The sequence below is a fragment of the Mytilus trossulus genome, chromosome 14 (assembly GCF_036588685.1).
Source record: "Mytilus trossulus isolate FHL-02 chromosome 14, PNRI_Mtr1.1.1.hap1, whole genome shotgun sequence".
NCBI lineage: Eukaryota > Metazoa > Mollusca > Bivalvia > Mytilida > Mytilidae > Mytilus > Mytilus trossulus.
The window spans coordinates 5,818,596-5,890,684 of NC_086386.1; the positions used below are offsets into that span (position 1 = coordinate 5,818,596).

General features: G+C 31.8%; 3 protein-coding genes across 3 annotated transcripts; all 3 read right to left on the reverse strand.

The window, feature by feature from the left end:
- Positions 1–3,512: 3,512 nt before the first annotated feature.
- LOC134695689 (protocadherin beta-3-like) lies at positions 3,513–15,323 on the reverse strand. Its single transcript, XM_063557045.1, has 5 exons — positions 12,215–15,323; positions 10,005–10,194; positions 5,329–5,858; positions 4,843–4,896; positions 3,513–3,624 (listed from the first exon to the last, which is right to left on the reverse strand). The coding sequence occupies exons 1-2, from the start codon at positions 14,879–14,881 to the stop codon at positions 10,006–10,008; spliced, it is 2,856 nt and encodes a 951-aa protein (XP_063413115.1). The 5' UTR covers positions 14,882–15,323; the 3' UTR covers positions 3,513–3,624; positions 4,843–4,896; positions 5,329–5,858; position 10,005.
- An 18,576-nt stretch (positions 15,324–33,899) lies between these two features.
- Positions 33,900–41,480, reverse strand: LOC134695688 (protocadherin-19-like). Its single transcript, XM_063557044.1, has 4 exons — positions 38,466–41,480; positions 35,965–36,156; positions 34,713–34,887; positions 33,900–33,966 (listed from the first exon to the last, which is right to left on the reverse strand). Exons 1-3 carry the CDS (start codon positions 41,127–41,129, stop codon positions 34,879–34,881), a joined length of 2,865 nt encoding a protein of 954 aa, XP_063413114.1. The 5' UTR covers positions 41,130–41,480; the 3' UTR covers positions 33,900–33,966; positions 34,713–34,878.
- Positions 41,481–59,774: 18,294 nt separating this feature from the next.
- Positions 59,775–69,210, reverse strand: LOC134697065 (tripartite motif-containing protein 2-like). Its single transcript, XM_063559091.1, has 2 exons — positions 68,936–69,210; positions 59,775–61,683 (listed from the first exon to the last, which is right to left on the reverse strand). The coding sequence occupies exons 1-2, from the start codon at positions 69,131–69,133 to the stop codon at positions 60,595–60,597; spliced, it is 1,287 nt and encodes a 428-aa protein (XP_063415161.1). The 5' UTR covers positions 69,134–69,210; the 3' UTR covers positions 59,775–60,594.
- Positions 69,211–72,089: the final 2,879 nt, after the last annotated feature.

Below are 72,089 nucleotides of genomic sequence, written 5' to 3' on the forward strand. Positions count from 1 at the left end.
AGGATTTGCATTCCAGAGTTAAGACTTTCCATAATAAAATTTAAGGCAATGTTTAAACATGCAGAATTTTTCTTCTGGAAGTTGTCCTGCACTGTCTGTCTTCAGATAAAACGCCTGTTAAATGTATGTCCTTGCAATGGCGTCTGGTTACCAGGTACGGGTATCATGTTTAAACCAATTTATTGGCCACTTGTTTATTTTTGAGTACCGATAAAGTGAGAGGTAGGATATAAAACCCTGAAAAAGCAACCCGATAAGACAATAAAACTAAATATAACGACACCTAAACGTGTGTTTCGTAGATATCGTTTTGACCCTCTAAAAGTTTAATTTCTAAACTGACAACATTTTAATGATGTCGGATATTACTTTTCATAATTGTGTGTTTTTCATTGACGAATCATAATATCCATTACGTAACACATATCTTATAACTTCATTTATTCGTTTACACAAAGGTTTGCATGAAAAGTTCACATTAAAAGTGAATATATCAGACAGTATTTATCGCTCGATTAAATCTTTAAATTGTTAAAAATAAAAAGTGTTCTTCAATAAAATGTATATTTTCTTTCATGATTGCGTGCCTGTTTAAAAGATGGGATAATTTTCCTCCCAAAACTCTTGAAAAGACTTCATGCTTTATTACATATTTGCCAGCTGCGGGTATGATTTGTGGGAGGTAAGGCGTGTCATTATTCTCTTTAGAAGGACGAAAATTATGTCATCTATAATTACACTAAATGAGGGACCTTTTTTTGCCGCTAAAAGTAAGAAATTAAAAGATGTGGTATGAGCGCGATGAAAAACTCTCCGTCCAAATAACAATGTTTAAAAAGTTTACAATAATAAGAAGTACGGCCTTCAACACAGATTCACACCGAAAGTCAGCTATGAAGTGTCCCAAAATGAACAGCTTAAAGCAATTCAAACACGAAAACCAACGGTCTTATCTAGTATATGAAAATGGGAAAAGAGAAACACTTATGAACAACAAACGACAATAACTAAGCAACAGGCTCCTGACTTGAGTAATGGACAGTCAAAGAAAAAATGACTTGTTGGCTTGTTTAGTTTTATTTTATTTTGTTATTTGTATTTTTTTTAATTTTTTTTTTTTTTGATAGGATTTCTTAAAATGAGTACATGCCTTAATGTTCTAGTCCTCATGTTCGAAAAATTGATGGAAAACGATGATAGTCCGTCGGAAGGAGACGATAAATGGCTGACCCATGTTAAGAGAGAGCCATGTCTCTTGCACGTTAAAGACACCCTTGTGATTTCGAAAAAGAGCAGGCTAATGCCGCTACAAGGCAGCATTAGCACCCGCAAAGTGGAAAGGCATTAATACAAGTTGCAAAACTTGTTTTCCAATCCACTATAAATAAATAAGTTTAAACTAATGATGAATGAGGCAACCGAAAAGGTACACCGTGTGCTCAGTATACGAACTGAGGAATATTTTATAAGAATGTTTCTGATGGAGAAAAACATATGCCAATAACAAAAAGAAATATCTGATTGATTTACATGTGCTTTCATGTTTACTGAAAAAGTACCATTAATCAAAAACAATAACATTAAATAGAACAATACAGACTAGTGGGACATCCAGGGACAGCTAACCTTCTCGGGAAACCAAAGGTTATCAGCGGTATACTATTGTTACCTTTATTTATAAGTTGTGTTTGTATATATACGTATTGATCAATCTTATGTTTTCTGTATAGCGATTTGTTGACTATACTGTTTTTCATTACGTCATTATTTTCATTCTAGTCTCCGATTTGTTTCTTTGGTATTACCAAATATTGTGGCTTTTAACTGAAGGTTCATTTTTACAATATCAAAAAACGAGGTTCAAAAAAGATAGTCCTAAGGTAGATAATATTGTTGTAAAATCCTATCTTTATGTATATTCGTAGTCAATTGGCAGGCTAGAAACACTTTTGACCCTTTTTCATTTCTGAATGCACGTTTATAAACTATTATTTTATAGTCCCGCACCTGACGCTCTATCCCTGTCAACCTTACCCTATGCTGCATGGTTACTATAGTCATGTCAGATTTAGATAAGATTCAGTTCACACTGGAGGTCAATTTATACTTAATACCCATCTTTAAGAAATATACATAAATTACGTACTCCTGAATTCGTCTTTTCTCGGTTGTACATTCCTTGACATTCATTTCACTCACCCTGTTATTTGTCCCATTAATTTCATTCTTGGTTTTATATATCTTCTTGTTCATATTGTAATTCACTGGATTTTGTTTTTAACTTCATATACTGTTTTCTATTTGTTGTTTTTTTTACTTCATATACAGTTTTCTATTTGTTGTTTTTTACTTCATATACTGTTTTTTATTTGTTGTTTATATACTGTTTTCTATTTGTTGTTTTTTACTTCATATACTGTTTTTTATTTGTTGTTTATATACTGTTTTCTATTTGTTGTTTATATACTGTTTTCTATTTGTTGTTTTTTTAACTTCATTTACTGTTTTCTATTTGTTGTTTTTTACTTCATATACTGTTTTTTATTTGTTGTTTATATACTGTTTTCTATTTGTTGTTTTTTTACTTCATATACTGTTTTCTATTTGTTGTTTTTTTTACTTCATATACCGTTATCTATTTGTTGTTTATGTCCTGTTTTCTAATTTTTTTTTTTTACTTCATATACTGTTTTCTATTTGTTGTTTTTTTTACTTCATATACTGTTTTCTATTTGTTGTTTTTTTTACTTCATATACTATTTTCTATGTTTTTTTTTACTTCATATGCTGTTATTTATTTGTTGTTTATATCCTGTTTTCTATTTGTTGTTTATATACTGCTTTCTATTTGTTGTTTTTTTACTTCATTTACTGTTTTCTATTTGTTGTTTTTTTTACTTCAAATACCGTTATTTATTTGTTGTTTATATCCTGTTTTCTATTTGTTGTTTATATACTGTTTTCTATTTGTTGTTTTTTTTACTTCATATACTGTTTTGTATTTGTTGTTTTTTTACTCCATATACTGTTTTCTATTTTTTGTGTTTTTACTTCATATAACAGTTTTCTATTTTTTTTTTTTTTTACAGAAATCATTTAGTTGATTCATTTGCAATCATACCATATCTTATGTGTTTAAAAGCGCAACACGGATATAAATTGTATACCGTATCACTAAACGCACACGGTCACTGAACGCAAGCTCAAGATACCAAACGATTTGTTTGCGTCAGTCCTTAGTCAGGGATCTGTTGTTTATTGGTATATCCGTTTGTAGATGTGGTTCATACGTTTTTCTCGTTTTTCTTTTTTTTATATATAGAGAGACAAGACCGTGCCGTTTTCCTATTTGAATGCCGTAATTTGCCTAGGTATAATTGTTTATTTTTTTATCTATTTTTACATTTTGTGACTTTTATGAAGAGATGTCTTCATGTGAATTCATACCACATCTTCTATATAGGATACATATCAATGTTTAGCCACAATAATCATACTGGATTTGTAACGCATTTTAAAAACGTAATAAATTTTTAATAATAAACAATAAAATAAAAACAATAACAAATACAATATTGCACAAACTGGAAACTTTTGTTCCGCTGTCTCTTCAACATGGATCACCTAAAACAACAAAAGAAAAAACGTTTGACAACTAAGAAGAAGAAATAAAAGATAGAGGTTGCATTACACATGATCAGTTTCAATTTATGTTTATTTGAAATCAATGCACGTCAACCATTGATCCAGACTCGTAAACGCCATTTTAATTGCTGTATTTTCTTTTACGATTTGAATTTAATACCCACTACATGTGTTTAATTAGCCAGGAAACAATTAAGGTGCTAATGGGGATATTGATTTATCATTATAATCTGAAAAGTATCAGATGCATTGCATATAAGTATGTTTTATGTGTTGTTTTTTTTTGGTTGGTTCTAAACAGTATGTAGTTATAGAGCAATTTGTTTGACACATGCACATAATGTATATAGATGTCAAATGAAAGTTGAAAAAAGAGAATCGTGAAGAGATGATACTGTCTCATCGCTTTTTTTCAAACCGGCTAAACCTAGCTTACCAATGGGTTTGTCAGTCTAACCAGTGACTTTTATAAGCTCTACTGAACATTTGAAATTTACTTGATATGATTTGAACTCTCAGTTATATAGGTACCTAGACCCCTCCAACCAGACACTAGCAGTGATTTGCGTATGATTTTTTACATATCTTCTCGGAGACTACGAACTCGTGATTTATTCAAACATTTACCAGATCATACTAGTGTTCGCGGCCATTTTCTATATATGAATGCATTACTTTTAGCATTGAACAGATGTGTATTACCACGCCTTATAATATACTTTGTCAAACACATGATTATGCATCACCAACTAATATGTCCCTTTGATGTCACGTGTAGCGATGAACGTCTAAGACAATCTGGTCTCTTGATTCATCTCTTGATAAATAGAATCAGACAAGCGAAAAATCAAAACGACTTCTGGGATGATACAGTCCATTATAGCAATACACATGTGTCGGATTTTAAATTATATATAATTTACTAAACTTAACCATAAAATAATAACTTTACTGTCTATTTCTTAAAACTAACATTGATTAGATCAGCTTCATTGATTATTTGTGAATTTAATACTCATCCTTTCAATGTTATAATGACATGGAATGATTCAGATGTTTTGTCGTGCGTGTTGTAGAGCATTTTCCTTAGTTTTCAGAGACTTCTTTCGATTAGAATGCACGTATATTTTTGATATTTGTATAGAATAACGAAAATGTACAAATAGAAAGTTGAAAGCAGAAGGAATTAAGTCTTACCGGAATTCATCTGTTGATATTTATACCGCATTGTAAAGTGGCTGCCACCTGCTCCTATATTAATAAACAATACTTTATTAGCATCATTTATATAATGAATATATGAAATAAATAGAAATAAAAATTAATTTCGCAATAAAATTGGCTACAGTTATCTGCATTTGTACCAGTTTTTCTGCGGTAGATGCAAATTTCAAAATTGTATATTTTCAGTATTGCTCGAGTACAAGAGTACTTAGAAGTAAACAGGTAAAAAAAGAGGAAATGTTTGCTGGAAGTGTTAATGGTAATAAAAAAACATATTTAGTTAATATGCAAAATACTTCTGTGAGTCAATTTGTATTAAAAGGATGTATTTCACGTATTTCTTATATTGTCTATATTGATGGTTTGATTCTTATTAGTGTCCAACGACAAATATTTCATGGATATCAAGAACGCTGCTTGTGTTTAACTTTATAAGTGCATTTAATACATAATACATACCATAAGCAATTTTTCATAGTTGCATAGATGTTGTTATCTATGAAAATGAATTTTGGCAGATACTTTGAATTGCTTGTGAGTCTCGCTGGTATCGCTAGTCTCATGTAGAGTGGACTGTCGTAGTTCTTCTTTACATTTGTTTATTCCACCATACGTCACTCAGTAAAGATGATGTTATCATTATAAAGTTATAATTGCTTGTGAGTCTCGCTAGTCTCGTGTAGAATGGAGTGTCGTAGTTCTTCTTTACATTTGTTTACTCCACCATACGTCACTCAGTAAAGATGATGTTATCATTATAAAGTTATAATTGCTTGTGAGTCTCGCTAGTCTCGTGTAGAATGGAGTGTCGTAGTTCTTTACATTTGTTTACTCCACCATACGTCACTCAGTAAAGATGATGTTATCATTATAAAGTTATTATTGATAAATAAAGTTCAATGACGAGAAAAATACAGAAAAAAACCTGGTATATCATATACAAAAATATAGGTCTATCAAATGACATCTTTTATCTTCTTATTCATCACCTGAAATAGAATTAAATGAAAAACTAAATATGAAATATTTGTATTGATTTGTGTAAAATTTAAAAGTGATATTGTCAAAATGGGTAATTACGTTCGTTCGCCTTGATAAACATAAAAGGAAAATTTAGTAAAGACTTGAAAAAGTCACTTTCATTAAGATAGCGTGTCGATAAGGTTCAAACAGAGCCTCTAAGATCAAGGCAATATTAATTCTGTAGACATTCAAAACCAAATTTTACAGAATTAACTTTTGACGTTTAGCGTCAATAAACTTCAAAATGAAAAATGACTTTCCTTCTATATATTTAATTTGAATATTCAATGGCGTCAAATTAGGATTGGTCAATATATTAAGAAATCAAACCACACAATGGGCGCACACAATGGGCGCACACAATAACTTGTGTATCCCTAAATACATAATGAAATATTATTTGGTTTTTAGTTAAAAGTCCTCTCGTGAACCTTTTTAAAAATCCGGTATTTTTTAAAACAAAAAACTGGAGATTTTGTTTTATTCTATTCGAAGTACCATTCCCAAAAACAAAATTTTTCGTTCATAGAGTGACCCTTACAGTCTACTATCTGGCGTCGGTCAAAGTAATTTTACAATTTATCAATATTAAATCTTCATCTTTATGCCAATTAATAACTTTTTGGTATAAAGTTAAAGATCAACCATCGTGATAAAACGCCGTTCATAAAAGGATAAAAAAGAAACATCATTTTGTAGAAGATGAGGATCGGTGCATTTTTTATAAATTTTTCCATCATTAATATAAAATAAAACCTCGTTATGATCGATTTGACTATAAAACATCGTTATTATCACTTCAACCCATGCCATTAAAATTTTCTTTTCATGCGAAAAGTGAATGGTTGCTATTTCTGGCCGTTCCTGTTTATCCCTCTCCCAGTGTTAAAATCATTAGACATATTGTAGTAAAACTTGGGTCTCAGGATCTTTACTATCATCAAGTTTCCATAAATACGACGGTCGATACTCAATTTATAAAGCATAAAATCACCAAATTGGTTCGCTTATCAAAATGCCAAATGTTCAGCAGTTTAGAAACAAATAAAAGTTTGATATCGGACAATCTGTAGAAATTATTTTATATAATATTGAGTGATACGTTGTCTGAAGGTTTCGAGTGTTTCACTAGGCCCTATATGAAAATATATTCTGAAATTTGTTTAGGGGAGGCAAATATACATTTCCAATCGAAGATGCCTAATTTCGGGTATGAATAAACACTTGATTTCATGGTCGATTGCATAAATATTAAGATTTTCAAAATCTTCAAGGGTATTTAGAGTAATTGTATTTACGCGCAGTAGGTTAAGACTTTTTTAGATGTCGTAACAGTATTGAATGCACAAATAGAAGAAGAAGTATCATTAGACAGATTATAATGCAGGAGGCTAAAACTGTTCATGTATATATATATTTGTCAATACCACTTCTTCCAATCAAAAATGACCTATATAAGTAATTTTTCGAAGCTTTTCTTATTATTAATACTTTTAATTATAAGCTGAGCGTAGGGAACGAGTTTTGAAATCGGCTGCACATTGTATCGAGCAGCATACATTTTTTTGAGTGGGCTTATTTATTTTATATAGATTTTTAGGAGGTTATGATAACATTTACTAAAAGCAGAAATGAACAACGGCTCTCAAGTAAAAAATACATGTTTCAATAATCAAATAGTTGTATAGATTTATAATAAACAAATAAAAATAACAAAATTTACAACAAGTTAATGAATGACAGAAAATCACCATTGTTATTTCACAGGTGTTGTAAAATATACTTGTGGTAAACTTTATTATATTATTATATTTTATCAAATATCTTGATAACGGTGATGTAATCTCTATTCAAACTAATGAATTAATTGTGTCACAACGGTACATCTTATTGATATGTTTCTCATTAATTGCCTCGTTTTCATTTTGTTCGTTAGTGTGACTATAGAACACAAACATACTTGATAACAGTTTTACAACTTGATCAAAAGACCAGACAACAGAGTTACATAACTGACAAAAGTATATCGATAATATATTTTACACCCGATACAACAACAAAAAACCCAAGGAGAAAGAATTGTAAAACAATCATCCATTCTTCCGTAAGAAAGCACATCAAAACAAAAATGTAATTGCTCAAAACCGAACTTGTATTTTTGCTTTGCTATGTATTTCTTGAAAAATGTCAGCTTAGATTGGCCGTTACGAAGATAAAACTACGTCGCAGCTCATTGCGGAAATTAGCCAAAACGCAATTGTGATGTACAGCTACATCTAACAGATAATGTTTTAGGTGATGTGATGGTTCTTACTGCTTGCAGTGCCACATAGACATTCGTCAATAAAATTGTTTAGTTAACAAAAATATAACATGTAAAAAATGGGTTCTGACTCTGTGTCGTTCAACTCGCATCTATAGTTGTCTTCCATTCGTTTGATGTGTTTGAGATTTTGATTTTGTCATCGCTAAAGATCTTTCCATTTTGAATTTTCCTTGTAGTTTGGTACTTTTGTTATTTTACCTTTTATCTATCTTTTTAAATATTGATATGTTATTCCTATGTAAATCTTTTAAAATTAATTTTGTTCTGCAAAAACAATGTTATCAGTGTACATGTTATGCACATATAGGCTTGTTCTATATATTCCATGATATCACGATACACTTGCATTATGCATTTATACTGATATATGAATTTTAAAATCGATCTTGAAAACTGATTGCCTAGTTTGAATGTGAGTAAATACTAACACTGTAACATAAATATCTGAATGGTAATGTAAACAAATCTCATCCTTTCTCGTCAATAGACAAATCCCTGCAACAAATCCTGGAACAGTGGCCATTAGAGTAGAAATCAATGCGCCTAATGGCCGCTTAATACCGGGTTTGTTTGTCGATGTATTTATCAACAGAATTTCTCTTTATACCATAATAGTTAAGGAACTTCAAAGTAAACTTACAAACCGGAGACATTAAGTTCATAGTCGTAGCAAATCCTTTTTCGTATTGTGTTTCAAGAGATGCCTGTTTATAACAATAATGGATATATTGTTTGCGCTTTTTAGTTTTTTTTTTGCTACTTCATTTTTTTGTATAGTTATCGACTATCACCTTTTTGTAAAGTTTTTAAACGGATGAATTGTTCAAACATTAAACTGTTCAAATATAGATCGTTAAATAATAAAATAAAATATTGAGTTAAGTCTGCCAATTGATATTTTATCGTATGTTTTTCTATGTTGTGATGTTATGCTATTGTTTCGGAAAAAGGGAGAAGGTTTGGGCCCATTAAAACGTTTAATCCCGCTGCAAATGTTTGCACCTGTCCTAAGTCAGGAATCTGATGTACAGTAGTTGTCGTTTGTTTATGTAATATATACGTGTTTCTCGTTTCTCGTTTTGTTTATATAGATTAGACCGTTGGTTTTCCCGTTTGAATGGTTTTACACTAGTAATTTTGGGGCCCTTTATAGCTTGTTGTTCGGTGTGAGCCAAGGCTCCATGTTGAAGGCCGTACTTTAACCTATAATGGTTTAATTTTTAAATTGTTATTTGGATGGAGAGTTGGCTCATTGGCACTCACACCACATCTTCCTATATCTATATAGGCAGAACACACCTGGTGACGTTTCATCAACTTTTTGTTAAAAATTAGCATCTGTCCACGGTTGAGAATTACAGCGCCTATTTTTATTTTTTATTTTCTTGACATTATTAAACCTAAAACAAAACAGTACACATATCGAAGAATTGGCCGCCTCTGTGGTTTCGTACTAGCGTGGTTGACTCGACTGCTGCAGGTCGGAAGTTCTCGACCGTGACCCGGCAGGGTAAAACCACAAAGATTTTGACAGCTGCTTATCTGTTAAACATGCGGCCTTAGAGGGTAAGAGCAAGACTGTCTTAGCGAGTAAGAGCAAAACTGGGTGGCTCAGAGACCAATGTCCTGGTAGGGTGGAATGTCTTCCTGTTAACTATTACCATTTGGACTAGCATGTTTAAAATCCGGGCTCTAGCAAATATGAAGATTAAATTCTCTTTCTGACAGACGAACGGCCTAGATTTTTTTTTACAAACACCTGGAACTATTTATATTTTATACATACCTTAGCACTGACTAGCCTGCCAATGAACTTTATTCTTCTGTTTTGTTAACGTTGTACTGGAAAATGTGGAAAAGGGTTCTAGGTCACGTGGTAACGATTGTCCTGTGTTCCGACTGTATTCACTATCAGCCCAGTCCCAGATTTCAACAGAATCTGATATAACTTCCGGTATAACTTCATCAACAGATACCTGCAAATGTTGTTTTATTTTATAATGGTGGTATACTTAGATTTTCTATTCAATAATAAACAAAACACTAAAATTCGCATAAACATGAAAAACTGAAGCTATGTGGATTTTAAATTCTTCAAAGTTAAAATAAAACAATCTTTCGTTAATTGGTCTCTTCTTTGCAATTACTTTGATAGATGCATGGGTTTTTTTCTAAACGAAAGGGGGATTAGAAAATAATCCATAACGCGACTATTAGTTCATATAAAAAAGAAGATGTGGTATGATTGCCAATGAGACAACTATCTACAAAAGACCAAAATGACACAAACATTAACAACTGTAGGTCACCGTACGGCCTTCAACAATGAGCAAAGCCCATATCGCATAGTCAGCTATATTAGTTCATGTGTCATTTTGGTCTTTTGTAGATAGTTGTATGGTCAGTATGGATATAACGAAAACCCGTGTATATATAAAATATATATCTTCTTTTTAATATTATATACCGTTAGAGTGACTTAATGTCACAACAAATATTTTTAGTATGAACTAGATTGCATATTTTACCACGAGACTATTACAAGGTTAAGGAAACATAATACTATGTATGGGCCAGTTTTATATTTTGAGAGAAAATTATGTGAACTATAAAGAAACATTTTGTTTGACTTATAAACATGGGAAACCCATAGGTATAGGTAGTGTTTATCGTAAAAATGTGTTGAAATTGGTAAAATAATGTAATTATCTAAAATCATTTTGTCAAGTTGTCAAACTGTTATCTTGTAACAAGAAAATGTTTTGTATGGCGACAATATGTAATTAATATACATAATAATGATCAGAAAATTGGGGGATTGAACACTTTGTTATATATGTAAAATACAAGCAATTTTGACAGAGGTTGACAAGGCAAGATTTAATTCAATAATTAGGGTATATTTTACCTATCCCATTACATATTATCTTGTTACAGTCCTAATTCCTTCAATAACTTTTCAATAAATAATTATGAGAAATGGATTTGAGTCATTTAACAACCCTGAAAATATACACTAAAGCATTTTTTATTAAAATAAATTGTACTTTTTATTTCTTTTTTAAAAGCCATCACTGACGCTCTTCTAATTTCTATTATGAGCTTTCTTTTCTATACTGCAGTAACGACTAAGAATCGAGACAAATTGTGTCTTTTCTTCATTTTGTCATGGATATGGAGTTGACATCAATATTAAATATTTCTTATTTTCTGGCTGTGTCCGATATTTTTTCTATCATTATATTCCTCTTTAGCTTAAATTCTAATAAAAATAACTAGATACTTTTTACTGAAGCTTGTATTTTTATCTGAACTAAAATTATACAAAATTTAAAAAAAAATTTTAGTTTCTGCCTTTATTTTTCCCGTTCTGTATTTTAAAAAAATCAGTTCCAGTGATGATAGCAACAGAAACGCAACCTTTCGTAATCAATAAAATTTCATAGTGCATGAAATGTCATAAAACTCGGAGCTTCTTCACTTATCTTTAAAACATTAAATAGATAGTTCTAAACGAAAATCGATTATGACATTCATTATTCATTACAATAAATAGCGCCACACTCATTCGATAATTTTTTTCTTCCGAAAATCCTCAATTTTTAAGTCGGATTCTAAATTTAATGACTTATTGATCCTTTCTTTATTACTCAGTTTTATAATGAATCATACATGTCGTATCTGCTTATTATCAATTTTATTGTAAATGAAGTTTTTCTTCAATTTCAGACGACAATAAGTTGGGTCTATTAATCATTATAAAAACATGTTATTCAAAAACTTAAATCTTTTCCCCAAACATTTTATGTTTCATTTCAAAATATTTATCTGAATTATAAAAAGTGACAAGTTGTTAAGTCCTAGCCCACAATAAATTTGATCAAGTTTACTCCATGGGATTATTATTGTATCAACAAAATACGTTACAACTCGTACAAAAACGTAAGTTCTAATAAAGATTATAAACTTGAAATAAAAATAAAAGTTAATCCTCACCACTGTTGTGAATGGTTTCTTTATAGGATTAGGTTTACTGGACTGGTCATTTCTGGACTGGTCATTTCTCCTCAGGGAGTTGGTACTTGATTTGTGCAGGATGCCTCGGGTACAAACATCACCGAAGCGAATATCGGAACCTTCGCTGTCCGTCTCTAGTGACGAACACGTTGTGACACTCTCTGCTATCTTTTCATGATGTTGACGTTCTTTCCGCTTGATCAAACAAATAGCCAAAACAATTAAAACTGATAAAACTATAGTTATACAAGATATCGCAACTGCAATGGCAAAATATTTTATCTCACTTTCTGATTGACTGGCCGCCACGGTTGCTTTATCAATTATAACTAATTTTACACTTCGTTGATGCTCTTGTTCGCCGTTGTCTACCGCAGTTAAAATGAGATCATAGGTCCCAATGTCTGACTGGTCAAGTTGTGATGTCACTGAAAACTGTCCAGTATGAGTATTCAATTCAAAATTATCTAAAATGTTAGAACCATTCATAATATATGAAATATGAGAATTAAAGCTGCTATCAGGGTCGTATGCTTGAATCGTTGCTATGACAGTATTGGGTAAGGACTGGTATGACACTCTTATTTCATCTGTTTCCTGTCCTGGAAATATGAATATTGGAGGGTTGTCGTTTTCATCCTGGACGTTGACAATTACAGTTGCTGTGCTACTACGTGATGGATAGCCTTTGTCGGAGGCCATCACAGAAAATGTGTACTGGGCTGTCATCTCCCGGTCAAAATACATCGTTGTTAATATTGTACCATTCATTAGTACTCTGAAGGGTGGGGATTCACTGCTCATGGGCAATAAAGTGTATTGTAGTTCTGCGTTGATACCACTGTCCGCATCAACAGCCATAACACGACCAACAGAAATATCTGGTGGACGATTTTCTGGTACCGTAAACTGGAATTCCGATGGCGTAAACACCGGGTCATAGTCATTGGCATCAAGAACAGTTACTTCCACCATAGCACTTCCTGTTAAAGGTTGCGGCTGACTATCCGTAGCAAGTACTTTAAACGTAATAGTTGGATACGTTTCCCTGTCTAAAGATTGCTCTACGTAAATAAGTCCATTCGTACTATCTATACTAAATATATCTTTGTAATCCTCTGCAAGCTCTAAGCTGTATCGAACGTTCTGATCTGCTGTAACGTCATTGTCATTTGCATGAACCTGAACCACACTTACACTTTTGGGTCCATTTTCTTCAACGTTGATTTTATACAAAACTTGTGTAAATACAGGTGGAAGATCATTAACATCAAGCACGTGCAGACGAAAACTGGCAGACGAACTAAGTCTCGGCGATCCAGCGTCACTACACGTTGTAACAATTTCATGCCATTCATTTATTTCCCGATCCAAACTATTCCCCAATACTATATTGTATTCGTTGTCTCCTTCAGATTTTAAATAGAAATGGTCGTCGTTAAGAGTACACGTCACAGCACCATTGTAACCACTATCATGATCAGTAACTAAAACTATTGCCATGGTAATTCCAATGTTAGCATTTTCGGAATATTCAATATATTCACCGTTGATTTTCGACGATATCGTTGTTACAGTCACTTCCGGTGCTGTATTGTGAGTGTCAAGAACATATATTATGACCTGCGTCTGCGATGTTAATGGCGATGATGCCTTGTCGGTTGCTTCCACGATGATTTTAAATTGTTTGCTTTCTTCCTGAGTCAATGATTGCGTAATACGTATATCACCCGTTTGTAAGTCAATCTTGAACAATCTAAAAATGTCTGCTGATTGCAAAGTGCTTAACTTGTATGTAACTTCGCCATTTGAACCTTCATCCGGGTCGTTAGCATGTACTTTGAGAATAACTGTGTTTTCGGGGAGATCCTCGTTGATCGTGATGTTATAAATAGATTTTGCGAATTTTGGTGCGTTGTCATTGATATCGTTTATTTGAACATTTATAGTAACTGAACCTGTTTTAGGCGGAACACCGCCATCTACTGCCTTGATTGTCAATGTAAATGAACTGTTTATTTCTCTGTCGAGATTTTGATTAACTTTAAGCGTTACCTGGGTTCTTCCGTCTGCGTAAAATTCTGTTTCAATTGCAAAGGGCGTGTCGGTGGGTAACAATTGATACTGCTGAACTGAAAATGTTCCATGGTCTCTATCATCAGCACCTCCTTTCCAAGCGGAAGTACCTAATACTGTGGCTTCCGATAGTGCTAGATTCACTACCTCTGACGAAAAAGATGGCGCATTGTCATTAATGTCAAGGATATTCACGATGATGTTGATTTTTGTAAAGAAATCGCTAGCAGAGGTATCGGCAGCTACCTCAAACTGTAATATACAAGTATCTGAAAATCTACATAATTCGTCTCTGTCTATCGTCTTTGTTGTGTATAAATCACTTGTTCTTTCGTTCACTGTAAAGAACTGAGCATCAGGATTGCCGCTACTAAGTAAATTATACCTTAATGATTCAAATTCGGCATCGCTTGTTATTCCAGTGAAATTTCTCAGTTTAGCACCGTCCGAAATTTTCCCTAAATAGTAATCTGATCCCTTCTCCTCATCAATAGCGTAGTTGACAGGTACTCCGGTACAGTTTGATATCATTAACACAGTTAGTAATACTGATAAACACTTGGAAGACATCGTTAAATTACATGATCGCTTCCTTAGATGATACCATGTTATCGTTTCGCCACTTATGTGTTTCACAGGTACGGACTGACAATTCTCATTTTCTCTGTAAATTATATTTACTTTTCAGATAAAACACTTTGTCAATAATCAACAGTCGGATAATCCAAAGTTTTAATCATATTATATACTAGATAATCCTTTTTACTTTTTAATCCGAGGATTTTCCCCACATTTCTTCTAGTAGAATTTACTACCGACAATGACTTGTTTATAGAACGGCTTTCAACTTTAAAATCACATAGGTCCCTTTAAAATTATAACTCGATGTACTGTCGGTAGAAAAATAAATAAACTCAGTATTCATCAAATCTTCGCCTGTCGTCCTCTGTATTGATGCATGTTACTACCTCTATTGAATGTTCTACCTGTATTTACAATCAAAATCAATGCATATCACTAAGCCCCGCCCCTCATACATCCGGTATCCAATCAGATTTATCGATTCACTATTCATTAAAAGGTGCATTATAGTAATAATAGCAAGGAAATGTCGTTTTGTATGTTTTTACTGACTACACTTATTTTCTTTTATATTCACTACGTTATTATACTAAAATCATTTCTTATAATACTTGTCTATAAATATCAGTTTATTGGCCCGTTTTTTTTCATTTGTATGATTTTCGCAGTATTTTTGTTTAAATGTTTGCGTGCATTGAATAATTTTCTAAAACGTTCTAATTGTTGTAATTTTAAATTTTGCCTTCACTGGGGCGTTCAATATTCTATTGATTCCCTCACAATTCAACATGGAAATTAAAAAGTATTCTGCCGAACTGAAATGAGTATTTAATGATCATAAATAGGCAGACCAAGTGCATTATATATTATTTAATATTTCTAGTTTTATCTTAAAAAAAAAAGGTTTTAAAATTGAAACAAAATTTTAAACAAACGAACCTCGTCAGCAAGATGCTAGATACTTTTTAAGTTTTTAAATTATTTAAATCATCTCCGAGGAATAAAACAAATGGAAAATGATTATAAATTTCTGATGATGATTTAAATAAACCATAAAATATACATATTAGATCACATGAGATATTTATATTTCCTGTATTTTTCCGGTTTTTCCTATTATTCGTACATTGCCCTTATGATTTATTTATTTGGTTTGTTTAATTTTAAAAGTTTAAAACGTGTTTTGTACAAAAGTTCAGCACACTCTTCTTGCAAAATTGATATACATACAATGAATGAGTGAAAAAAAGATTGGAACTGAGGTGATAATTTATTGGTTATAAATAATTCATGCCGGACACTTCATGTCTTATCCGCCTTAAGCATCCGTTCGGAATGCACTTCTGCACGCGACTTTAGATGCTCATTTTGTTCATCCGACGATTAATGATTATTAATGATAAATCAAGTGTGAAATCTCCGCTAAGACGTAAAATCGAATGAACTGGCCATAAAGATCTGCATTTTCATGACTTACATTGCATGTTTCCAATTAGTCAGATTCTTGAAGACAGCATATAGTATTTTCAATCTTCCGATATGTAGCCTTATCGCAAATAGGTGATTAGGCAAATATTAAGGACAACTTTATGCTGCTGATCATGCTGATCGCGTATAAACCTCTATTAAGGTAATTATTTACGCATTTTATGGAGAAACATTTTGATTTAGCAAAGCTCTGTTATTTACAAAAAAGTCTTTTTCAGTAATCGTCCGTTTAAGGCTATAGCAAGCAAGCTCGCAATACCCCGCTGATCTGCAAATCTTAAGGTAACAAGGTTTATATTAATACCTACCCAGGACAAAAAGTAAAATCACAAAAATACTGAACTCAGAGGAAAATCAATTCGGAAAGTCCTTAATCACATGGCAAAATCAAAAAACAAAACGCATCAAAAACAAATGGACAAGAACTGTCATATTCCTGACTTGGTACAGGCATTTTCAAATGTAGAAAATGGTGGATTAAACCTGGTTTTATAGCGCTAACCCTCTCACTTTAATAACAGTCTCATCAAATTCCGTTATATTTACATGATGCGTTAAATAAGCAGTCACAATCGATAGAAGTAAGGAGAGAATGAAACTTATTTCAAAGTTGGTACATGCTTAATCTCGTCTTGGGTTGGTAATGAATCTACCCTATCTGGGTTTTTTTAATGAAGTCTAGTATATAATACCATATTAAAAATTAATTGATACTGGCACCGTTTATGTCCTTTCAACTATAGTCTAAGAGATCTGCATGCAAATGAGTTATATGCCATTCGTAAGTTTCAGGTGGACAAATTAGCAAATTCTAAAACAACATGTGTGTTCAAGTATTATATTTGGAATATTTCAGTAATAAATTTTTTTTAAATTTTCTCATAAAAAATAGGAGATGTTTAAATTTTATCATGAGTTTGGATCCGTTTTGATTTAAACGTCTGATGAAGTGTGGTAGTTAGTGTTACCATTTAGTCACTACTAGCTGAGTATGAACAAAGACAGGGTATAGTAAGTTTGATATAGTTCTGATATGGTGTTGAATAAGTTATACATAATCAACGAGCTATTTGAGAAGTTACTGATTATAGATGAAAATTTAATGCGTTTAAAGAATAGCAGATAAAGCATTAAAATATTTTAAAATATTCAATATTTGATTTTTTGTAAATGTTTAATGTGTTAAATGCCTGAACAACGTCTTGTTGAATATAGCATTTCAAGCCACGAAAAGATATTTGTTGTATATACGAGATGATGCTTTCAAAATGAATATTATTTAAAGAAATAAACATTTTCAGTTATAATGCAAAAACCTTCAAGGGATATAACTTATCAATACCGAAAGAGGAAAGTTTCACTACCGTGAAAAAAACATTATTATAAGAAGGACTTCTATGACATTATAATACATACGATTCAGAAAAAAAGTTGAAGGGTGTCTTTTATCAAATTGGTCTCTACGGAACCATTTTGTTTCTTTCGTTCAAACAGTTAACAAAAAAAGAGCAAAATATTTTTCACACAAATATCAACAAGAATGAAATTCATTCTATTGAATGATCAATCTGATACTTTTATATAGATGTCTTAACCAAGTTAACCTCCATGTAGAATACAACTATAGTTATATTTTATTACAAATTATCAAGACTGTTTCCCACAGGATCTTATTGCAGGCGTGTTTACTGGACATGCGATACACATTTCCTCTATAGGAGGTAGTAAGCGTTATAATTTGATTACGAGTGAAGTAATAATGCTTTCATAATAATGCTGCAAAATTTGACACGTATTATAATTACACAAATTAATGTAACTAGTAATTAAACAATTGATAACTTGTGGTAATAATTAAGTGTGGCATTAATCCTTCACTTGTGTTGGATTGTGTCATTTTGTTTACAGACGGAATAATAACTCTCTAAAGGCATTATTACTTGGAGTGACTCGGTCTGAAGATAGACAGTTACCTTATTCCAGCATTACTCTATGTAATATATTTTTTTCAAGTGTCTCATAAGTCAATTTGTTTGGCTGTGTATTGATTAATTTAAATACTGCATAATTGTGTTTAATTGTATTTATTGCCTAATTGTTAATCAAAACGTGACATTTTAATAAGGTAATTTATTATAGTTTTTTTTTTAAAAACCACATTTTACGAAACCATATTTCGGCCTTTACAAATTAAAGCTTTGGGAACTCGAAACCTTTCAAACCATTGATAAAGTTAAATTAAAAAAGCTAGCTTGTTTAAAAAACATGGAAACTATGTTTTTTATAAACGCAAATATGTCTTGAATATGCATATTCTTCGTCATTGTCTTTGAACAACACAATTGAGACCAATAATGGATGTTTACTTTTCAAACTAGTACCAAAGCAAAACAAACCTTGTCGAATTAAATAGAATAGATATAGGAAGATGTGGTGTAAATGCCAATGAGACAACTCTCCATCCAAATAACAATTTAAAAATTAATCCATTATAGGTTAAAGTACGGCCTTCAACACGGAGCCTTGGCTCACACCGAACAACAAGCTATAAAGAAGACTATCAAAGTCAACTATAGATTAAAATTTATTTTTATATTTTCTGCTTCTTAGCTACAAGGAAGCAGCACTAATCAGTAAGAGTATAACGACTGATTGACTCGGCCGGGTGAGTAAAAAAGGTCAATATAAGCTTAAGATGACTTGTCTTCTTGAGAACCTGTGAACTAGTGCGTTAAATTTCCGATTGAAATTGTCGATCTAAACTCAGATCTAAACAAAGCTCTTTTTTATATCACATTTAAATGTTCTCGACTTGATATGCAAGTAGTATTTGCCACTGGACGTTAAACATTAATTCATCATCGTTTTTGAAAAGAAAAGGGGCATAGCATTTCTGTTTATTAAGGCTACTGATTATTAGTTATAAGTAACCAATATGAATTTGAAATTTAAAAGTGAGAAGGGAAAATGGGGAATCTGTCAAAGCGACAACAACCCGACCATAGAGCAGACAACAGCCGAAGTCCACCAATGGATCTTCAGTGTAGCGAGAAATTCCCGTACCCGTAGTCGTCCTTCAGTTGGCCCCTTACAAATATGTATACTAGTACAGTGATAATGAACGTTATACTTAACTCCGAATCATACACAAGAAACTAAAACAAAAATTCATACAAGATAAACAAAGGCCAGAGACTCCTGACTTGGGACAGGCGCAAAATTGCAGCGGGGTTAAACATGTTTACTCACACCACATCTTCCTATATCTATTATAAAATCTCAACCCTCCCTCTATACCTTTAGCCAATGTAGAAAAGTAAACGCATAACAATACGCACATCTTGAGTATCTTTAGTATCTTTTTGTTCATTTGCATGTTTGGTATATAGATAACATTTATAGTAATGAAAATAAATGCTCTTTGTTGGGTTGTTGTCTCTTTGACAGATTCCCCGTTTCCATTCTCAATTGTATCTCTTTATACTTTTATATACGTCAAAAATGCATACGTAAATAATCAAATAAATTAATGTATGAAATTGGAAACACTGCAATTGACATGCATACAGTTGACTTATTCTAACGGGACTTTACTCCAAGTCCATGCAAAACCCATGCATCCCAGTTGCAACGGCACTCACAATAATTGTTTGATTTGATAATTAAATAATTATTTAAACCAACAACAAATGATGTTTAATTTCATATTTCTGTTTGATTAATTGTCATGTCCATGATGGACATCTTCCTACAGAACTTCGAACAAAAGCAGCCCGACATGATTTCTGAACTTGATAAAGATAAACAATGACGGAGATAGAAACGAACCGGAATCCGTGATTAAATAACACACATAAAGAAGTCCCAACGGAACATCTTATCATTTCCAATTACAAATATGGACAAAAAGTTTTTCCATTGAGGTGCGACATTTCGATCTCAGATCTTTTGAACCATAGACATTAGCGGTGAAATATCGTTGTTCATCATAGAATGGTTTATTGAGAACTCTGTGATTAATTTCCAGATATAAAATGATTAAGTCCATTAAAGGGAATACGTTTTACATTTGGAACAGTACAAAAACATTTACTTTGTTTGTTCATTGACCACATGAAACACCCATAGAAAGTATTATATAGTTAACAAATCGGTTAGTAGGTTTAGTAGTTATTTATATAGTTAACAAATCGGTTAGTAGGTTTAGTAGTTATGTACGTGGTTATAAAATTACTTTTGGTCTGCCATTTGTATCTGCATGTTTTCTTTGACAATTGGTATAAGACCATATAAGAACATAAGTAACTAATGACAACTATCGCAAAAACACGTTTCGCCTGCTCAGATATCTGTAACCTGTATCTATATAATGTTTTCTGTTTGTTTGTTGTTTTCATGATTTGCATATGGTTTGGTGTGTCCTTCATGATTTATTATTCAAATAACAAACATACCATGTAGTAAGCTATATATAAGGCCCCGGTTTGACAAAATGTATTCTACAAAAATACATATGGTGCTCTTCTTTACCTGAGACAACAACTGCATGGATCACATGCAGGTTCATGGATTAGGGCGACAGAACATGCATGTGAACAAACTGTATAAATCTGTTGGAAGGGATTTGACTGGTACAATAAATATCGCTTGTAGTGCACGATTGATATTTGCTGTTTTTCGCCTGCTCAGATATCTGTAACCTGTATCTATATGATGTTTTCTGTTTGTTTGTTGTTTTCATGATTTGCACACTACTCAGTTTCTTTCATCAATGGACATGTGTTACGTACTAGTGTATCATATGGTTTGGTGCGATTGATATTGCTGTTTTTCTTTTCTAAGATGTACTTCTGTTTGTGTTATTTCATTTTACATCATTTATATATTGTAGATATATTTGATTTTTTCCTCGATTATTTAAGGGTGTGTGTTTCATTGTCAAGTGGTTTGTGCTCAATTTGATGATTTATAGTAGTGTGCCAATCTATGAAATTGGATAGCTTGATGGTGTTTTTGGCTCGTCATGTCGTTCTATGATCTATTGGTACCAAGCATAAAGATTATGTTTGTTTTCAATTTCCACAGGACATATATGTATATATTATATAGATTTTAAGTTTAAACTTCGTTATTCATTTATCAATAAGACTCAATACAAGAAGACACTCTAACGACGGAGAGGTAACATGCATATACCATAGACATTTTTTACTGTCTAGGACAGTCTTTTATTTACCTCAACACGGTGCGGGAGTTTCTCGCTACATTGACGACCAATTGGTGGCCTTCGGCTGTGGTTGGGTTGTTGTCTCTTTGACACATTTCCCATTTCCTTTCTCAATTTTACATATAAGTATTTGTCCATTGTTTTCTCTTTGACGTACATATAATGTACATCTCCATTACATCGTATGTACCATTGCAATATATGCTGCACCAATTTGTCCAAAGTGTCAAGTCATCCCCTGGTGTAATAATCCGTGGTCTTAAACTGTAAATTGATATTACAGTAACATTTTTATTTATGCTTAAACTTCTGATAAGATGTTTGACATCTTTTGTTGATAATATATCTATTACAAAAAGATGACACCCATATTACGTTTTAAATGATAATAAACATATTGTTAACAGTTTTAATTCACACGCACCAGCTGGAACCATCTTATGGATACTTAAAATAAGTTTCACGCTTTATATTTTGTAACCTTGTGATTACTTTTTGTTTCAGACATAAAATGTTTACACCGTTCAAAACTGCGTGGTACGGGGCGCCGAATGGGACTCTTGTGGTTTTGTACTCAAAATTCAATTTTGTACGGACAAAAGTGACTTTTGTTCAACAAAAATGAGTTCAGTTTAACAAAATTTGTATCATACTACAAATTTGAAATTTTGTCATACAAAATTATCTATCAGCGGACATAAGTCACTTTTGTCATGACAAAATTCATTTTTGTTACACAGACTTGACTTTTGTTACCTAATTTGAAAATTGAGCGACAAAAGTCAATTTTGTATTTAAATTAGTTAAGTTTGGTTTCTGTGAACTAATTTGCATACAAAATCGACTTTTGTTACACAAAATTGACTTTTGTTACACAAAATTGACTTTTGTTACACAAAATTGACTTTTGTTACACAAAATTGACTTTTGTGAGACAAAATTGACAAAATTGACTTTTGTCTCAACAAAATTGACAAAATTGAATTTTGTCTCAACAAAATTAACAAAATTGAATTTTGTCTCAACAAAATTGACAAAATTGAATTTTGTCTCAACAAAATTGACAAAATTGAATTTTGTCTCAACAAAATTAACAAAATTGAATTTTGTCTCAACAAAATTAACAAAATTGAATTTTGTCTCAACAAAATTAACAAAATTGAATTTTGTCTCAACAAAATTGATTTTTGTCTCACGAAAGTCAATTTTGTCACATAAAATTGACTTTTGTCTCAACAAAATTGACTTTTGTCTCAACAAAATTGACTTTTGTCATCACAAAAATGAATTTTGTCGTCACAAAATTGACTTTTGTCTCAACAAAATTGACTTTTGTCTCAACAAAATTGACAAAATTGACTTTTGTCTCAACAAAATTAACAAATTTGTCTCACGAAAGTCAATTTTGTCACATAAAATTGACTTTTGTCTCAACAAAATTGACTTTTGTCTCAACAAAATTGACTTTTGTCATCACAAAAATGAATTTTGTCGTCACAAAATTGACTTTTGTCTCAACAAAATTGACTTTTGTCTCAACAAAATTGACAAAATTGACTTTTGTCTCAACAAAATTAACAAAATTGACTTTTGTCTCAACAAAATTTACAAAATTGACTTTTGTCTCAACAAAATTGACAAAATTGACTTTTGTCTCAACAAAAATGACAAAATTGAATTTTGTCTCAACAAAAATGACAAAATTGAATTTTGTCTCACAAAAGTCAATTTTGTCTCACAAAAGTCAATTTTGTCTCACAAAAGTTAATTTTGTTTCACAAAAGTCAATTTTGTCTCACAAAATTGAATCTTACCGTACACAATTGACTTTTGTGATTTAATTTCCATATCAGGTAACAAAAGTCAATTTTGTATGCAAATATGTTTATATTTGCATACCTTTAAGACAAAATTGACTTTTGTCATGACAAATATGAATTTTGTCTACAAAAATGAATTTTGTCATGACAAAAATGAATTTTGTCTACACAAATGAATTTTGTCATCACAAAATTGAAGTTCTCACAAAACAAGTCTGTAGCACATAGTTTTGTAAGTACGGGGCGCCGAATGGGACTCTTGTGGTTTTGTACAAAATTCAATTCTGTCATAACAAAATCATTTTTGTCTTACAAAACTATGTGCTACAGACTTGTTTTGTGAGAACTTCAATTTTGTGATGACAAAATTCATTTGTGTAGACAAAATTCATTTTTGTAGACAAAATTCATATTTGTCATGACAAAAGTCAATTTTGTCTTAAAGGTATGCAAATATAAACATATTTGCATACAAAATTGACTTTTGTTACCTGATATGGAAATTAAATCACAAAAGTCAATTGTGTACGGTAAGATTCAATTTTGTGAGACAAAATTGACTTTTGTGAAACAAAATTAACTTTTGTGAGACAAAATTGACTTTTGTGAGACAAAATTGACTTTTGTGAGACAAAATTCAATTTTGTCATTTTTGTTGAGACAAAATTCAATTTTGTCATTTTTGTTGAGACAAAAGTCAATTTTGTCAATTTTGTTGAGACAAAAGTCAATTTTGTAAATTTTGTTGAGACAAAAGTCAATTTTGTTAATTTTGTTGAGACAAAAGTCAATTTTGTCAATTTTGTTGAGACAAAAGTCAATTTTGTGACGACAAAATTCATTTTTGTGATGACAAAAGTCAATTTTGTTGAGACAAAAGTCAATTTTGTTGAGACAAAAGTCAATTTTATGTGACAAAATTGACTTTCGTGAGACAAAAATCAATTTTGTTGAGACAAAATTCAATTTTGTTAATTTTGTTGAGACAAAATTCAATTTTGTTAATTTTGTTGAGACAAAATTCAATTTTGTTAATTTTGTTGAGACAAAATTCAATTTTGTCAATTTTGTTGAGACAAAATTCAATTTTGTCAATTTTGTTGAGACAAAATTCAATTTTGTCAATTTTGTTGAGACAAAAGTCAATTTTGTCAATTTTGTCTCACAAAAGTCAATTTTGTGTAACAAAAGTCAATTTTGTGTAACAAAAGTCAATTTTGTGTAACAAAAGTCAATTTTGTGTAACAAAAGTCGATTTTGTATGCAAATTAGTTCACAGAAACCAAACTTAACTAATTTAAATACAAAATTGACTTTTGTCGCTCAATTTTCAAATTAGGTAACAAAAGTCAAGTCTGTGTAACAAAAATGAATTTTGTCATGACAAAAGTGACTTATGTCCGCTGATAGATAATTTTGTATGACAAAATTTCAAATTTGTAGTATGATACAAATTTTGTTAAACTGAACTCATTTTTGTTGAACAAAAGTCACTTTTGTCCGTACAAAATTGAATTTTGAGTACAAAACCACAAGAGTCCCATTCGGCGCCCCGTACGTGGCTGGTTGATTTAAAAAACATTTTAAAATATGACTTGGATGGAGAGTTGCCCCATCGGTACTCTTACCACATCTTCTATTTCTATATAGATTGTAACATATTCCTTTGCATATCGTTTTGTTTCTCTCACTCAGGACTCATGGTCCGGGCTATTAACATTCTGTGACAGCTTACTTTTAATACTTATGAACTCTTCAGTTTTGTAATAACCGTATTTGTCCTATTAGAATCGAAATAGTTCATGGAAGCCATAGATTGTTGGAAATTTACACATGGCCTGAGCCGTGATATTCGAATTTTATCCTCGCTAACATGGCCTGGGCCATGTGTAAATTTCCAACAATCTATGCCTTCCATGAATAATTTCTTCAACAAAAGTTAAAACAACACGAATCTATCAACGTATACCATCAATATAACGTTGTGTGAAAAGAAACCAGTTGAACTATCCAGTATAAAATAAAGGAAGATAAAGGTGTGTAAAAGCCAAAGCAGACTTGAAAAAAATGACATTTTTTAAAGATGACATGTTCTATCAGCTTTCATGATATTTATAAAGATGAGATGTTCTATCAGCTTTCATGATATTTCTATAGATGACATGTTCTATCAGTTATAATGATATTTCTAAAGATGACATGTTCTATTAGTTATAATGATATTTCTATAGATGACATGTTCTATCAGTTATAATGATATTTCTATAGATGACATGTTCTATCAGCTTTCATGATATTTCTATAGATGACATGGTCTATCAGTTATAATGATATTTCTATAGATGACATGTTCTATCAGTTATAATGATATTTCTATAGAAGACATGTTCAATCAGTTAACATGATATTTCTATAGATGACACGTTCTATCAGTTATAATGATATTTCTATAGATGACATGTTCTATCAGTTATAATGATATTTCTATAGAAGACATGTTCAATCAGTTAACATGATATTTCTATAGATGACATGGTCTATCAGTTATAATGATATTTCTATAGAAGACATGTTCTATCAGTTATAATGATATTTCTATAGATGACATGTTCTATCAGCTTTCATGATATTTCTATAGATAACATGTTCTATCAGTTATAATGATATTTCTATAGATGACATGTTCTATCAGTTATAATGATATTTCTATAGATGACATGTTCTATCAGTTATAATGATATTTCTATAGATGACATGTTCTATCAGCTTTCATGATATTTCTATAGATGACATGTTCTATCAGTTATAATGATATTTCTAAAGATGACATGTTCTATCAGTTATAATGATATTTCTATAGATGACATGTTCTATCAGTTATAATGATATTTCTATAGATGACATGTTCTATCAGCTTTCATGATATATCTATAGATGACATGTTCTATCAGTTAACATGATATTTCTATAGATGACATGTTCTATCAGTTATACTGATATTTCTATAGATGACATGTTCTATCAGCTTTCATGATATTTCTATAGATGACATGTTCAATCAGTTAACATGATATTTCTATAGATGACACGTTCTATCAGTTATAATGATATTTCTATAGATGACATGTTCTATCAGCTTTCATGATATTTCTATAGATGACATGTTCTATCAGCTTTCATGATATTTCTATAGATGACATGTTAAATCAGTTATAATGATATTTCTATAGATGACATGTTCAATCAGTTAACATGATATTTCTATAGATATAAAAAAGAAGATGTGGTATGATTGCCAATGAGACAACTATCCACAAAAGACAAAAATGACACAGACATAAACAACTATAGTTCACCGTACGGCCTTCAACAATTAGTAAAGCCCATACTGCATAGTCAGCTACAAAAGGCCCCGACAAGACAATGTAAAACAATTCAAAGGAGAAAACTAACAGTCTTATTTATGTTAAAAAAAATGAACGAAAAACAAATATGTACACATAAACAAACGACAACCACTGAATTACAGGCTCCTGACTTGGGACAGGCACATACATAAATAATGTGGCGGGGTTAAACATGTTAGCGGGATACCAACCCTCCCCTTACTTGGGACAGTGGTATAACAGTTCATCATAAGAACGAACTATACAAATCAGTTGAAAAAGGCTAAACTCATCAGATGGACAAAAATACAAGTAGACGTGAACGGGTACTTATACATCCCGACACAAAAAGACAGATCTAAGAGTACTTGCAGTTATTTGACAGCTAGTTCAAAGCCACTAAAAACTAATAAAAAAATCATGCATCTTTCAGTATATTCTGTAGATGACATATTCCACTGGCTAACATCTCATTGATTTTGCTTTTAGTGTAATATTAATGAAGATGAAATGTTATATTATATGATACCTGACCGAATCAGGGTACCTGCTATTTCTTTCGACTTCTTTTACTTTAGCTGTATGTTTATTCGCTGAGAATAGAACTACTGGGCTTTACTTTAGCTGTATGTTTATTCGCTGAGAATAGAACTACTGGGCTTTACTTTAACTGTGATATATGTAAAACCAATGATACCAAGTGTGTGTTTGTGTCACTTGAAAATTCTATGCAAATAAATAAAGCTAAGCATAAAATAATCGCTGCAAACTAAACACTTACAAAAGGTTCTTACCGAAATCTCAGTTTTAGTACTGTATTTATAAAATATTCTAGGAAAATAAACGTTTTAGTATAGTGTCCGTGTACAGTTTCAATGCCGTGTTGTGCCTTTGAAACGGGAAGTAAATAACAATGCTGATTTACTGGTTTATAAAAGAATATGAGTATATATCTCTTAGTAATTGAAGACAGAAATAACTCTTAGTAATTGAAGACAGAAAAAAAAACCCGTTCTTTTAATGTATAAAACTATGAATAAAAGCTTAAATGAGATATACGGCAATGAGGTAGCAATCATTTAACAAAATAAGCATAAGACAAGAATAAAGAGATGTCAACATAGTTAATTGTCTTCAACTACAGACTCCCTTACCAACCAACCCATCAATCAATAGATTCAACGTGCTGTTTGGTGAGATCATGACGTAAATGTTTGTATTTTTTTTTTCATACTACGATGAAAACTATATGTTCTGCTCGATGTCAAGTCCTACTTTGATATTTTACTAAAAAAAAAAAAGTGGGATACATTCTAAATGTTGTGCACTTTTATCTGTTTTATGTGGTTTATTGATGCGTAAAATATATGTTTTTCGTTCATTTTTTTTTTGTACATTACCTTATTATTTGCGTATGAACTGTTTAACATTTTTCAGTTTATAGCTGATTATGCAGTATGGGGTTTGCTCGTTGTTGAAGGTCGTATGGTGACCTTACGTAGTCAACTTCTATGTGATTTGGTCTGGTTAATAGTTATCGCATTGGCACGCAGACCACATCTTCTAAATGTTTTATGTATATATAGGTTTATAGTATTTCCAAGAAGAGATATTCTAAAAATATTAATTGCCATGCAAAATATCTTGTTCTTCTTTTTCAGTGGTAATGGTTTTATGAAATGGAAGCTTATTACGGATTATATAGTCTCGTCGACACAACTTTAATAATAAATTGATAACAAGGGATTTATATTAACTTATTATCACCCTCTTGTTTGTCTTATTAGCATGTTAATGAATGCGATGGTCATCAATTAAGGGTTTTACAGGTCACTTATCACCAACTAAGTAATAAATCATGTACTACACGTGTAAAGTAATGGGATCTATTTGTAGGACATTGTTTTACACGTGTTTGTGTTTAGTCTACGTTACATCAAGAATTTCGGAGCCCTGTTAATTTCATTTTTCACTTTATAACGTTTTACATTATATTATTTTTCTGTTAAGCATACATCATTGTTCTTTTTGTTTTTTAAAATATTGATCACAGAAATCAAACAAACTTTACATGTTCAACAGATGTAGTGGTGGTAAAAATCAAAGAAAATATACTGTTGATATAAGACATCAATATAAAAAATAAACTTGCGTACAAAATAATGACTTCTACGCAATGCTTGTAAGTCGATTTTGTTACCAGATGACGTTTGAAAATTTTATTTGTGCTGTACTGATTCAAAACTTTGTTAAAATATATAGTTCAGAGGTATGCAAAAGATATCATAGTTTGAAATGAATGGCAAAATGTTACATGTTTCGTGAATATTAGCATTTAAGAAAGGCAGTTGGGTAAATAATAAACTAACACATTTTGTGAGAAATTAATAATCCCCGAAGTCAAAACAAATGTCCAAAGCTATAAAGAAAAGTCAAGAAAACAATACACAGAAAATGTTGCAACAACAAACCTCACCACAAATTTGGTATCAGAACTTGCCTTTCCATGTTAAATACCAAAAACTCTTTGTCCTGTATGCAAATCTATTCCGGGTTGAATATAACAGCAATGATACCGAGAATGAGAAAAAGTTAAAAGGGATTGAAAAGTGTCTTTTTTGCAATACAATTGTCCATAAGGTTTCGTGAGTGAATCTGAAGTATTAAAATTAGGGACAATTATTGACGTTTATATACAAAAATATAAAGTATGTTCCCTTATGGTAAAATTCCGCAGCATAATTAAAGAATGTTTTATTTTCTAATGCAAAAATTTCATTTATGTAGCAGTAAGTGTATTTCGATTTAAAATCATGTAGGCGAAGTTTATCTATGCAAAGTGATTCATAATATATACTTTAATAAAGAGGAACAAGTTTTATCTCTGTCTAAAAGATTGAAACTCGTGTCTATAGAAATACTCATACAACCCACCGATAAGCTTTTTTGCCGAAACGTACATATATCTAGTTTCAATCATCTCAATCCAGTTCCATAAACGTATGTCAAGCATATTCCCCTTTTTAGTCAACTGTTTGTCATATAGTATGTGATGTTCACAAATTGCTTAAGAGAAAATGGATCGTAAGTCAACTCTTTCATATGACATTGTGTCAGGCTAAGAATCAGATAATCAGGGATTGCGTTTTTATATTGAACACTGCTGTTGGTTTTTTTTTGTATCACTGGATACCTAGTAATTGAATGTTTTCGTTTAATCTATACATTGGAATAAAGTCAGCAATACCAATGTACTTGCGAGGTCGTTATATAAACGACAATACCATAGATACATGTGGTTAATAAACAGCTAGAGCATGTTCTTTTAACATTAGGTATTTGACACTAGTTATTACGTATCATTGATCAGCACTATTTTCTTTGGCGTAAACACTTCCTGTGATGTTATGATGAAGTTGTAAATGGTTTTTCATTTAGTTCTGGTTAGTGATGACAGACAAACACAAACGAAGTGCCAAATAAAATACTGCGTGCTAACAGGCATATAATTATTCTATTCAAGTCTCTATTCTGTAGTAATATCGATTCTACCAAATGATAATTATTTATTATGTACATGTTTACAAATAGGTTAAACAGATGTTGTGTTTTGGTGTACAGATGTAAATGTTATGTCAAATCGGAATGCAGAAATAGTCATAATAAAAAAATAGAAGATGTAGAGTGTTTACCAATGGAGCAACGTTAATAACTCACCACAGAAAAAAATGGCATCGAAATATACAACTATGTATATAAGTAAACGTACGGCCTTCGACAATGACCTAAACTCATACCGCATATATGGTAACCTATAAAAGAGCACATGCAAAAAAGAGGCGACATTTACTAACGGGACATTCAAAGTATAAAATAACAGACAAGTACACAGCTTAGAAAACTGAAGATTGAGAAACATGAATCCCACCAAAACCTAGGGGTGATCTCAGGTGCTCCGGATCGGTAAATAGATCCTACTCCATATGTAGCACCTGTCGTGTTACGCAAATCAGTACAAACTACCGTGTTATAATTTTAATTTGTTAGGTCACATTTTGAGGAAAAAGTGGACGGGTTGTAATCACGACAATTGGAACATATGATTACAACTGTTTGGTGGATATTGTTATGTATCCGTTTTATTGAAATTTTCAGGTTCTTCATACTAAATATAGTGGCCAACTGCTGTTGTATTCCAATCATAAGAAAATCTACCTTTTACAGCTTACATTCAATTCCAATAATGAAGAAAACGCACCTTTTTTTGCTTACATGCTATGAACTTGGTTTTGTTCTTCTATGCAATTTGACTCTTAATTTCTTTATATTTCCCATTTATTTCAGTTTGTATCTGTACCAGAAGTTAACATATCATTTAATTTCGAATTTGAATTTAAAAAAAAACAAAAAAAAACAGACTTCTTTTGATGTAAACGTATTTAAAGTTTTGTAGTTTATATGCATGTTTAGAAAACATGGTGAAAGGTTATATATCTACTTTACAACAAGTAGTGCGTGTATAGTAAAAGTAAAATATTGTTTATATTACTCAATGCAGCATATGGTATAAGTAATATGTCACATAGTGCAAAATATATGTGCAGATGTGTTGTTAATCACTCAGAAAATCAATTTTATACAATGTCCGCCCACAGAATATAGGAGTTGTCGTTCTTAGATAACAAACAAACAGGGTAGTACTACACGATATATCAGCATGGATGGTGCATCAATTAATGATTTTAAAAACAGTGAAATGAATGAACTCCTTGACGTCGTCTACCAAAGGTGCTTGTATAGAACTGTTTTGCTATGTTGGGAATACACTGATGTATGGGCGTTTTCCAAACTTAATGATCGCTATCAGTTGTTTTTCATGTCACGACAAATTTAGACCCGACTTAAAACGGGTTAATTCTAATTAATAAAGTTATACATTTCATTTACGATTTTGTCTCATTTAGAATGAGCCGAAATTAATATCAATAGATTTTTTATGGTAATCATTAAAAATTCTATCCCATGAAATTCATTATTAATGATGCTATTATATAAACAGCCATGTTAATATGGTAATGTAATACGAAGGGTTCCAGTTTCATTATAATATCAATCAATTCGATACATCAACCTTTTAAACAATTATTATAACACTGTTCCTGTGCCAGATGACTTCCAAATAAGCAAGTCCCGAACAATGATTTTTTTTTTTAATCAGACTATTTTGTAATACTATAGTTTGTTTGGTACAAGTTCTCGGACACCTGATCATACTTACTTTTATTCAATAGTCCATTTGCCAATTACCGATTTGATTCGGTTATTACACACTTTTAAAACAAATTACTTCCCTTTGTCAATCGTAGACTGGTTCCATACCGGACAAAATTGGCTTTTGTCAATGCAAAGCATGATGAATTGAAAGTGATGTATCGGCGGTTTAACTAATTTTTCATAAAAAATAATTTCTGATGTCAAAAGTATTTAGATTAACAACAAATTAATGTAATTAAAAGTTTTAAAAACCTTAAAGATAACTCACATTACGCACAGGTAAATTTGCTCGTTCTGCTAGCTCCATTATAAATGAAAATAAAAGTCCCCTTTAAGGGAGACAACTGAAAGATATAACAGTTTCTTTCTTATGCCAGTTTTGAAGATGAATGCACAGATCAATCAAATATATGCTAAAAAAAATGAAAATCTTTATATTTATAAATCATATCAAATTTGTACATTTTGACAAGTTTATAATGTCAAAGTTACACATCACAACATCACAAAAAGGCAAACTGACTATACCATATCTCTCCTTCAATCAGATGTTACCATGTTTAAATCTAAAATTAGCATAATCATGAACGGATTGAACAATAATTATTCTACTATTGTTTGCAGAGCCCTAATAATGGCTTTATAATCCACCCTCCTCCTTCGAGTTTTTATTTATAGTACTGTATTTATATTGTAATGTTCTTCAATTTAAGATTACTTTTAAAAGTATTTTGTAGGTTTGATGTTGTTTAAAAGGGTATACATCATGATTTAAAAACTTCAATGATCAAGCTCACCAGGAACATATATATTGAGATATATATAGATATACTGTTCCCATGTTCCCAGAGCTCACATACTCGGGACTTTAAAAAAAATATATATTTGAGCGCATCTTATGAGTCTTTTATAGACTACACGCGAGTCTGGCGTCTATGAGTTTATCTTCTCATTCACATACAGGGGAATACAATTATCTGTTTACTTTTAGGCGTAATTGTTTTCTATTATGGTGAGAAGAAACTTTCATCCAAATTGAAGAAAGACTAATAAAGAGCGGAAGACATTATCCCGGAAATAATAACAATCTTCCTTCCAAAATAAAAAAAAGACTGCTATTTGAGATTATCAACCCGCCGCGTGTAGAATGGGCTACTCTGTAATCTAACCTTCCGTCCGACATGTCAAATCAGATGTTCGTGAAATTTTGTACCAAGCTTTATGAGAGCATCGCTAGTCATCTTTCTGTTATCCGAATATTCATATATTCTTACACACAATGGCCATGGACGAATTAGTTATCATATATTCATCAGGAAGTACGAATCAGACTATCTTACTTCAGGTAATAATTGCGAAATGCGAGCCTCATTTCAGGTTTGACATCTGTTCACCCTAGTGATAACTACACCCGGGTATTATTACAGAGACATATATTAGGCTAAATTTTGATATGATTGAGGAACTCTTTCGGTGTATTGATGAGTGGAAGCGTTTATGAAAAATGAAGATGACCTGTTCAACAAAAAAGCGCTAACCTGTTGTCAAAAATCAAAATAGGACATGTTTACAAGTCTCTCCCGTAAAAGTTTCAGTCGTTTCATATAGACTTGAATATCGCATACATGCGAGGCACTGACGAGTAGGAAACTTTTCAATGTTTTTTGAAAAATAAAATGAAGGCTCTACACGACATTACTGTTCTTTGATAAACAACGAAGGCTGTGAACAACATTTGTTTGTAAAAATAAATAGTTTTAATGATTATTAACAAATAATACATAACAACATAACAAAACAAATGAGAATATTTTGATGTTTCCACTTGTCTGTATAGTGTCTCTGTTGGTGACAAACCATCTGTGATATTCAGAGGACCTACAAAACAGATATATATAGAATATTATTTAATATAGTCATTGTGAAATATGCAATGAAAGCTTAAAAGTCAAATTATTGTATAAAATAAAAGGTATGCGCGAGTTTTCATTTGTATTTTCGACTTTTATTATAAATGCAAAACGCGTACATTTTCGGAAAGCATGGCATTTTTTTTAACGAGTATCAGAATCTTCCGATTTTTAATCTCGTCAAAAAGAGAGAACACACAAATAGAAGGACTAAATGTTTGTCGATTTTGACCCTATGTAATAAGCCATATATACTGATAGCTTTCGAACCCGGAACTCTAAACAACACAATTTGGTCTTGTTAACCAGAATTTTTGCTATGTTTTTGGTTTTAGTTTTGTCTTGTGGATGTGTTTTGCATGCACTTCGTGTTTAACTTGATGAAATGTGCGTCTTGCATAACAAATTGTAAGCCTTGTACATTTGGTACCTTTTACACAAATTTAGTTAATAGAAACAAAATTTTGAAATTTTCAGTTTCTTGTTGACATAATTATTAAGTCACATTTGAATTAATGGAAATATGTTATACATATACATTCCTGTATTATTTCTTTTTTCAGTTTATATACATGTAATCCAATGAGTTTATGATATGACTTCTTATGTACCCAAATTTTAAGGTTACGTCTGTCGAATGAAATTATACGGAAAAACTATCATCAGACAAAATGAGTTCCAGGAGTCTTAAGCTTGTTTATGCTTTATACCAACCTATCACGTGACAAAATATGTCCCAACTTTCAGCTAAAACACAGACTTTAATGGCATATATTATAATGCCTTTTTGGAACGGGAACATCAGGCAAGATTTCAGGCATGTTAGTACATAATGGGTGTTAGCCACAGCACTGGAGTAACTAATGCTTCTGTTAAAACTCTAAATAGTCTGAAAAATAAAATTACTAAAATTAAGTCATGTTAATCTAATAACTATAATAAATTATCTGTTTACACAACTTAATTTTGTTCTAAATACTAAGGCTTTTCTACCCAAAGAATAGATTACCTTACCTGTATTTGGCAAAACTTTTAGGATTATTTGTTCTCGATGCTCTTCAACTTTGTGCTTCACTGATAAGTCTTTTGTAGACGAAATGCACTGTTGGCGCAAATACAAAAATTCAATCCTGGTACCGGTATCTATGATGAGGGTTTTTTTGTCACTTTTGTGGAGTATATAGAAATTAATTGTAATCACAAATGTTTCGTAATTAAAACCATGCAGGAAATAATGTATGTCAATGATTTCATTTATTTTGCCTATGCATATTTGCATCGTACATTATACATTGTAAGCCAAGAATATTTGTTTTAAAGCAGATGATTTTTTCATATTTCATGCTACCAACAGATGAAAATTGTCATATAGCTTTACAAGAACGGGTTCGTTTATACTAATCTACAGTTTCACTAGCGTTTTTAACAGAGTAGATTGATAGAAAAAAATCTAAGTTACACATATAGATATAGGAAGATGTGGTGTGAGTGCCAATGTGACAACTCTCCATGTATGTAGAGATGTTTAGTAGGTAACATTCACAAGAACAGAGTTGGGACGTATACACTGTTTTAATATACGTTATTACAAATGTTATTTCAACTGATCGGGCGGAGCTTACGTTTTAATTTGCATAAGGACAGTCTATTTGCAGATTTGTGTGATAAGGATGATTATACATAAGAATGGCAAAAAACACCCACATCAACAGAATTGGAACGTAAACACATGTATTTTGTTACACAAGTATTAAGAGAACAATCACATGCACAGAATTGGACGTTTACTTTTTTCTGCTATTTTACATTCGCCGCAATATAGCCTTTTGTGCTGATGCGGTGTAATGCAATCATCAAATCATCAATATTTGTTACATCAGTATGTAAAGAACACCAACACGGACATAATTGGTGAAAAACATTGTTACTTTCTGTGTTACATTACAGTCAGATATATAAAACTCACCAAAACAGAATTGGAACGTTTACAGTGTTGTATTCGGAGTAGAGATCTTTGGTATTCGATGGAAATGAGCTTATTTCGTTGTCGTTCCACGTCATCGACTTCACCATTCTCCCAAAGTGGCGGATCCCAGGATCGAGATGTGAAAGTAGAACTCGTATCTAATAAGCTGGCATCGTGTGTCTTCACTTCTTGCTATAAATGGAAAATTTAAAAAGGGTTTGAGTTTTAAAACGAGAGTTTAAAATAAGTTTTTCATAGGTAACGGTACAGCCTTCAACATTAAGCAAAGCCCATACCACATAGTCAGGTTGGACAAAAGTATCTAACTCTTGAAATATATCATTTAATAGCATTCATATTGTTATTTTTATAATTCGATTGATTCAGTCAAACTGCTTGTGCCAACAGTTTATAATGCTGACAATTTTTTTTAACAAATTAAAGATGATTCATTAATTTTGTAACCAAGCAATTAAACTGAAAGATATCATACATTGACATATTCATTAAATGTGAACCAATCTATTGAGTTTTTTTAAAGGTTATTTATAACACGTTACATCTTTATTGCAACAGTGCAGAAGGTTCTCAGTTTTAGTGGCGTCTTTAACAAATTTAAATCAACTTAAAACATATTTAAATGTAGAAAATTACGACATAAATGTAGAGAATAACTTAATGTTGTAACTCCATCTCATAATAAGGTTTTAATAATTGCAGTCAGGAAAGTCATTATTCAAAGGATTTTATTTCACTAGTTTTCATCCTAATTTATATACAAATCACACATGAGAGAAAAAATATTGTTATCAGTCGAACCAATTATATTGATATGATCAAAAATGGAAAAGGCATTAAACGCGTTTCTTGTTTACAAAGTCACTTCTCAATCTGATAAAAAGCGTACAAAAAGATTTGGTAGTAAAACTGTCCTTAGAAAGTTCAAACGAGTCATCCATTTTAGACCTACTAACGATATTTTTGGTCCTTGTAATGAAAGTGTCACACTCTGAATGACTTTTATAATTAATCCAAACGAGCAATTAAAATCTTATCTGTTAAAACATTAAACAAATTTCATGGACATATTGTAAAGTTGTTTTGTTTATTTAACGCTGGACTAAATATTCATTGGCAATGTCGTATTTGGCTGACTTTGAGATATTTTATAAACGAAGTATGATTAATACTTTGGCAGATTTTCATGGTTAAATTTGGTGACATTACTATTTCAGTGAAAGTTTATGAGAAAACTGTCTTATTTATTTTTTTAAAGATAAAATTGTTTTAATTCAAAACAATTAACTTATGAATCAGGAAATAACCGTTTGACATCTTCGAAGTGATCATTACGAAATATCCTGCCTATATTGAAAGTGAGGGGAGAGAAAAATTCTTAACAGGTTAAATAAAAAAATAACAGTATTTAAGAAAATGGTCTGATATCTGATATTCCCTATTATTTTTTGACTATCTTGGTTTTGTTACGCCTAAAAAACGCCTGTTACTTTTGAAAGGTTTATAATTTAATACCGTTTGACGTCAGCTTATAAAAAACTTTGCATACTTGTTCCTGTGAAAACCCGAAAATGCAGGTCTAAAACTTAACAATTTCATTCTCATCAGAAACACAATTTACAAACATTTTCATGAATAGTACAATTTTGTAGACCATATCAATTTTAATAGATGTTAAAATTTGCTGTAGACAATATACCCAGTGTCAGCGAATCACAGAAGTATTTCTGATTTTATCTTCATGTTTGTCCCATTGACATAGTCCTATAATTTACCTTAACAAGTAAAATGTTTAATGTTCATAAAAATCTCCTCTCAAATGTTCTTCGACTCGTAATTTTCTTTTGACATTGATCAGTAGCCATTGTAATTTATACCTTTCTCGTCTCTCCGCCGCCTCGTTAAATCTTCTTGACTTCATTTAGGTTATAAACATTGCTAAATTCCCTTACTGTTTAAATAAGTTAGGTTGATAAGAAATAATTTTATGACTTTTACACTTAATTTATATACATTAGAAAAATACGACAAGAGCCAATAAAACAATTTATAAATATATAAATAGATTTATATTAATATTGTAAAAATCTATATCTAATCTACATCTATAAAAATTGGTACACTTTCTGCAGCTTTTGTCGCTTTATACTTATATTGTTTTTTTTATCAAAATTATACGTGTGGCAAATACCAGAAATAAAGTTCACACCTCTATGCATAAAACAAAATAGCATAGCTGGATTTCTTTTAACAAAAAAAAATAAATATTCCAAAACTGTACTTGGTTTTTTTTTTGCTTATTTCTATCAGTTTCAATCTTTTTATACTTCTAGTGTATCTAGGTTTAGAAACTCTGCTATTGAAATATATTTCTATGATTCTTCTATAGTTCAGAATATACCAACCTTCAATTTTAATATACCTTAATAAAAAATAATACAATAATTTATTAATAATAATAACAATTTAATAATAATATTTACCTGTACTGATATGGATCTCTGGATTGTATTGAACTTGGTAGATTGAGGTACCGACTTTGGCAGTACTGGTGGAGTGTAAGACGGAGGAGGAGGTCGAGTATACGTCATAGGAAGAGGTAATATATAGGTAGGTGGGTAATACACAGGGGAGACCACTTGTATAAAACCAGCTTCTTCACCTTCGTTGGTCTTCTGAGATTGTGATTCCTGGCTCTCGTGAAGTTTGGTACGGTTTTTAATGTCTTGTCTTCGAAGAAGAAAAATCATAAAAATAATAAACAGTGCTAAGAATACCGTGATGCTTGAAATAGCAATGGCGACTACGAAGTTTTTCTCTAGACCATCAGTTAAAGCTGATACTTGATGTGTTATATTTATTGTCATATTTTGGCGCGCTTTGAAAGGTATTTCTCCATGGTCTTGTACAACTACTTCAAACGTCATACTTCTGATGTCCGCCTCTGATAAATCTTTAACGAGGAATAGTTCGCCATTGTAGCTATTGAGCAAGAGATAATCACTTATGTTTTCATTGTTCAAGTAAAATGATAGTCGTGAATTCATTCCCGAATCGTTATCATACGCTCGGAATGTCCCCACCACAGAGTTGGACGGAGTCTTGTACGGTATGATAATTGTATTGTTATCTTTATTAGGAAATACAAAAACAGGACTATTATCGTTTTCGTCCTTTACTTTTATTAATACTTCGACAGATGTATTTAGAGAAGAATTTCCTTGATCGGAGGCAACGATCTGGAAATTGTAACTTTCATTTTTTTCTCTGTCGAGTTCAATTGTTACTAAAACACTCCCATTCTGCATAACAATGAACGGGACTTCGTTTCCCTTTGTTGTGGAAATACTATATGAAATTTCTCCGTTTTCCTTGTCGTCCACATCAAAAGCATCTACTTGTCCAATAATTATATTTCGAACTGAATTTTCTAATATAGGAAAAGAATAAAGAGCTTTACGAAATTCTGGTGCATTATCATTAACATCATCAATTAAAATGGAGACACTTCCTGTTCCGGTCAAAGATGGATTACCATGATCGGAAGCAAATACTTGGAAGATGTACTGGTTCTGTTTTTCTCTATCAAGCATCTGATTCGCAAATATTTCCCCCGTTTCGTTATCAATAGAGAACTTACTAATAGCACCATCTTGCAATATGTATTCAATTTTGGCGTTCTGGTCTAAATCTAGGTCAGCAGCAGAAACTTGAAGAAGGCTGACACCGATCTTGTTATTTTCTAACAAATGTGTCCTATACGTTACCGGGGTAAATTGAGGTTCATTATCATTTTCGTCCAATACAACAACAATAAATGTTTTATTTGTTTTCTTTGGTGGGTTTCCTGTGTCTTCGCAAACAACAGTTACATTGTAACGAGGTTCTGTTTCTCTATCAAGGGAGGCAAACACCACAATCTTGTACTCATTCGTGTCAAACTTTTGTAATCTGAACATACTCTCCGTCAGCATGCATGTTACGAGGCCATTGTCCCCAGTATCTGGGTCCGATACAGCCAGGTGAGCAACAGTAGCACCCTGACTTGCTTGTTCTGATATTTCAGCATGTGGTTTGTTCGATAAAAGGTTAATATTGATATCAGGGAAGTTGTTATGATGATCGAATACTCTGACAAACACCAAAGATTGAGCAATCAAAGGCTGTTTTGCACTATCGCTTGCTTCAACAATTATTCTGTAATATTCCCTTGAACGCGTGATTAGCGATTCTTTCAGGTAAACTTCACCGGAAGTATCATTTATAGAAAACGTTGATATGATCTCGTCTGTCTGTAAGGAGCTTAACCTGTACCTCACTAATCCGTTCAGTCCTTCATCTAAATCTGTAGCAAACACACGCGTTATAACCATGTTTACCAGACTGTCATCGTAGATCGTTTTATTGTACGAATCTTGTGTAAACTTTGGGTAATTATCGTTTATGTCGGTTACCGTTATACTGAACATGGCAGTTCCAATATTTGGTGTAGGCTCACCTCCGTCGTATGCTAACACTTGAAACTGATAAGAGGCTACTTGTTCCCGATCTAGTTTTCCTATAATTACTAGTTTTAACATGGATCTACCATCCGCAAAGGTGTCCATTACTGCTTGAAAGGGTACGTCGTCCAATATTCCATATTTTACAACACCAAACATCCCAGAATCTCTATCAGTAGCCCCCTCCAGTGGAAGTGATGTATTAACAGGAGTTCCTTCAACAAGTTCAAAACTAACGAATTCTTCCGCAAAAAGTGGTGAATTGTCATTTATATCTTTTAAATTAATGAACACTTTTATACTGAATAAATCGTTTGTGCTTTCAGACTTTGCCACTACGGCCAGTTGGAGTGTACATACTACATCAAATGCACATAACATATCTCTGTCTAACGACTGGACTGTCACTAGATCGCTGGTTGTATCATCGAGGCTGAACTGTGAAGCTAGAGGATAACCGTTAGACAGCATGGTAAATTTTAAATCAGCGTCTGCAACTTGGAGTTTAGCCGAATCAGCAATATTTCCGATGTAATAGGAACTTCCCTGCTCTTCTGTTACATTAAAGTAAACAGTTTGTCCTTGAACAGAAAACTGGAAACAAATAAAACACAGAGCAAGTATAAGACAAACCGTTGCATCCATGTTGAAATTGAAAACGAATTGGATTTTTTTAAACGACTGTCAGTTTAAATAAACTCAATAGTAGTCCTTTAGCAATACATCTGTATTGATTTATCTATCACTTGTCAATGGTTTTTAGTATTGATATCGTTGATCATTTCCTGTAATACAATAGCGCATTGATAAAACTGAAACTTCCCGCATTTAATCTGCTTATGCTCGAAATTATACGCAATTGTGAACAAATCCAGTATTTGACATGTGATGTTTACATTGAGGCAATAAAAGATATTGATATGATGTCCTATCATCGGAAATGTCTTTCCATGTTTAATATTGTTAAACTTTATTTTCATTACTTCACTATTTTGAATAAACCCCGCCTTTAATCCACACCCTGGCCAATCGTAACCGTACAATAACAGCTTCTATTTATTTTCACAAATTGCTCGTGTAATTATTATACAGTATATAAACATATTTAAAAAGTCGACAACCGTAAATGAACTATCTTTTTTAAATTACAAATAACACTGCATTTAATATAAAAACTTGTATAAGCACAACCTAATAGATGGGCCTACGCGTGATTTTTAAAAGTAATATAATCGATGGGTTTTTATTTGCTTGCCCTTGAAGACGTTTAAAAGATAATTATGTCAACAATGTTGACAATTGTGATCACAAATCTACTAATTTAATAGACAAGGAACCTAAAGTGTCACTAAAGACCTTTTTCAGGTGCTTTTCAAGTTTATAAACATGCAAACTAAACGCTTTATGTTAACACCGTTAAAATCTCCATGTTTGTTTTCACATCACTTTGGACGTACTTGAAGCTAAGCCTTGCTTTTAAAATAAGAGAAATAAAATAGTACGTAAACAGCTCAAAGAAAGGCTGACCCTGGTTTATGACCAATTTAATACACTTTTAGGAAAGTACTAATGTCCGTAATTTTTCCTTGGTTCTGCTAGATATCAATAATATAAGTCAAAACATAAAGGTTATTCCAGAATAATTTTTCGAATTATTTTATTATTAAAGGCGTTAAGAACCTTTGGTGACCCCACAGTTTAAATTATGTATATAAGTAAGAAGTGAGCAATGGTCATTACAGACAAACGTTCACCTAATCTGTCCCAGTCAATGGGGAAATTTAGGTCGTCAATCAATGGCCAGGACCACACTGTTTTGAAAATGATTCTTTAAAGCAATTTGACTCAAAACGGGGAAAGGCATACATTTGGCCTTATCTCCGACAGTATACAAAAATAGACCTTTTAGCCTAATCAGTAACAGTACGCAAAATAGAGAAAAAACTTTTGCTTAAACAGTAACAGTATATGTATGTAAACAAACAAACTTTTGAACCAATCAGTAACAGTATGCAACACGCAAAGTTTATCAGTAAAAGTGTGCCAAACAAGACAAACATTCAATTTGGACAGTATGAAAAGCATAAACATACATGCATTATGCCTACTAGAAATAGTAGAACAAACAATAATCGGTCTTTTTTCGCCACTTACTACATTCAAGACCTATCATTTACACCATTCGTGTTTTTTTTTGTTTTTTTTGGGCGCAAATGAAACTAGGCATTTTGTTAACTAGTTGAGAAAACGTAACAATGGCGCAAATTATGTGTGGCGCAAGAGGACTCTTATTTGACGCAAACGGACTTTTTTCCACGCTTACCATAAAAACACAAACATTGTTTGCCTTTGGTCTATAATCAGTAACTGTACATAGTTTGATCCCCGAGTATTTCATATTTTAGACATGAGAAGACGGTTACCAAACGCAATATGAAAATTTTACTAGTTTATAGGCTTCTAGAAGCTTGTGTATTAATAAAGAAAAAGAATATACTATTAGGTTTAGATTACAACACAATACCGATTAAAAACTTATATACGTCATACCATGAACTTTGTCAATATCAGATAACAAAACCAAACTGTCATATTGAGTTTGTGTCATCTCTATATTAACAATACGTATAGAATTGTTCAAAATACAATTGAGCAGTATCATTACTATTGACAAACAACTAATTATGAACAACTATGATCTATCTACAATGTACAATAGAATGCAAATATAGTCATATAATCAACAGTTTATCAAAGAAGCATACAAAAGACATTAAATATTGCAGCGTTAAAGACTATATGTCATTTAAAAATTAAAACAACACATTCATATATAGATTACATGCGTCCGAAGCGCTTTTCTGGATTTAGCTTCATCAGGAACGCTCAAAGCAAAATATTTGAAAGCCAAAGATTTATTCGATATCAATAATAAAACAAAACACCATACCATACAATTGAAAAAACTGTTTCTTAAAGACAACATACAACCGACAGCAGCATACCATCAACAGCAAAAAGCTAGAAAACAAATTGATAGTTTGGGGAGCATGGATGATTTTTAGCAGATTGTTTTCTTATGTAGATATAGTTAGAGACTGAATGGTCTTTAACGCATCTAGAATATCTCCTATACGGATGGAGGTATTAATTTTATATAAATTATATTCTTTTTCAGCGAAATGGACGTCACACAAAACTCCTAAACAACTGAATCAAAATTAACTAGCATGCTTATTTTCATCGCGGTTGTTCCAAACTTGTGAACACAGCTTTATCCCGCATTTTGTGTTGCAGAATGTCCATTTTATTCCCATATTACGGCATTTCATATAATTTTAACTGTTACCAAGCCATGCTATTTGTTTAAAAAAAACTTCTGGCTGCTCCAGAAAATAACAAAAACTCATTGTGGTCAGTCATTTAAGAGTCAGCAAAGCAACAACGAACATAGTTGAATTTAAGTCTACAGATGTGTTTCGTGCGACAATTGAAATAAATTATTAACGAAAATTGTTGCGCGTATACACGTATAAGAAGTCAGTATATTAAATTCCTTAACATCGAGTATTTCAACTGTTCTGAGATAACAGTCGACATGTGTTCTTTGCTTTTATTCATAAAGAACAATATATTACATAATTAATTAATTTCTGTTTTTATTTAGTTCCAAACTAAAAGTAGTCTTTTCCGTATATCTGTCTAAATGAACAGCAACAAACTGAATCAAATCATTCAAAAAAACGTTAAAATTTTCCTTTCATTTATTTCCGAAATAGTTTGAGGGTCATTTACGAGTCGTGAGGAGAACTATTATTCCACTGAGGGTTCACTTTATAATTAAATATGTTAATATCATTTTCGGATATTTTTTTTTTTATCAAAGATGATATCAAAATTAAATATATTAACGGTTGAATGCTAACATCATTTTCTGTCTTCAATGAAGAAATCAATGGAGATTATTCCGGGTTTCTGTGATTGTAAAAGAAATCAACTTTAATTGAAATCTACTTCTATTTAAATTAGTTCTGCTCTGCATGAATATTACTGAAAAGAAACTTCTCTTTCATGTCTATTTATTGAAAAGCGTATTCTCGTAACTTTTGTTTGCTTTAAGTACATTACCACTAGTATGTAGATCGAAAATTCACCCCTCCCCCTTTATTATTCAAAATGTGTTACTAAATTTATTTCAAACAATACATTATCATGTATACATAGACACCTTACAGGATATATAAACCCACCGAGTCTTTTATTTTGAAAGTGCAAGTTGTACAAATGAATTTTATCCAATATGTTGTAAATATAAAAAGAAGATGTGGTATGATTGCCAATGAGACAACTATCCACAAAAGACCAAAATAATACAAACATTAACAACTATAGGTCACCGTACGGCCTTCAACAATGAGCAAAGCCCATACCGCATAGTCAGCTATAAAAGGCCCCGATAAGACAATGTAAAACAATTCAAACGAGAAAACTAACGGCCTTATTTATGTAAAAAAATATGAACGAAAAACAAATATGTAACACATAAACAAACGACAACCACTGAATTACAGGCTCCTGACTTTGGACAGGCACAAACATAAATAATGTGGCGGGGTTAAACATGTTACCGGGATTCCAACCCTCACCCTAACCTGGGACAGTGGTATAACAGTACAACATAAGAACGAACTATAAAAATCAGTTGAAAAAGGCTTAACTCATCAGATAGACAAAAAATACAAGTGGACGTGGCCGGGTACTTTTAAATCCCGACAAGCAAGTTTTTACTCTTTAATGTCATTGGTGTCATGCTTAGTATATAACAATTAATACGATTTTATAAGTATTGAAGAACTGCATCTTTGATGTACATGTTATTTTAACGGACACATAATGGATATCACCATATATATGAGGGTGTGGTTTGGGTTTCAGAATAGAGAAAAATGGACAAAAAGTACAAAACTATGGACAAAAAAAATAAACAAGACAGAGAAATTGACAAAACAATAATGAATAGATAATAAAGAGGTGATAAAATATAAGATTAAAGATGAAAGAGGTGCTAAATATAAATAATAAAGAATATTGGGCCGAAATTATTAGAAGAAAATGGCATAAAACATTGATGAATACAAAACTGAAGGGGGTATATGGCATCAGCTATTTTACTCAGGAATCATATATTATACATCATCTTTTTAATATACTTTTCATTGAAAAGTTGGAGTCGAGTGTTGATGGAAGTACATGTAGTTATATATGGTATACTATCCAATATTTTGGTGGTTCCTGTTACTATTTTTACGTGTATCATTGAAATATGATAGATACTATGCCTGTCTTGAATTATTGGCGCAAAGAAGTTAAATTTACACATGTTTAAATTATTGTATAGCATGCAAGCTCTCATAAACACTGAGTATAAATGACCAATTCATCAAAAAGTCACCATTAACGGGTTAAATTCACATTTTTCAGAACAGGTCAAACATATAACATTTCAAATTACCAATATTTTTGTAATACTATACCAGAAATAATGGCTATAATTTTCAAGGTTTTTATGTCTATAATTTAACGCCTTATTTGTCAACAATGGTTAAAGTATATAATTTGTTTGGTAAACAGATAATACATTACATAGATATGATCTTAATCACTCTGAGGTACTAGTTATAGCATTACGTTATAGAATTAAGTGAAATACTAGATGACTGGTGCTTGTCACACATCGTGTTTAGCAGCGGAGGCCCTGATGATTCTAAAAACATGACAATGTATAAAACAGCATACAGAGTCTCGTTTTATCTAATTTTGGAGTTTTCAAGCATGTTTTGTATTGTCTTTTTCAGCTGCGGTATCTGTATAAATTATTGAGGAAAGAAATATTAGATCGTTGGTTTTCCTGTTTGAATGGTTTTATACTAGTAATTTTTGGGGCCCTTAATAGCTTGTTGTTCAGTGTGAGCCAAGGCTGCGTGTTGAAGACTGTATTTTGACCTTTAATGGACTATTATAAATTGCGACTTGGATGGAGAGTTGTCTCATTGACACTCATACCACATCTTCTTATATCTAATAAATATAGCAAAAACTAAAAACTAACTTGGATGCTTTCAAATGGTTCAAAAGAAAAGCAAGATTTTAAATTTTAAATTCACTTAAAAAAACTATTATGAAAATTGGTTATTATCAAAAATCATGACTAAGACGTTCATTGTATGCAGACAAATTGTATATCCCCCAGTGGGTTTCGGGTGATTCCGGTCAAGGATTGTTGCTATGTTAAACGACAAAACTATAAAAGCTAGATGAGAACATGCTACTTTTTCAATCAATTTAAAAACAATTAAATCAATTATGTATTTAAGTGTTAACTTAGTCAGAAAATAAGAAAGAAATGAATTAACAAAATTATAAAAAACACGCATAGTCAATTTATACATGTAAAATTTTGTAAGATTTAGCAAATGATAAACGTTGATAAAACGACCTTTAACAAACACAAAAACTTTATAGATGTTTAACTTAGATTAATAGCTGTTTTGGTGTGTAAAGCCATGGACATGATTTCCCATAAATAAAACCATGATTAAAGACTATCTTCTGTCATTTTTATGTCGATGCAATCTTTTTATAATAAATTGAAATCTTTCAGGTTATATTGATACTAGTGATACTAAAAATATTCAGGTTTTTCATGTATAAAGACAAATTATTGCTAGGTTGACACCGAAACTAAAGATTTTATTTGGTACTCAAATTATATTTATTTCACCTGGCAGTAACATGCTAGTATGATGAGGTAGCATCCGTTTAATTTTGCGGTATATAAATTCGTCGTCACGTCCGTACGGAAAGAGGACGCTATAACTGATAAATAAGAGAAACAAATGATTTTGCATGCTCAGAGATTTTTTTCATTATATAGATAAATACATTATTTTGGGAAGATACGGATAAAAGGAAGTATGAGGTATACGCCAATGACACAGTAACAGTACGGGAAAATAATATCTTATAAGACACAGTATATATAGGAATGTGTCTATACAATGTATCCATCTTTAAAACACTGTAATATCAACACCAAATCAACAGAAACATAAATCACAAACATAAATCAAAACCATTACTATAAGAGGAGGGACAATAGGGGGTCCGTTAACATGTTAACAACACATCCGTTTTGGCAAAAACAGTTAACAAAAATGAAAAACTGCTGATTAACAAAGTGGGTTAAAACAGTTAAAAGCTTTAATTTATCTCAGATAACAGTTAACAACACCTTAAAAAAGGATCAAAACAGGTAAACATAAAAAGGTATCGCATCCCTCCTATAAGACATAAGATAACTACTGAGGAGATTATTGAATTGGTACAGATAAATTAAAGAAACAGTTGTATACCGCTGGTCAAAATTCCTAAATCGATTGAGACAAAAACAACAAACTCGGGATTCTAACTACAACTGATTGAAACACATTAAATATATGAGGAGAACAACGACACAACAGAAACACAAAAATGCAACACACCCAGAAACGAACTAAATGTATCATATAACAATAATTCGTGCAATACAGACTCGTACGCTGCTGACGAGATGAAACTAGCATTTTGAAATATCATCGCCTCCCTTTCCTTATACTTTATAATTTACTGAATTTAAGCTGTGTAAAAGAAAGAAGATAATTTGTGACATTTCAAGTACACTGAAGACAGCCTCGGTCTAAGCTTCCAACAGAATATCAATAAAACGAATGAAGACTGAGTTACATCCCTTATATTGCAATACCATGATTAAAGGTACATACATGTCAGTGAATATACATTTAAAATGTGTTCCTTTAAGTTGCTAAAGACAACAAATCATCCAAGGAGCATGGACAAATTTGGATGAAATCAATTTCAAAAGAACCCTATAACTCAACAAACGAATCGTCCCTCATATTATGAAATTTACTCGAAACCCTGCTTTATATTGTCAATAATAGTTTATTGCCTTTGAACTATAATCAAACAACAGCCACTCAATCATTCTTTCAACATAAAGAACTCGATTTATCAGGGAAGACCGATTAACATTTATATCAAGGTAATGTAAATGGGTTATTTCACAACTTACACAATTTCGGCACGTTAAACTATATTTTAAAATCGATCAAATAGTACATTTTACGTTTAATTTTCTGAAGTTTTACTGAATTCATTCTTTCAAAGACAAAACAAAAATCACATTTGTATGAAAAGCACATAAAATCTTAGAACATATTAAACTATTTATCTACCAATGCATAGATTTGTGTTATAATTCTACGTTTAGATTTTGTTTCAGAAATCCAATGTTCTTGTTTGCTTTGGTACAGATGATTCTGAGGTTTTTGTTCCATTTTAGATTTGAGCTAATGGTACAATCTAGATATATGTACTCTCTAACAATATGTTTGCGTGTTCTTGTGATTGTTGGTTCATATAAAAGCCATTTTCCATTTTGTTTTCCAGATTGCAAGTTTGATGATGTCCTCTTGTTGGTTCACGCTATCTGCGTCTGATTCAATGATCAGATGAAGTATGGCGTCATCTGCATAGAGTCTAAACCTTGAGTGAATACGTTCTGGCATGTCGTTTATGTAGAAGAGGGATAAACTTGGTCCACGTACTGATCCTTATGGGACGCCTGATTCTACATTGATTGTGTCAGATTTAGCCGTTTCTACAACTACCACTTGTTTCCTGTCAGAAGCAAACTTTGTATCTATTTGTTGGTTTTACCTCTGATACTAAAGTGATCCAGTTTGTGTATCAGTATACTGTAACTGACTTTATCAAAGGCCTTTAAAAAATCCATAATTAGGAAGTCTGTTTGTTTCCCTGCATCCATGTTTATGTTGATGGCATTTATGAAGTCTATCAGTTGTGTTTCGCAGAGAGGCCTCTCCTGAATCCATGTTGTACTGGTAAAGTATAGCATGTTTATCAGCATGAGTCAGTATGTGGCTTGTTACAATGTTTTCCATGATTTTACAGCAAATGCAGTTAAGTGTGAGTGGACGGTAGTGTATTGCAACAAACCGTTTTCCTTTCTTGAATATTTGACTTTCGTTTGCTCTTTTCCAAATATCTCGTAAGTCACCTGTTTCATAGAAGTTGTAAGTATTGGCGCAATATCTGATGAAAGTTCTTTTAGTACCCTTGATGTTATAGAGTTTGGTCCCGTAGTCTTAAACGGGTTTAGATTTGATAATAATTGTTTTATGCCATTTTCATTGATGTTTGTAGTATTTTGACACTAAACATGACTGTCGATTTTTTAATCGTCGTGTGTTGTCTCTCCCGTTTGATGAGCATTTTTTGTCTGCTTTTTTTAAAAATCTTTTATTGCTCTCATTGTTTTACAATCCAAAGTAAACTGTGCATTAACACGTCGTTTCAACTTTGAAAAATGATTATGAATTCATTTGTTAAAATTCTGAGACAATTCCATATCATCACATTTACCCTTAAACCTGTTTCACCTTTTCACAGATTTGTAGGTACCCGTTGGAAAATTCTTAATCGAGAAATGATATAAAATGTATGATTTTTATTAACAATGTCTGACACAAATAACCGTATTATTCAGCAACAATTTGCTGAGATTAAATCCAATAAAGCGTATACACTGAAGGATTGAGGGTAAACACTTATATCAGCTGCTTTTATTATTTTAGATAAAACTCTTTTTTACCTGCAGTTTTATATCCATTTTCACTGCGAAATCAATGACAATTGATTTATACCCGATTTGCAGTTTATTGGTTTTTCTAATGCATTGCAATTCATTATATATTCTGACTTACTTTTAACCCTCAAACTACAAAACACTTTCCTTTCAGAAACAAAAGACAACATTGATTTACTCTTAATTGTGTGTAAATATAAATATCCCTGTAAACAAGATGGGTGTCATCGTTTGTGTCAAGTCACATTGACACCTAGGGGTATACAGTTGTAGATCAAGAGGCCAAAATCCGATAAAGTTCTGAAATGAAAAAAGTATCAAACACAGTAACTGTTCATCAGTTGCAGATTAAAGACAACGCTTGTATGTAATTGTATTATGGGGTCGGTTAGATGGTTAGTCACACAAAGATGATTGAAAAAGTTCTTTTAAAGTCGTAAATAATTAAATAATCAACATTCAGAAAAGGCTAGTGTTTTATATTTATGTGTGTGTATTCTAAAAGCGAATTCGCCATTTTATCATTCTGATTATTCCATCTAACAGATTATATACTAACAACCAAAATTTCTACGACAATCGACTTTAAAATGCATACACATTAAGATATTTTGAATTGTTGGACAAGAGTGCACATGCTGAAATATCTCGCCTGTTTTACTTATTAATGAATTTATGTTTAAAGTTTGTAATGAAGGTTTTACTACAGTATCAATGATTTAATGAAAATGAGCGCACGGTAAAATGAACCATGCCAGATTATTGCAGACATATATGTACTCTTAATACTTTTCCTACACACCATATCACTTAAAGAGAGGCAAAGGATACCAAAGGAACATTCAAACTCAGAAATCGGCAATAAACTGAGAATGTCATGGTTAAAAAGGAAAACACAACCAGACAAAGGACAGACGAATGTTGCTATATAGGAATGGAAAGTTTACAATTGGTAGGCTGAAATAATTATTTTGTTTCAAAATTTTGTGTTTAACTTCCATTATTATTAACCATTTCTAGATTTTAGTTAAGATATGAGGCAGACTTAACTGTACCTGTTGTTCACATCATATCAAATTCGATGGGATAAATGCTATCAGCACAGTCATCAAATTTGAATTATAAAGTGAGAGAACATCATCTATATAGATATAGGAAGATGTGGTGTGAGTGCCAATGAGACAACTCTCCATCCAAATAAAAATTAAAAAATTAAACCATTATAGGTTAAAGTACGGTCTTCAACACGGAGCCTTGGCTCACACCGAACAACAAGCTATAAAGGGCCCCAAAATTACTAGTGTAAAACCATTCAAACGGGAAAACCAACGGTCTGATCTATATAAACAAAACGAGATACGAGAAACACGTATATATTACATAAACAAACGACAACTACTGTACATCAGATTCCTGACTTAGGTCAGGTGCAAAATATATGGCGGAAAGTGAAATTAAAGTATACTGCTAACTTCCTTCTTTCTTCATAAGAAATATATAAACAAAGGAAAAGTCGAAAAGAAGAGGAGCACATTTCGTTACCATGAAACTACCGATAGTCTTCCATATAAATGTTGTCAGTCAAAAAATCTTATTATTAATATTGTCAGTTTCAGAGGCTTTTTAGTCTTATTAAGAGTGATTTTTTTTTTTATCAATGTACGATTTATCCTTCCATACGACAAGGAAATCGACGTAGGCAGTTCTTTTCGCTAATAGTACTATAAAAGCAAAAGTGAAATATCACAGTTTGACGAAGAGGTAGATGCAATTTTAAACACAACATTAGCAGTTAGCCTAGACAGGACGATAGAAGCATGACATTATTTATTTACAACATTGGTATGGACAGATTTGTTACAGGTGAGAAAGAGGTGATAAGGCGAGAGGGTCAAAAGAGCAGACGAGAATCCAACATTATAAACACGAGGAAAGACCTTAGGCAACTTAAGAAAAAATACAATCAGACAGCAGAAGATGAAAAAAAACTATCTGAACTCAGAGACAACCCCAGAAAGATCCTTAAGATCACAATGAGAACAGAGAGAACTAGAAAAAGAAGAAAAAGTTGAAAGAGGTGGTATATGTTATCAAGAAAGGAAGAGCGGCATATTCCTGACGGGATAAGAGAGCTGATAAAAAATACTACAATCTACATTTGAGATTTACAGTTCGAGATTATACAGCATTACGGCAACTTTTAGAAGTGTGGCTATTGACTGGATGCACGAAATCAGTCATCCTTTTCACAGCAGCAATGGATATGATTGTGAAGTCAGTAGAGAAGAAGATAAGAGGGTCATGGTTGAAGTCAGGAATACAGCAACCACTAAGAAGGGCATACATTGATGATATGATTAAAGCCATATGGACAATACAAGAGCTGGATAAATAAAGCCAAGCAAAGCTAGAAATGTTAAGTTAAGAATGATAAAGTTAAGGAGGAAAGCTTTTAAAAGGGAGACAAGATTATTCCAATGGACATTAGCAGAAAAAACATCTTGTCAGATAAGTTGAATGTTGAAGATATATATATGAAGCAGTCGGACAAATGGTTAAAGGCAGAAGATAAGAGCAGATTACCAGGGAAATACAAGGCATGGATTGACCAGCACGGGATATTACCTCGTCTGCTGTGGCCACTTCTTGTGTATGATTTATCAATGACAATGGTAGAAGGAATGAATATCAAACGGTTACCTACGTAGATGGCTTATAATTAGAGTACCATGCAATTTATCAGTATGGACATATACAGGTTAGGAAGCAAGCTACAGCTATCACTCAAGTCAATCACTGAGAAATGCAAGGTGACTAAGGTTAAAAAACATCTGATGTTAAAAACCAGGAGGGAAGAGAAAGTATGGCAAACAAAAGTAGAAATAAGAACAAGAATGAAGACAATAGATGATGCCGAGTCACGGTTAACGCATGGTGAGACATTGGCAGAGTTGCAGTAGGAAGGCAAGTGCTCGACGTAACACCTACAACTAAATATAGAAAAGCAACATTTGAAGAGAAAAGATATAGCAGTATGGTAAACGCAATTACAATGAAAAAACAAGAAAACTGGTTAAACTAAGGGTGAACAAAGCAGCTGACGTTAGAATGGGATGAGAACTGGCAGATGAAGCTACTTAGGTTGTATGCCAGCAAATTTTGAGCGTATACTATCTTCATGCTCTAGTGCTTTGAAAGACGGGAGTTACTTGTGGCGACAGACACGGTATCGGTATTAGGGACATTAGCAGACAACCTAGAGGGAAACATCAGGAAGACCAGAAAGAGCAAAGAAGGATTTACCTTTGTCAATTGTGTTAAGGAAGGCGGGAAGGGATGTGTGAAAGAAAGTGTTTTACTGGGAACAGCAACCGATTAGCAAATATGGGTAGATCTGAAGCAGAAGTTACAATAACCACCATAGATTACAATAACAAACCAGAGACCTGACATCGTCATTTTTTCAGCCTCAACAAATCAGGCGATCCTCCTGGAACTTACAGTGCAAAACGAAAGAAAGAGGAGAGAAATAAAATATCAAGACTTACTTGCAGAATGAATAGACAATGGATGGAGGGTTTGGTTATTTTTAGTGGACGTAGGTAGCAGAGGGTTTGTTGGACAGTCTATGTGGAGGGAATGAAGAGCGTTTGGCATTGTTGTTGGGGAAAGAAGAAGAAACAGCAGATGAAGATAGACTCACCTTTAGACGATACAACGCATCTTTTCAACAGGATATATTAATGTAACATCAGAAACAGATGAAAAAACAAAATCTCAACATTGACAGATGAAAGATGAAAATGAGGGTAGAGGTCATATGAACCATACAAGACAGACGTGTAAATTTCACAATCATTCAATACACCAAATCTAAATCACATATTGCTTATAATATCAGATAAACTAACAAAATGATGAAAACGTATGTACTATGAAAATGAGGCCATAGTCATATGAACCCTCTTCGACAGACATGAATAACGTACAACCATTTCTTACACCAAATATGATTTATGTGTACCAGGCTTATAGTTTAATACGCAAGATTCGCGTTTTGTCTACATAAGACTCATCAGCGACTCTCAGATAAAATAGTGAGAACGCCAAACAAGTTCAATCTGAACATTATTTAGGATCCAAAATTCCTAAAAAGTTGTTCAAAATACATGTACGGCTATGGTAATCTATGCTAGGATAAGAAAATCCTTAGTATTTCGAATTATGTACACTTTTGCACTAAATTTATCAAAATGATCAAATAATTGATATATACGGTATCGATTTCCAACTCATTAGGTTTCCAATAGCTTGCATCTACTACTCACAAGGAAGCTATTAAACCAAGAGTTCCAAATAGTGAAGTTGAAATCATCCCTTCGTGAATTTTATGGACGCCATCCCGAGTTGGTTGACTGTTATGAAATAACCGTTTCACAGATGATATATGTTCCTAACTTCGTAACTACAATCCCCTTCCCTTTCATGAATGTGAACTACCGAATTAAGACTATTTACCGGATTTGTTATAACATAAGCAAAACGACGGGTGCCACATGTGAAGCAGGATTTGCTTACCCTTCCGGAGGACCTGAGATCGCCCCTAAATTTTGGTGGGGTTCGTGTTGCTTTTCTTTAGTTTCTTTGTTGTGTCATGTGTTTGTCTGTTTGTCTTTTTCATTTTTATTTTCGATTTATGTGTTTGACTGTCCATCAGGTATCTTTCGTCCTTCTTTTAGACTTTATAAAATGTTACCAGTTTCTGTGTTCTGTGCAGAAAGTTGCCGAACCAGGGCTATAGTGTCAAAGAATGTCTTGTCATTTTTCTAAAGATAATTCATCGGACGATACCAAGATATTGTTGATGAATTCTCTGTCATCAACTTCACATATTACATGATGTCTAAATTCTAAATGTATACGTGTTATAACTTTTAAATTAACATTTCCTTTTTGTCTTTTTTTGCTAATGTTCTAAAGTCTATACTGAGTATTATGTGCCATTTTGTTTTTCCTTGTTAACATAACTGTATTATTTAGTTTTATTAGTGATTAGTATACCACAATGTTGAAAGCTGTACCATAATGTTTTCCATGTTTACCTATTATGTATGTATGCTCACACAGTGTTGTCATGGAAGTCTATGTGACTGACATACAAGTAAGAGGTTTGGCTAGCTATAAAACCAGGTGAAATCCACCATTTCCTACCAACGGAAATGCCATTAACAATTCACGTATATCATAGTTGTTTTTCATTCGTTTGATGCGTTTTGGTGTTTTGATTTTGCAATTTGATATGCGTCTTTCCGCTTGAAATGTCATTGCAATTCGGTATTTTAGCTATTTTACTTTAGGGCATTATTTGTAAATCAAATGATGCTTAACATCCTGACTCTATACCAATAAAAGTGTCTGCAAAATTTGAAAGAATGAACAAGAAACCACAACTTTCATGGACAATAACTCCTATAAGCTCTAAATTAACAATTAATTGTTGACTTATCTGACTAAACACTTGACTAATGTTTTTTTTAAAGTTTCCATTATAGTACCGGTATAACTACAAAGGTCATCTTAATTTTCTAAAAGATTTACATTAGGTAGACCTTGACCTGCTTATAATTTTAACTGATGTAAGATATGACTCTTCCTGCTTTTTTTTTTTATTTGTACTTTTTCAGAAAGATGCCAAAAACTGCTTTTAAACGCTTAGTTCTGTATTAGCATTGGTGGTCCTATTTCTTGAAGAACATAATAATGATACTCAGGATCATCCGGCCAAAGTTTTGTTGATATTGGTCTATTGGTTTCAGGGGTAACGAATGTTGAACATTATGCTTAGCTCTGAAGATAAAGCAACACAAATCAAACTTCTTTGTAAATTCCAATCATCGTCAGTAAAAGAATATGTGAACAAAACAAGTATTCTAAAAAAACTTCAATTCAAGTTTAGGCAGTTTTTAACGGAGAGATGATCTATGGAGGCAAACAAATGTTTTGTCAATTACAGAAATAGAACTCCCAAAGCAATAAAGATTCATGCAAGCTTCCAATGAATACAAATTTCCAAGCAATGAAATAAAATACATGTAACTTCAAATTCTTTAACCTTATTTTCACTTGTTGTACCAAACTTTTGATACTACATATCTCATCTCCTTCGTAGACTCACCTTGATAAAACGAAACGACAAATTACAATATAATGCTGTTATAAGACCACATCACTTTCACTACTTTATAATGGGTAAATCAAAATAGAATATAGCCACCAAGCCAGTAGCATAAGGGTTTCGATTGCATTACATGCAAATATTACCACCAAAATGCTACATAGTTTAATAAAAGATGTCTCATCTACTTCACAGCATCACCGTGATTAAATAAAAGAACAAAGAATAAGATATTTATTTTATTTTCATATTGTCACCCAGCAGATTTTAACAAATGTACAAATTAACAAGATGAACTAAGGGAGATAAATCAAACAAAAATAAATAAAATACTGTTTTAATATTTTGCTCAAATTAGTTATTTAGGACGGCAAAGTTGAAAATATATAATGCATTCAATTTATATATCCCATAATACTAATCTCACATAATTAACTTTTCAATAAAGATCAGTAAACTTAAAATATACTAACACTGCTCATAGCAAACATAAACAGAGGCAAGAGAAATGTAAAACTATAAAAGCTTCTCACAAAAAAAAAGATACAAAATAAAACCAAAAAAGATAAAAATTTTACCACTCTCTGATTACTTATGTAAGAGATATATACAAAAGTTAAAATATAATGTGTCGAGTTTAAAATACTGTTATCGAGTTTAGGTCCTAGCTTCTCGTCTATTGTGGCGTGTTTACCATAAATTTTATTTATTAATTTTTCGGGTACATAAAAGGAGATATTTTTCCACAGTAATTTTAAAATGTTCTTTTCATCGAAGTTGTAACATATATATAATGAATTATATTTTTAATTGAAATGAATAATCCTTGATATTCCCATAGCATTATGCCATAGATAGTTCAAAACATGACTCTTGAAAGGCTATTACAAAATTTGATGTAGTCTTTCAAGATATCATGATTGTTTGGACAAGCTCATAGATTGCTTATGCCTTTATCTAGAATCTTATCAGCAATTAAAGGTTTGAAGAAAGGTGGTGGCAGAAATATTTACCTAATCTTGGAGAATATTTGGGACAATTAATTTATTATAAATTATATGAGGTTTTCCAAAACAAAAACTATGAAACATAAAAACTAAAAGCAAGCATCAAATATTACAACAAAATATAGTGTATTCTGTAATACATGTACTTAAAAGGGTGTGTTAACAGTCAACAAAATGTACAAAAACAAATGTACTTGTAAAAGAAGAAAATTTGTTTATGTTTAAGCTATTGTTTTTATATATTTATAACTTTTTTACAGATGACTCTCACTGTGGATAAATCACATTTGCTTATGGAATTACTTTAACAACAGAAATTTTGTTCAGAGAAAAAAAATCATACTTAGTCTGGATAATGTCAGGGAATACCTCTTAATTACAAATGGGAGTAGACATTCAAATAGAATAACAAGATGTGGTTTAACAAATGTTTGACGTATATAACAATTAGGTACAATAATCAGTGCATATGGTCCCATTAGCTGAAGTTTGGCACAATTTCACTATAATCAGAGAAGGAAAGGATTATGAACATATTCTGATACTGTACATAATAATGTAAACTTATAATAAGCACTAATCTATCCAGAAACAAAGCTAAATTGAAAACACTTCTTCCATCAAAATTTGTAAATGATATTGGAATGTTATTCATTAACCTCTGTTGAATACAGGTATCAACAAATTTTTACTTGATTTGAATATATTGTCTTTATCACTATTTTGTTCATTTTTTCTTTGATCTTTTTTTGTGATAATTTTTCATATCATGCTACTTGCTTGAAATGGAAAATTATTGCTAGAAACTATGGAGGCATGTGGCCTTGCTAATGAAATTGACAATATTGAAAATCAATCTCGTTGAGATGATCAATGATACTCTATAAGTAATTTTAAACTGTTACCCTAATGCCCCTGGAAGCAAGTTTAAACAAGCAAATGCTCATGGTGCAATATCAAACAAAACTGGAAAATAAACAGTAGGTCACTGCGACCTACTTTCAAATTGTTATTGACAATCTTGAGGTGTATTTATATTTATCCCTATTTTTACGAAATTTTCCTTAGATCTTACTGACTGATTTTTCAAAGACCACCTTGACACATAAGACCTAGTGAATAGTGATACTTCAATTCTCAAAATGGACTGAATATAATTTAAAAACATTGTACAATATATCACAGAGATAACAAGTGACAATTAAAAAAACAAACAATAATACACACATACAATGTGCATGTACACATACTATTGCATAAGAATGTTCTCAGTTTATCAAAACAAGGAGCAACAAGGAGAAAAACAATACATAGTCATGGACTATTCTTATATATTATTGATTTTTAGACTCCAAAGTAAATGTAGATAATTTTCAACAGGTTACTTGTTGGAAAAGAACATTCCTGTACAAGGTCCAGAAAGAGGAATTATACAGGAAAAATCAAGCTTACAAATAGTTCAATAACTGCATCTTACTTTACCAAAATGTCCTAGTGGCTGCACACGGTGTTCAGAAACATTAGGAAAGTAACCTGTTGTAAATCATTTACTCATACTCTAATTTATAACTCATCTGCATTATTCAACTTATTCAATGTTTATGTGTATCTGACGAATGTAAAAGTTCTGACAAAATTACACACATATATATATATACATTTGTACTACATTGTACATAGACTTATGTATTTTATACATTCAATTAATTATCACAGACTGAACAAATATATCTACATTTAGTATCACAAATATTGAACACTTTTAAGCCAAGCTTTTAAAGAATCTGTCTTTATTTATGTTATAAATTTACATCAACAATTCATTTTTGAAGAAGCTCTAGGTATCATTTAAGTTACTTATGAGACACAAAACACCAAGTTTTAACGAATCTTTTCCATATTTCAGTAACTTACAAGTCATATTCAAGACATTATATACATCTGTTCATGGTTCTGTCCTTGACTCCTTGATCCAAAATATATCATCTCACAATTTTATTTTATTTCTAAAAAGCTGTATATATACACAACAGGCCACAATGATTTTGCTTTTTCCAGAAGTTTTATTTTAACCAATTTACTATACATGTATATAATTTACAAGGTTGCGAAAAAAAATTAATAAGTGGTGTGTGAATTTTTCAGTTTTTACAAGTTATAAGGACAAAATCTTCAAACATAATGAAGAAGTTGAAGTCTATAAACTATTTCTAGTTAAAAGTCAAACATTTTATAAGTACACAAGGAAAGCACTTAATGACTATATGGTCTATACTGTAACAGTAATCACTTGTTGATCCGGTACCAAAATTTAAACTTTTGAACCAAGCAATTTTCTAAAAAAAAATCTTCAAAAAGACTACAAGTACACATGTACTAGTTAAAGAAAGGCATTTGAAGATTATTGAAACTTGGAATGGAGTAAAATAAATTGTTTTACTCTTTCATTGACATGTCTGTTACTTATAAACTCGTACTACAATGTAGTAGTTTTTTTGAGAAAGACACATTTCTTCAGTAAAGTGTAAACATAGTAAAGAATCTAAGTTATATTGAAATTAAAAAAGACCAATTAATTATTGTAACTGACACAGCCAGTAGGTTTTTTTTATAACAATGCTCAAGAAATCTTTACACAGAAAGGCAGTACAATTCTGAGTAATCAAAAATTTCCTAGACAAATGGCACAAGTATTAATTCCAGGAATATAGTAATGTCTTGCATACACTGTACATATTTAATCATTTAAGCTTACAAGGATCTAACAACATTCTTATCAGCCAATCAAATTTCTGCCAACAAATTTAGAACATGTATTATAACTTATATGACAACTAAACCAAGTGGTCTTTAAAACAGAATTAAAACAGTGTGTTGTCAGATCCATATAAGGGAGACTGGTCACATACATGTATCAGATTGGTTTTGATTCTATTTTTTTCTTAATTATTGGTAATACTTTCAAAACATTTAACAAATATATTTCTATGGTATAAATTTAAACAATATCAAAGGTTTTCCTATAAAATTTATTTAAGATATTTTATCATTTAACCATGCAAAAACTATAAATATTTCCAAAATAAATCTTTTAAAATCTTTAAAATCTATGGTGTACAGTGAATTTTAGATTAGACATAATTGAAAAATTTACAGTAATACATATTTTGGCATCTTTTAAGAGCTAAAATCCTTTTGATATCAGGACCATGCTTCCAGTGGTTCGTCTGTATGCCCTACTCTGAAGAAACAACAACTACAGCAAACCTTTGGCCTTGATTTGAATTTTGAAGTATCACAGTCGTAAATCTGAATTTCTGAAAATCTGGTTCCTCGGAGAGATACTATTAACTGGTTTTTCGTGTATGCCACACAGACAGGTTTAACGTCAATACCCAGCTGGAATGTGTTTTGAACTGGACATGCCAGGAATTCACCTTTTGGTGAAAATAACTGTACTCGGTAATTGTTTGCATCAGCAACAAAAATATTATCGTAATCATCAACACAAATGCCCATTGGATAAAATAAAGAACCTAAAGCGGACCCTTGAGATCCAAACATACATCGTATACTTCCATCGGTTTTGTGCACTTTGATTCTGTGGTTTCCGCTGTCAGATACTATGATGTCATTTTTACTATTTGTTGTAATGTAATATGGAAAAAGAAATTGTTCTAAAGTTTCTCCCCCTGTTCCGAATGAAAATGCATGTTTCTTTCTGTCTGTGAAGATATGGACTCTGTTTCTTTGTAGACTACTAACAATTATACGCTCACGTTTACTAATCGCTATACCAAACGGATTCTCACTTTTATACACATCACCATATTGTGCAATCAGTCGACCATCAGTTGTATATTCACGTAATATAGCATTTCCTGACCGACTGACTGTAACTAAGATTGATCCTGCCTTAGTTACAGCCACATCTCTGATAGAACAGTCACATTTGAAAGACACATTTTTAGTATCCCCGTCAGGGATATATATTGTAATTGTATTTTTGCTACAGTCAGCAATAATTATCCTTCCTGTTTTTGGACAAACAGCAAGGCCAGAAATGTTTACAAATCCTTCGGGTCCACTATCAAACTGCCCAAATCTCTGAGAAAACGTCAAAGAGCTCTTTTTAGAGGTGGGTCTTTCTGTGAGGGGGAAGTCTGGTCTGTCCCCTTTAGATCCTGATTGGTTTTGGCTTAGAGAAGATGATATTAGTGTATCTTTTAGACTGGTTATAAGATGGTTGTAAGGAAATGCAGACACACCACCTTCTGGAAGGGTTACCTCCTGGAAAATAGAAATACAATAAAATATAAAACCATTCAGAATGATTCTGTTCAGAAAAATATTGAGGACTTGTTATAAATGACAAATGTTTGATGTTTATGTATGAAATTTGGATAGATTTGTCAAGAACAAGATGGAAACCCTGCAAATTTAGTTCTACCAAAATGATACAGGATATAACATATAGTTACATGTAAGCAAACAATCTTTCAATAGCAATAATAACTTGTCTCATGTCAGATATATATATATATATGTAGCCCATAAATTTCTTAGAATGAGTATGAGTATGTATACCCTACAGGGGCGGATCCAGCCGTTTTAAAAGGGGGGTCCAAACCCAGGACAAAGGGGGGGTTCCAGCTTAATGTCCCCATTCAAATGTATTGATCGGCAAATAAAGGGGGTTCCAACCCATTGAACCCCCCCCCCTGGATCCACCAATGCCCTACTAGTATAGTTAGGGCACCAATATTAATTCTTAGAGAATTTGAATTGCACAGACAATAACATGAAATTTACATGTATGATATTATCTGTATTGTATGGTTTTTCTTTCATATGATCATTAATATTTAACCCCTTGAGGTTCAGTTACTATAAATTATTTGGATTCTAACATGACATGCAAGAGTTTTAATACAGTCTCCAATATCTATAACTAGGTAAATATTTCCTTTTGAAATTTGCTTTCCCATTCATTTGCTGTAACACATGTAAATTACTTTTTCCAGCAAATAAAATGTAAGCATGCCATTTAAATGATTAATCAATATTGATTCAATATAATTATTGTTTTATAAGGATATAGTTATAACATATTACACAGATACACAAAAATATGCTAGTAGAGTGGCTGCAAGTTGATTTTATATGTTTTTTGACTACGTTTTGTGTTTGCTTGCTGTCTCATTGCAACAAACATGTAAATGTACCTGCACCTCATATCTCCTTTTCTTTATCTAAATGAATTCTAGACTGCCCTTAATTAGAAGAATTTTGTTGAGGATACTTATGAAATGACGATAGTTAATTAAAAATTATAGATTTAGTATATACATGTATATAGGAAGACCTTTTTTGCAGCATTTAACATATCTTCAATATAACTTCTGTTTGTAATATATATTGATTTATATCTGGGACCAAATGATTAGTGCTACGCCCTAAAAATATATTATATAATATAAATTCATATGCAAACTAATTATTTTGCAATTCATAAATAAAAATAAAAAAATAGTAAGAAGTACACTTTATTTCAGCCCTGTTTAGACATGTTTACTGACATTCACCTTGTTTGTAGAGAAATGTTTTATGATAAAATCAAGTGTATCCTGAGTCCTGTTTAATGTTCTATAAACATTATAAAGATGTATATATTATTCATTCCTAAGAAAAATGTTCCCTTAACTTCACATCAATAACATTTTTATGGCTTGTTATGTAATTTTATTTTACATAAAACCCACTTCTTGTATATATATACTATATTGGCATAATATAATGCTGTTTTAAAGTCTATTTACAAAAAACCATGAGGGTTGTTTTTCCAAGGAGCACGGGGAGGGGCGACTATTCCCAAGAAGCATGGAAAGGTCTATGCCAAACAATTATGGGGGGGGGGGGGGGCTCTTCTTGTGTAAAGCTACATGTATAAATTAAAAGACATGTAGCTGGAATGGCTGCAGCTACATGTATAAATTAAAAGACATGTAGCTGGAATGGCTGCAATGTTGCAATGTTTCATTTGTCAAATATTATCAATGAGGTGCGATTTGACTGAGGTTCATGATAAACTGGTATATTAATGGGTCACCAGGCTCACACATTTATAACTTTCACTGATGCGGATTCAAGATTTTGAAAGGGGCAACAAGGCAGCAGTTAAAATGGGACTAGTAAACAGTTTATATAAATCCTATATAGGTAGTTAACAAAAGAGGGGCTACAGCCTTCTTAAATCCACTTCTATACTGTCATTTATTAATGAACTGGTTGTAAATACTGTCCACCACTTCTTACATCTAATGAGTATGGAATTTATACTATGAATGACCCCATTTAAAGTGAGCTGTATTATATAACAGAAACAACATAGCAATTGTCTATGAACTGTAGATTGAACATGTATACTCTTTTCTGTTTTATATAACCTTGCATATTTATGAATATAATGGAGGTTGGCAGCATTTCTTCTTTTTCATTTTCTATATTTTATAATTTGAGGGGAAGTATGTTGTCAAACATTTAGAAGAAAAAGACAAAAAAAATAGACTTTAGATTTTGTTTTCATAGTTGTTATTTGTAAAAATGATACATATATTGTACTTTTATTGTTTATATGTGTACATGTTATTTCATGTATTTCATAGCAATACAATTCATATTATTTGGATTGTACATAGATCATTTTGTAGATAAATATCTTATCTCCTGAATTTATTGACACTTGGAAGTTAAATAATCCTCTGTAATCTAATTAAAAAGTCCAAAGGTTTACTTATCAGATCCCAGAATTAATAATAGGGTTTTATAAAATATAATGTTTTCATTCTTAGATTAGATAAAAAAAATAAAATAAGAAGAAATGAAAAATCAGAACCCCTAACCCTTTTTTCATATTTTTTGGTAAAAGCAGATACAGCCATAACTTAAGTCCATGCAATATTAAATCGCTGTCTTACTGAAAAGTAATTGTTCAGCAAAAGTTTCCATTAAGTTTAATAGGTATAAAACCGATGTAGCCCTGTGACAATATGATAGGCTAAAAATATATATATAAATATATATAAAATATATTTATATTTATATTGATGATTATATATTCTTAAAATGTTTATTAAATTGAATAAAATAAATACAGGGGAATATCTATTAAGAAAATCATGACCTTGTAAAAAGGTTGTTCAATTGACCGCTACTGCATATGAAATATTTACATGCAGATCATGAGGTGACATGTAACAATTAGTTAAACACTGGACATACGTGTATTGCATACCATGTGGAGACATGTAGCAATAACAATTAGTTAAAACACTGGACATGCGTGTATTCTTTGAGCATTAATTTCCAGGTTGGCCAAAACATGTCAATTAGAGTCAACTTAATAGATATTCATCCCTGTATCTTTTGATTTAAGACTATAATGGTCAAATTAATAGAAACCTTGAAACTGCTTATATTCTGTATATATACTTGTGTATTTTACTGTATAGAGGAGACCGTCCGTTATGGACACTGGTCCAGACGGGCTTGAATAAACTACTATTCCAAATAACCATGTGTTGTGTTACATGTGGTTATTTTTGGTTAACCGTGACCAAAGGATATTAAGGTAAAGTGACTTTTTATTTGATACTCTTTACTTAATTTCTCAAAATGGCTAGACAAGAATTAAATGCAGAGTCTGTTTTTCAAAATTTAGAAACACAAGTTCAAAGTTTCACTCAAAAGGTATTTAAAAAAGGCATTAATTCGATTGAAAGCTTTGATGGTTCAAAAGCAGACAAATTAGGAATAGGTGTATCAGATGTGAGCACAATTGTTCATGATCAAAATGCTGATTAACTCATTAAAAAAATGTTTATTAGATAATGGGTTTTTTTTAAGCGAAAATGTAGATATTTTTTTATTTTTCTTATAAATCAATGGTGAAGGTTTTGTTTTTTTATTGATATTTTTTTGTGTAATCATTATGATAAGGGTGAAGGTACTTATGATAGGTATTTGATTGTTTTAGTCAATATAAAAGACTGGCAACGTTGTAGGTTTTTGATAGTATAAGTCAATATATAAGTTTTGCGTACATATTGTAATGATATAATGAGAAGTTTTTATATGCTGTTTTTTAAAAAGACAGAATAGATATTTAAATATTATTATTATATTATTATTCAAGAATTAAATAACAATAGGTAAAAATATTTTAAAGATGTTGGTTATATTTTAAAGTAATTAAATGCACGAATAATGATAATATCAAAACATTTAATATATCTTGATTTTGAAAATAACAATTTAATTTTTGATTCATATTTTGAACTGTTTTCTGAAGAAACAATCAGTAATTCTAAAATATACGCGCCTATATACATTGGTATAAGAAAGTTTCATAAGAACACTTTTGGCGATGGATTTAAGGGTATTTCTGCGATGTTATAATCATATGGTTGTTCAAATATGGTTGACGCAGTTTGGTAAGTGCGTAAGCACATTTGTTTAGAGAAACAAAATATTCTATGGTATTTAGAATCCAAACCTTTATTTTCGCACAGTTATTGTGGTATTTTTAAAGAATGACGGACCTATCTTCAGAAAATAGCGCCTAAATGATTAAAATTGATATAAATGGTAAGTCCACTCTTAGGGAAATGTAGGTTTCTATAAGTTTTAAAAGTATTGACAGTTTTTAGCGATAGATGAAATATAGGATTATTTATAGAGAACATAAATATATAGTGAGGGTTAAAAATGAAAATGTTTCATAAGAAAACAATTTAGGATTTAAAATATGGAAATAGGTATCATATGATTAATCGTTATAAACAATGACGCGATACATCTTCCGCAAATATTTTAATGTGATGCTGATTGAATAAAAAAGAAAATTAGCAAACCAAAAAAAAATGAGAAAACATAAAAGAACATAAGGTCATCTATAAATTCCAGTTTAAGGGATATGACAAATGATAATAGTTCTGATAGACATAATTTAGAAAGTAGCCAAGACATGCCTGTTGATAAAATCAAAATACGAAAAAAAAATAAACGAAAATTCAAAAGTTTGAAAGAAAAATCAATTAATGTTTAACTTTCTCTCAAACATTTCTAGTTATTTTAATAAAATGAACGACTAACATATCGTAGTTGTAGGCTTCGTGATGATTGTTTTTAAATAAATATATGTGTATATAAAATAATTTTGTTTTGATTAATCATTCTAATTCTCGCTTCAGATTGCTCGCTGAAAAATTGTTGATTGTTAAGAAATCCTATACATATCAGTAATCTCTGAATCACAGCTTTGTTTATGAAAAAGGAAGGAAAGTGTTGGTTGAATGTCAAACCTTTATTAAACAATTTTTCAGTACTAATTTATTTTAAATAGATAACATATCGATACTTTATTTTTTCAAAATTGAAGCAGTTAAAACTTGAGGACGACTTTGAACTATCAAATTTAGTAAATGCTTTAATTTATTTTAAATTGTTGCTATTTTTATAGGTATTTTGTTATTTATATATTCTAAAGTTTAATAATAGGTGTTTAGCCAAGAGAATTTAGTAATAGAGAGATTCAAATAGTCCCACGATACCTTGGTGGCAATCAAATGGTGTCAACTGATGTTGAGGGCGATGGTACTGCCTACAGAGATGTTAAAATAGCTTCTGCACCATTACTAAGAACCAGCCACTAAGAACCATTATCCAGTATTGGATATTGGCTTTGATCATTGGACACAACGCAGACGTTTAGATGTACATAAAACTATACGATCACATAACTATATTGGTAGAGGGAATTGTTCTACAGCATCACAGGTAGATTTGCCTGTAATGTTTCAGCCGGTGATAACTGAGCAACCTAGTCAGGGACTCTGAGTTAACAGAGTAGGTAAGCTAGGTCAGTTAGGAGTAAATCAACAACGGATGGTGGATCACATGAAGGACGGATGGTGGATCACATGAAGTACGGATGGTGGATCACATGAAGTACGTATGGTGGATCACATGAAGTACGGATGGTGGATCACATGAAGGACGGATGGTGGATCACATGAAGTGCGGATGGTGGATCACATGAAGGATGGATAGTGGATCACATGCACGTCGAAGTTACAAACAACGGATGGTGGATTACATGCAGGATGGAGTTTCAACAATGGATGGTGGATCACATACACGTCGAAGTTATAAACGACGGATGGTGGATCACATGCAAGTAGGAATGATTGCAGAATTTCTAAATGATGGGAATTGGCGTCGCAGATAAACAAATGGATTGTTGGAGTTGACAACGACGATCAGAGGAGCAGTTCACTAGAGTCGGGGTTATGAAAACGGTCCGCAGTTGATGGTTGCGCCTTTTTCTAGGAATAAGAAGTTCCAATAGTTGATGTTACGAACTTAGTTATTCACACAAGAATTGTATGAACTATACATTGCTGAACATTTAGATGTTGTTGAACTTTTGAAATGATTTTATTTATGAATATTTTTGTTGTATTTGGGGAAATTTGCAAGCATTCATATTGTCACCGATTTTAACTAAAATATAAATTATATTTCTTAAGAAAGGGAGGAATGTGACAATATGATAGGCTAAAAATATATATATAAATATATATAAAATATATTTATATTTATATTGATGATTATATATTCTTAAAATGTTTATTAAATTGAATAAAATAAATACAGGGGAATATCTATTAAGAAAATCATGACCTTGTAAAAAGGTTGTTCAATTGACCGCTACTGCATATGAAATATTTACATGCAGATCATGAGGTGACATGTAACAATTAGTTAAACACTGGACATACGTGTATTGCATACCATGTGGAGACATGTAGCAATAACAATTAGTTAAAACACTGGACATGCGTGTATTCTTTGAGCATTAATTTCCAGGTTGGCCAAAACATGTCAATTAGAGTCAACTTAATAGATATTCATCCCTGTATCTTTTGATTTAAGACTATAATGGTCAAATTAATAGAAACCTTGAAACTGCTTATATTCTGTATATATATATACTTGTGTATTTTACTGTATAGAGGAGACCGTCCGTTATGGACACTGGTCCAGACGGGCTTGAATAAACTACTATTCCAAATAACCATGTGTTGTGTTACAGCCCTGTAAACATTTGTTAAGTTCATGTCCTTGATCTGTTGACACAGGCAATGAATATTTTATATTACCTGACTGTTAACTGTTACACATTATAAACATTCTCTTTCAGATTTGTATACAAGTTCATTAACAGTTTAATTTCTTTAATCTTATCAGAATTAAGAGAGAAAAACTTAATAAATAAAGTAGTTCATAAAACAGTAATCCCAAATAAGAACCTCAATATTATAAATCAATGAAAAAATAGAGTTAATTCCCCTGATATTGCAAACTGTTTCTTTGTTGTCCTTGTCATACCACAGAATTTATACCATACAAAATACAGAAATAAGTCATAAATGTAAAGATCCAATTTTCAAAATACAAAATGAATAAGTTATTGACCTACCAGACGACATATGGGACATGGAAACTGGACGCTTCCCTGGTTACCGGTCCCTGTGAATTTCTTTATGTAGTCCTCGATACAACCTTCACAGAATGTATGTAAACATGGCAATGCCTTTGGTTGATTGTAGCACTGGAGACATATTGAACACGATAGAAATGTGTCCTCAATTTGATCCACGACGTTGGGAGCCGTCATCTTACTGTAAACATCCCGAAGTTTAGATCGGAACAGGTGCTTGTTCAATCGGACATTTTCACAACAGGTGTCACGTGGTTAGGCTACTGTAAGGGATTAATCGATACCCACAGTCTACCGCAGGATTAATTCAATAGTAAATTAATCTTGGACTTCTCTCACAAGATGAACTTATTATCAATTAATTAAAACATTTAATCTATAATAGATAAAGTAGTCTTGCAAAAATCAAAGTACTCGACGGTTTAATTTAAAGGGAGGACAGCACCAGCCCCCTCTCTTGGTCATTCACAACTTGCAAGCCTTTTCGGTAATGTATGTCGTGTATCATTTTTTTTTATAACGAATCAACATAGTCGTGGCATCGGTGATTTGAATAATGCTGTTCAATGTACTATTGCTGTTTTTATTATTATGTTCCATTATATAATCAAGTGTATGATCTGATAAACAAAATATAAAACTTGAAGAAGATGTGGTATTATAATTGCCAATGAGACAACTATCCACAAAAGACCAAAATGACACAAACATTAACAATTATATGTCACTGTACGGCCTTCAACAATGAGCAAAGCCCATACCGCATATAGTCAGCTATAAAAAAGCCAGCTTTATTTTTCCTAAAAATTATTCGACGAGTCCCTCCTATTTGATGAAAAAACATAAAAAAAAAATCAAGCACAGAAAGAACAAGACGAACTCTGGTAAAATTAAATGTATCCTATCTAAGAGGAGATATACACTGTAAACGGCTATAAGCTTCGATCGTGCGATGGCTCTATATCCACTCAAGGTCGTTAAAGTAACGACTAGGCTTATTAAAAACCACATTATTCTCTTATAACAAGTTGCTGATCTCTCGAACACTTCAACTACTCGCGAACTATAACCTTAAAATTAAAATGTGGAAGAGCAAAGACTATTGGATCGCATTCGAAATAATCCGTCGCATATGGGTCTATGCAAACAATAATTTAAATTCTCCCAATGATTTAGTCTACTGATACAACCCAAAAAACATTTTCCTGTATGTCATCTGTCATGTCAACGCATTGCAACGTAACATACCTCTTAACTCGGATGTAAAAACTACCCACAAGTCAACCATTTACAAAATTTGCAACTATATAAAAAAGAAGGTGTGGTATGATTGCCAATGAGACAACTGTCCACAAGAGACCAAAATGACACCGACATTTACAACTATAGGTTACCGTACGGCCTTCAATAATGAGCAAAGCACATACAGCATAGTTGTCTATAAAAGGCCCGGATATGAAAATTTAAAACAATTCAAACGAGAAAACTAACGGCCATAATTAAATAAAAAAATGAACAAAAAAACAAATATGTAACACATAAACAAACGACAACCACTGAATTACAGGATCCTGACTTGGGACAGGCACATACCTAAATAATGTGGCGGGATTAAAAATGTAAGCGGGATCCCAAGCCTTCCCTTATCCTGGGATAGTGGTATAACAGTATAATATGTCGATCAACAGTTAAAACTACCGCGTAATAGGTTACATGTAAAATTGAGTCGTCTATCTTTGTTTGTTGTTCAGCATACACACTGCGTTATTGTTAAGAGGAGCGCAACACTTAATTCTACACATTCAAAACTCTGGTTGGCAAAAACAAACTAAAAGATAGAGAACTATAAAATAAAACTCCTTGTTGTTATGTGTATTGGAAATCAAGACTGACAGGTACGTTTCTAAATTTATCATACGCTTTATTGAAATCGAATTATAACACACAAACTCTCTGAAACGAACCATCTTACGGTGTTTATATATCTCAACTCGTACGATTCGCTCGTGTATGTAACAACGTATTAGATTTTAGCGAGAGAAATTTATGTATTACTGAAAAATTATTACACCAGGGTTTTCGATATCACAAACTGGTCAAAAAATTTACTAATTTTATCACCGGTATAAGGAAATAATTCGTAAATATAACTCAACATGCATACATCTTATACGTTCAGGTATTTCACATCCAATTTTTTATGGAAATATTCTTTATAGAGCACAAAAATTTCAGTATTCTCCTCAGAAACTAACAAAACCTTTAAATAGACTTATTAAAAAGGGATATATAGTTATGATACTGTTGTCGGGTCATTAAAGATTGCATATTTTGGCTTTAATATTGATTCACTTATAGGGTCTTTGCATCGGAAATAAACACATTTATTTCTAAAAAAACAGTTATTGGCATGACCCGGGTATGTTCTTCTCATATATTTTATGATAGTATGATACTTAACCTCTAACGGGAGGGATTGTGCCTGATATTCATATGATGAAGATATTATCTTTCAGTCAGGTTAATTGAAGTCTGGAGCTGGCATGTCAGTTAACTGCTAGTAGTCTGTTGTTATTTATGTATTATTGTCATTTTGTTTATTTTCTTTGGTTACATCTTCTGACATCAGACTCGTACTTCTCTTGAACTGAATTTTAATGTGCGTATTGTTATGCGTTTACTTTTCTACATTGGCTAGAGGTATAGGGGGGGGGGGGGGGGGGTTGAGATCTCACAAACATGTTTAACCCCGCCGCATTTTTGCGCCTGTCCCAAGTCAGGAGCCTCTGGCCTTCGTTGGTCTTGTATAATTTTAATTTTAGTTTCTTGTGTACAATTTGGAAATTAGTATAGCGTTTATTATTACTGAACTAGTATTTATTTGTTTAGGGGCCACCTGAAGGACGACTCCGGGTGCGGGAATTTCTCGCTACATTGACGACCTGTTGATGACATTCTGCTGTTGTTTTTTTTCTATGGTCGGGTTGTTGTCTCTTTGACACAGTCCCCATTTCCATTTTCAATTTAAATAGTTTGAACCCTAACTCGTATGCGATGTCTTTCAGATCTGGAAATTATTTACATGAACTTGAAATGAACTTGAAGTTCAAAAACACGTTTGATTATTGGTTGA

Excerpts from the sequence above, each read along its gene's own strand:
- LOC134695689 (XM_063557045.1), bottom strand. The coding sequence starts at position 14,881 with ATGTCTTCCAAGTGTTTATCAGTATTACTAACTGTGTTAATGATATCA. Across the intron at positions 10,195-12,214 it reads AGAAACCATTCACAACAGTG|GTATCTGTTGATGAAGTTAT; the intron begins GTGAGGATTAAC and ends CAACATTTGCAG.
- LOC134695688 (XM_063557044.1), bottom strand. The coding sequence starts at position 41,129 with ATGGATGCAACGGTTTGTCTTATACTTGCTCTGTGTTTTATTTGTTTC. Across the intron at positions 36,157-38,465 it reads AGAGATCCATATCAGTACAG|CAAGAAGTGAAGACACACGA; the intron begins GTAAATATTATT and ends TTCCATTTATAG.
- LOC134697065 (XM_063559091.1), bottom strand. The coding sequence starts at position 69,133 with ATGACGGCTCCCAACGTCGTGGATCAAATTGAGGACACATTTCTATCG. Across the intron at positions 61,684-68,935 it reads CATGTCCCATATGTCGTCTG|GAGGTAACCCTTCCAGAAGG; the intron begins GTAGGTCAATAA and ends TCTATTTTCCAG.